A 72,089-nucleotide genomic window follows, 5' to 3' on the forward strand; every position below is an offset into this window, starting at 1 on the left:
AATGCACAACCTGTGGTTCGGTTTGCAGGACAAAATCCTCCACCTCAAAATAACACAAATGTTCCTCTTAATCAAGGTCGCATCACATCTCATGATGAACCAAGACCTCGTCCACAAAAACAAAAACGCACATACACTCCCTTAGGGGAACCCATTGAAACAGTGATGCGACAACTCATTTCTCAGAATTTGATCACTTTACCTAAGTTATCAAATTATGAGCCTCAAGTCAAACCGGCATGGTGGAGAGATACTGAACATTGTGAGTTCCATCAAGGAAGAGGACATAAGACAAGTAATTGTCATCGATTGAAAGATCTCATTCAGGATCTTATTGACCGAGGAGAAATTGAAATTGAAGGACATGACCCAAAAACAACCAATAATGATCATCAGATGTTCAAGAATCCACTTCCATCACAAGATCAAAGGGGTCCTTCCACTTCCAGACGAGGTCCTGATACCACTGATTATACGCAGGCTGCGTATAATTACACTGTAAATCACCTGTATGATGCCAGTGAACAAATTGCAACTATAACCTTCAAAAATCCCACCTCAAATTGCAATGTTGTTACACGTCGCGGCAAAGTTACCATAAAGGCAGCTCCACAGGGCACCACCTCTGTCCCGAAGCAATACAATCTTGTGGAACAATTAGACAAAACCCCTGCACTTATATCCATTTTGGAGCTTTTGCGTCTGTCACCCTCTCATAAAACAATCTTGGATCACGCACTCCAAGAGGCGTCAGTCCCTGCAAACCTAAACACGGACCAATTTCAAGCCATGGTTGGAAATCTAAAGTCATCACCTTGTCTCACTTTTTCCGAAAGTGACAACTCTTCGTTCCAGCAACCTCATAACGCCTCACTCCACATTGAAGGCTTTGTCAACCAACACAGGATCAAGCGAGTCTTGATAGATAATGGAGCAGGCCTAAACATTTGTACACTACAGTTGGTCACAGCATTGGGATATGCAATAGAATCAGTGGATCCTCGCAAGAAGATCACCATCAAGGCCTATGATGATGCAGAGCGTTCATCCAAAGGAGCGGTGGTGCTACCAATCTGAGTGGGCCCTGTGGTAAAACACATAATTTGTCAGGTTCTGGACCTTCCTCTGCCATATAATCTATTATTAGGAAGACCTTGGATACATGCCATGCAAGCCGTTCCATCTACCTACCATCAATGTATCAAGTTCCCACATAATGGTGCAGAGATCACAATCCTGGGTGATGCAAATCCCTTTGCATTTTGCCATAATATCAGCCATCAACCAGAGATTACTGTTCCTAATAATAGGGAAGCCATTTCCTCCACATCATATGTAAATCCCACCTCTCTTGCCAGTTCGAACACCCCTATACCCAAGCAAGAAAAGCTTAAGATGAAAGTCGCAGAGGAAGGTCCCGGGGAATATAACTTAAGTCAACTCTTTTGTGTGGGACAAATGCCCACTTCTCCTAGAACACATGGTAAACCACAGCAGTTACTCCAGCAACGACTAATCACGCCAGCATGTGCCTTAACGCCTTTCATCCTTGGAAAGAGTCAAGAGGAAGAAACACAAGATGAGGACCTAGCGGACTGGATCTATAAAGATCCCATCACCACTGACAAACCGCAAGTTACACTTCCTACGGAACAATATGGCAAAGGCCTCCTCATTATGCAAAGAATGGGATATGATGGTCAGAGTGCTTTGGGATACTGCAAACAAAGACGACACGAACCTCTACTACCAGAATTCAAGCCCAAAGGTAATACAGGCCTTGGCTTTGAAAAAGAGATCCTTCCTAAACTCAGATTCAAAGGAAAACCCAGCAAACCATTTTGCCCACCTACTGCAAAGAGGATACCTTTCATAATCAAAGCACCATCAAGCACTATCCCCACTGCCCCCTCAAGGCTCACAACTCCACCATCACCAATGTCACTCATCCCATCAAACGAACCAGTAATCCTATCAGCAACACCATTTGTAGCAGCAACTATATTGGAACCCGCAGCAACATCTATGGCACCAGTAATTCCAGCAGAAGCCACTGAGTCACCATTACCGATACTTCCAGTGACAAATCCATTAAACCCCATCACAATTCCTGCAACACCGATCACTACAAGGATACATAAACCAATCACACCTGCCGTGTTTAACTCCAAAGACATCCCAGTATGGTATAGCAATTGGATGCTGGAGAGTGATTCAGAGACTGACTCACATGAGTGGGAATTCGATTCAGTGCAACTTAACACTTCAGATGAGGAAGACACATCACCACCTCCACCCCACAAAGACATCCCTGTTTACGGAGAAGCACAGATAAAGACCGCTTGGGTACCTGAGCTGGAAACATCTTCCACAGACCCTACGTCTCATCCTACGCCTGATTCTGACAGGGAGAGTACCATCAACGACCTTCACCACACCGTCTTAACCCTCACTGATACATCTCCCGCACTTAACTTAATCGATGAAGTAATGCCCATTATCCACCCTGAACTCATTGAATGGAACCAACCAAATCCCCCATGTCTTGACCTCTTCCAGAACGATGAGGCTATCATTGACTTTTTGGAATTAAGGGATAATCTACCAAGCGGGGATCACAAAGCTGGATTCGCCATTGAACTTAATAGCGCAGCATACTTCGGGGCGGATGCCAAATCCTTCAACTACAAAAATATAACAATAAAACATGGATCTTCCAGTGAAAACCACACTGTGGCACTATTTGATCCGACAAAAGTAAAAAGAAAGAGCGTATCCAATGGTGAAAACCTCTCTGAGGTGCCTGAGGATGAAGGGTTTGACATCCTCCCTGCTAGTACACAACAGGAACGATCAACGATTCTTATCGAGGAAACCAAAGAATACAATGTGGGGACTCCTGAAAATCCTCATATCATACATCTGGCATCTCTTCTCACTCCAGAGGAACAGCCTCAATTTATAGAGTTCTTCCAACAGCGTCAGATCAACTTTGCATGGTCATATGCAGACATGCCTGGGCTTGATCCCGATTTAGTCATGCATCATCTCACAGTAGCAAAAGGAGCCAAACCTGTCAAGCAGAAGCTTCGTAAGATGCATCCTCAGATTGCCGTGCTAGTCAAAACAGAACTCAAGAAACTCCTGGATGTTGGTTTCATTAGACCAATTGATTATGCAGAATGGATCTCCAATATTGTGCCAGTTGGCAAACCAAAAGGGGGCATCCGCATTTGTACAGACTTCAGAGATCTAAATAAAGCATGTCCTAAGGATGACTTCCCTCTACCAAATATTGACATCATAGTAGATTTGACAGCAGGACATGCCATGCTTTCACTCATGGATGGCTTTTCAGGATACAATCAAATAAAGATCGCACCAGAGGACCAACATAAGACAGCCTTCACATGTCCATGGGGCACATACTGCTGGAATGTAATGCCTTTTGGTCTAAAGAATGCAGGAGCGACCTATCAAAGAGCAATGACCACCATCTTCCATGACATGATGCATACTATGATGGAAGATTATGTGGATGATTTACTAGCAAAATCACTTACTAGAGAAGGACATCTTCACATCTTAGATAAAATCTTTGATAGACTGGAACAATACCATGTTCGACTCAACCCAAAGAAATGTGTCTTCGGAGTGACCTCCGGGAAGCTTCTAGGATACATTGTCTCAAACAAAGGTATTGAGGTCGATCCAGCAAAGGTTAAGGCAATCATGGACATGCCACCTCCAAAGAATATCAGTCAGCTAAGAACACTACAAGGACGACTTCAATCTATCCGCAGATTCATTGCACAATTGGCTGATAAGTGTCACCCATTCACACACCTGCTACACAAGAACATACGCTTCCAATGGGATGACAGATGCCAGCAAGCATTTCAGGCACTTAAAGACTATCTCATGAATCCACCCTTGTTGACGCCACCAGATCCAAGTAGACCATTATTGCTCTATATCTCAGCAACAAGTACAGCATTGGGTGTACTACTGGCACAACATAATGCAGAAGGAAAAGAGTGTGCTATTTACTACATCTCTCGCACACTGGTGGGCTATGAACTCAATTACACACCTATTGAGCGAGCTTGCCTAGCAGTAATCTTAGCAGCCACTAAATTGCGGCACTATCTGTTAACACACAAGGTACAACTCATCGCAAAAATTGATCCACTCAAGTATTTACTCAGCAAAGCAGCATTGACAGGTCGTTTGGCCAAATGGGTAATGATTCTAAGTGAATTTGACATTGAGTATGTGGACCGTAAAGCTATCAAAGGTCAAGTTATTGCAGATCAGTTGGCCGATGCACCACTCATAGGCGATCATCCCCTCATTTCCAATTTTCCAGATGAAGAGATATTCATGCTCACAGAAGTACAACCATGGAAGCTATATTTTGATGGTTCATACACTAGGCACGGCTCGGGGGCAGGCATTCTGTTTATCACACCTCAAGGTGATAGCATCCCGAAGTCTTACAGGCTCACATTTCCATGCACAAACAACATAGCAGAGTATGAGGCTTTGATCACAGGACTCGGGCTAGCCATACAATGGAAATTAAAAGAACTACAAGTATATGGCGACTCCCAATTGGTCATTCGACAAGCAACAGATGAGTATCAGACCAAGGATGATAAACTCATGCCATACAAACAAATGGTGGACAGTCTAAAGACATCATTCACTACTATCACTTTTGAGCAGATACCAAGAGATCAGAATCGAGCTGCTGACGCCATGGCTACCATCGCATCTCTCCTAGATCTTCCACAGAATTCAACACGCTACGAGTTCTTGGTAGAACAGCTTTGGATTCCCGCTTATGATATCCCCGAATCCGAAATGATATGTCGCCTTGTCGGTTCTGAATCCCCATGGTACGGTGAGTTCTACACCTATCTCCGCAATCACACCCTTCCTCCCAACCAATCACATAACCAACGTAAAACCTTCATTCGCCAAACTGCTCGATATACCATTATTGCCGAAACCCTATACCGACGTAGTCTTGATGGTACTCTCCTTCGATGTCTGGAACAAGATGAGATAACAAAGGCTTTGGAAGAGGTACATGAAGGAATTTGCGGGACTCACTCAAGCGGTCCATCACTCGCCAAGAAACTCTTGCGAGCTGGATATTATTGGCCATCTATGGAAAAGGATTCCTACTACTTTGTCAAAAAATGCAAGAAATGTCAAGTTCACGGCGACCTGATACATGCACCGGCCCAGGAACTGCAACCAATCACGACACCATGGCCTTTTTGTCAATGGGGCCTTGACCTTGTGGGTAAAATCCATCCATCTTCATCCAATGGCCATAAATTCATTATTACCGCCACTGAATATTTCACCAAGTGGATCGAAGCTGTTCCACTTACCCAAGTCACCGGAAAGCAGATCGCCTCATTTATCCTCAACTACATCATCTGCCGGTATGGTGTGCCCATGTCCATTGTCACAGATAACGGTCTCCCTTTCAAAAATCAGGATGTCCGTGAACTTTGTGAGAAATTTCATATCCAACACCGCTTTTCCACTCCCTATTACCCACAAGGCAATGGTCAGGCCGAAGCATCTAATAAAAACATATTGAGAATCCTAAAGAAGACAGTCAATGATGCCGGTCGTGATTGGCATGTTCAACTAAATCCAGCGCTATGGGCATATCGAACTAGCATTCGGACCCCTACAGGTGCAACTCCTTACTCATTGGTCTATGGTGCTGAAGCTATCCTACCTATTGAGGTCGAGATACCGTCACTACGGGTTTCCTTGCACAATCTCATTGATGATGAAGCATACAGAGTCTCACGCCTTCAGGACTTAGAGTTACTTGATGAGAAACGACAAGCTGCATACAATCACCTCAAAGCCTATCAGCAGCGCATGAGTAGAAGCTACAATCACCGAGTTAGATCTCGTACATTTGAGGTAGGTGATCTTGTTCTTCGAGAAAATCCTCGCAACCAACCAAACAGAGAACATCAAGGCAAGTTTGAATCAAACTGGTTAGGCCCATATGTTGTCACTGCTGTATTCGGGTCCGGGGCATATCAGTTGGCTACACCAGAAGGAGAACCGCTCGCAGATCCAATCAATAGCATGCACCTCAAACGATTTTATACCTAAGGTGTACAGAGCATCAGGCTCCCCTGCATACCAGAAAATACCAAAAACATTCACAAAAACATCAAAAATACCAAAAACATTCAGAAAATTCCTGAAGAAAATACAAAAACATTCAAAAAAGTAAAGAAAAATCATGCATCCAAACGGTGAACAACCACTCCGGTGGCACCTTGGGTAAGTGCGATGGTGAAAACCTGGCAAACAGGCGCCACTCGTAAAAACAATGGCTCCAGTATCTTTCAGGCTCATTGCGATCACATTCATGCACACATACATCCACCCATCCCAACCATGGCTTGTTATTTGATTTGCAATTAAGAAAGTACTCCATGCATCTAGCATTCCACCTTTTCATAGTCAGGTCTACAAACTGGGGGCAATACCCTTACCCTCGTGATGGAAGTGGATTCTACATTGTCTTATATATCATTACGCTCTTCATTCAGGCAATCATCAGAAAATACCAAAAACATTCAAAAATGACTCACAAAATCCAAAAACATTCAAAAAACTATTACACAAAATCCAAAAACATCGAAAAACCCATCGAAAATCACACAAAAACATGGCAACACCTTGTACATATTCATCCAATCAGATGCAAAACAAACATTGACAAACTACTCACACAATGACCATTTACCAATCAAACCAAAACAATCGACATCAACAATCCAAACCTGTCTTTAACCAAGGATGTATCCTTCCTTACCAAAACAAAGACAAAATGACGTTTTCTTTGACAAGAAAATTCTGTTAAGCTATCAAATGCTTGGTTGATTCGTGAGTAATTCATTTGTTTATCTGTATCGGGATCTTTCAGCATTGTTTTGTATTTGTTTGCGCATTATTTCCGATGAAGTTCTGGGGCATGTACTAATGGTGTCTACGTGGGAAGTTCACCAAGCTACGTGATCTTATGCAAAATGCAGTCATAGATCACTACGGCTTGCTGACTACAGCGTATACCTCGACCATATGGGCATGAGCCATTACCAAGGATCCTTATTCTTTATTCTTTATGTAAATATGCTGTTTGGTTGCAGGTACAATGCTCATCCTTTGGTTCCTCTTCCTCCAAATTGGATAAAGGTTTTATTTCTTAGTACGGTATGCACTTGTGTCAGGATATGATCAGCTTAAGATCAAGGAGGACGTTCCAAGTCATGCATGAAAGGAGATAATCCTTATCTGTTCCGCAAGCAATACTCAGGTCAACTTGATCCATTATATCAAGTTGCTTGTATTAACTTGCTATATCAAATCCATGTAAGGAATACTCAAGTCATCTTGAATCATTATGTCAAGATGCTTGTATTCTCTTCCAACATTTTAAAGCTCAATGATGAAAATAGAGCACTATGGATCGTCATTCCATCTCATCTGTATATATTGCATTTCGTTGCATTCCACCCATCCATACACTCATAATAGCTACATATCATGCATACATAGTCATAATAATGCATACTCTATTTTCCTCTTCTTCCATAGGAATGAGTCATAGGTTTTCCATTTCTTCTATCTAACATTGAACCCCCCCCTCACCCTCCCCATCTCAACAATCACCATCACATACCCTACATCATGTCCCAATCAACCTAATCAAGCCACGTTCATCACCATCCATCTCTAAATAGGAGGGATTGTGTTTCCTATCCTAAGTCATCCAATAAGTCAAGAAAGTTACTCTATCTACACAGATACATCGACTCCCACACACCTAGACTATCAACAGATACTCTGATCAAGTATCTTCGGGTCTCAACAGGTAATCGATCATGGTAATCCTAGACTACATCAGGCATTTATCATAATGACCTAGTCTCAACGGGGCTGCCATGATTCCCCACAACCATCCATCACACGCACATACTATCAATTGATCAACCAATCAAACACAATCCAACGGACAATTACATCAATTGTCTACGTCTCAACGAGTATTTTGCTTCATATACCTTGACTTCATCGGGCAATTACATCAATTGTCTAAGTCACATCAGGTCACTTTGATTCACTTACTCAGACTTTATCTTGTCCAAGCAAACAACTGGCATCAACTGTCATGCTTTGACTTGACCGGGGCAATTAAACCGATTGCACCAGATTGTCCACACAATTTTGATCAATTGTATAGCATCAATCCAAACCCCACACTACATCTACTATGTATCTCTTGCATGACCTCAGGGTACTCGCTGGCTTGTTGTTTCTCTGTATTCACTCCATGTTTCCCCCGTTTTCTTCTATTTTTCACTCGTATGCTTAACTTCTTCCCTTCTATCACCCTGCCAATTTTCATTCTTTTTCGAGAGATTGCCCGATTTTTCGAAATTTTTCGGCCCATCTCTCGAGGGGGCATACCACCCATTAAATTAACATTTTATGGGGCATTTCTTCACACCAATTTTTCTTTCTTTGAAACGATGCGATAAACTGCACCGTCTCAAAGAGGGGCAAATGTAGTCACATAAATCTGTCCATTTTAATTAAATGAATATTTCGTATTTATTTGATTAAAAATCCACTAGCCATCAGTTAATTAAATTAATATTTAATTAATTCATCCCCAAACATTCTTCTATTAATTAAATAAATTATTCAATTTATTTTAATTAATTCATTAAACCAAATACAAATCAATTTATTTAATTAAATCCCCCTTTTCCTCTTTTAAATAAATTAAATAAAACATTTATTTAAATCATTATCCCCACCCCACTTGCATTTTCCTACAAATGCAACTTGCACACATTTTGAAATAAATGAATTTTTATTTTAATAAAATCCTATTTTCCCTCACCCACCAAATCCACTTGCAAAATCTAATCCCCTTCTAGATTCTTCTAACCCCTTCCTAATTAGCCTAATCCATCCTCTAATTATTGTCACATTCCTAAGCAAAATGGAGTCACTTCTCAAATGGCCCAAAGTCTTGGATAACCATTGAAGGTTTTCAACCTTCAACCACCAAAAACCCCAAAGTCTTTGAAAACCATTAAAGGCTTCCAACTTTCAACCACTTAATTCCCCAAAGTCTCCAATAACCATTAATGGTTAATTCAACCCTCCCACATGGTTAAAACATTTGTTTGACTCAACCTCTACCCAACCCAAGGGTCTCATCAGGTCATTAATGCTTTGACCATGATTATCTCTTAATCATTTGCACAAAGGTTTATCCTTGGATTAACTCCTAATCCAGTGGGTAATCCTAATTTAGGCTTGACACTTAGCCTTTAGATAACCATGAAGTCTTCTCAGGCATTCAATGCCTCCAACCCCTTTCTTTCAACCCAATCCTGTGTTGACACTTGTCACTATTTTATTGGTGCCAATTGTGCACATGGATCCCCAACTTTCAAGCTTGACCCTTGATTAAACCTTTCAATCCTGGCCATCCATTGCTCCATTTTTCCTATAAATAGAGCCCATTCCTTCATAATCCAGATCCTGAAAACTTGTATGCATTTAGACTATAGACATTTTAGAGAGCATTTTAGCATAAACAATCTAAATCTTGTCTTTTTGGTAAAATACTTCATTTTAGCATTAAAATAGCTTTTTATTTCACATTTAGAGCTATTCCATAAATCTCAATCCTCCATAAGCATCCATAGTGCAAAAAGCTGCTGAGAGCTACACTATTTTGGAACTTGGAGAGGAGAGGAACAAGGGAGAAGAAGCTAGGAGTATGTTAGGAGGTATTTGGAGATGCCTCATCATGTTTGCTTTGATAGTTAAATATGCTTGCATGCTTATAGTCTCTCTCTTGGTATGCCTTTTTAGATTAGTTTTCGATTGATTAACGCTAACTTTTTGTGTATTTTGTGTTGATTGATCTTGGACTAATTTTATTGGTGCCAATTGTGCACATGGATCCCCAACTTTCAAGCTTGACCCTTGATTAAACCTTTCAATCCTGGCCATCCATTGCTCCATTTTTCCTATAAATAGAGCCCATTCCTTCATAATCCAGATCCTGAAAACTTGTATGCATTTAGACTATAGACATTTTAGAGAGCATTTTAGCATAAACAATCTAAATCTTGTCTTTTTGGTAAAATACTTCATTTTAGCATTAAAATAGCTTTTTATTTCACATTTAGAGCTATTCCATAAATCTCAATCCTCCATAAGCATCCATAGTGCAAAAAGCTGCTGAGAGCTACACTATTTTGGAACTTGGAGAGGAGAGGAACAAGGGAGAAGAAGCTAGGAGTATGTTAGGAGGTATTTGGAGATGCCTCATCATGTTTGCTTTGATAGTTAAATATGCTTGCATGCTTATAGTCTCTCTCTTGGTATGCCTTTTTAGATTAGTTTTCGATTGATTAACGCTAACTTTTTGTGTATTTTGTGTTGATTGATCTTGGACTAATCTTGTGCCATTTAGGAGGGCATCAGGTATGATTTCACAATTTTTTTTTAAGACTATATTGATAAGTGTGGACTACTCCGGTTAGGGGGGGCAGTCTTGTAAGTGTACTGAAATGAATCTTTGGCATTGTTGTCAAAGGGGGAGATATGATTAAAGTGTTTGAGCATTGGTAAGTAGTGATTAAGGATTGAGCTGAAGTTGCTCAAACAGAGTATTACCAGTGTTAGGGGGAGATATTCATTACTCAGAGCAGAGGTAATGACCAATACAAAAATGAAGAAAGCACATGCAACTTATAAGACACAATCTGAAGTGTTGCCATCAATGCCAAAGGGGGAGATTGTTGGCATTGAAAAAACTGGTCAATCCAAAGAACCGATATATGAGCCAAGATTTGTCATCGATGTCTAACACTGACCGATGAGGTGGTATTGGTGGAGTGGTGTATTTCAATAGCAAAGGTAATGACTTGTAAACACATGGAAACAACATTAGAAATAGATGACCAAAGTTCAATCGGCTCAAGGGAAGACAAACTAAACCAACCGGTTTGTCACTCAAGAAGATCGGTCATTCTGATGATGATGAAGTCACAAAAGGTGACTCATGCAAGAATACTTGAGGTTGTATGCAAATCGGAACCTCATTGGCAAATAGGGAAAGAGACTTGATGCTAGCACAACAAACCAACAATCAAAGAATGAACCAATAATATAGAGTGCAGTGGTATACCGGTGCACCGTTAAGGTAGAAGGAAGATAAGTGATCACCATAAATATCAAAGTGATGATCAGTTATTCAGTTGCAGTGGAAAAAGGTGAGTTGGTGAGCTTGTGTCTACATCAAACTAAAAGTTGGTGAAGTCAACTTCAGTTATCATGCAGTCAAGCCATGATTACTTGTGGATTTTCTGGTTCTCACTTAAATGACTGAACTTGACCCAGAAGTCACTATTTTTGGGGGTTGCGGTGGCAGAGTTAGTGGAACAGTTGGCGGAATTGTTGCAGGGCACGCAGAGAAAGAGTGGGAGATTTTGAATTTGAAATCTTCAAAAAATTGTGATTGCTTCAATTGAGGAAACACCTGAAGGTGACAGAAGAAAATGTATAAAGTATTTTTGAGTTCATTAAAAAATTCTTGATCGTAAAAATGCAAAAAGAAGATCCTGTAGAAGGCGATCCAAAGTGAATAGTAGAGTGAGAGGAAGTGCTAAAATGATTTAGCAGAGCAGAGAGTGTACGAGGTAGACCGACAGAGTGCAGAGCCGAGTGACATAGGACTGACATAGTGCAAAGCCGAGTAACAGAGGAGCGACAAAGTGTCAAGTCGAGGATCAGTAAATCGACAGAGTGTAGAGCCGAAGGTATATTCAAGAAACCGGTGTTGTGTAGAGCAGACACAACCGATGCAGATATAGTATGTTTCTTTTAGTGTGATATGATCAAGCTATCAGTAGCCACTTCAACAAATCATCTTTATGTTGCTTTCTAATCATTGCAACTAAAATCCCTTAATAGGGTGGACTTTAACAGGTCCCATTGTAAAAATCCCTTAACCGGGTGTCATCTTAATTGATGATCTTAAGACCTTTAACAAGGCTACCTTTATCAGGGTAAAGGCTCTAACAGGCCTGAATCAAAATCCCTTAACCGGGTGGCACCTAATAGTGTCCTTGTAATCTCTTAATAGGGATGGGTCCTCACCGGACGTACTCCAGAAGAGTACAAATTTTGTGAGTTCCTACTCACACCGTGGTTTTCTCCCATTTGGGTTTCCACGAGATAAATCTTGGTGTCATTATGTATCTTTTAATGTATACTTATTCTACTGCAGAAGTTATTTATATTGATGAATGTCAAGTTAGTGAAACTTAAGTTAAAAGTTTTAATTGGGTAAAACCGGTAAAGTGTTGACTCACCCCTCCCCTCTCAGCACCGGTTGGGACTAACATTATAGGGGCAAATGGAATGAATAAAACCACATCCTTGATCCTTGTGCACTCAAAACAAGTAACTCATGGGAAACCAAGGGCATCTTGTATAGACATATAGATCGCAGTACCAGTGTACACTCAACTCCTACTCTCACAGTTTCATATTTTCATCCCCATGCTCTCATCGACATATATATATATATATATATATATATAGAGAGAGAGAGAGAGAGAGAGAGAGAGAGAGAGAGAGAGAGAGAGAGATGTGTGTATATGAATATATATGCTCATCAATGATAAACATAGAGCTGAGGTCACCCAGATCCTAAAATTCACCATCATAGACCCTCATATTCATTCTCTAGCTCACACACATATATATACAACTATATATAGTATATGTACACACACACACATGCGTGCACACACACACACACACACATAAATACAATGAGCATATGTACACAAACGTTTATATGCATAATTGGCATAATCATACACACACACACACACATATATATATATATATATATATATATATATAACACATAAATACAATGAGCATATGTACACAAACGTTTATATGCATAATTGGCATAATCATATACACATATATAAATAAATAAATAAATAAATAAATATATATATATATATATATATAGAGAGAGAGAGAGAGAGAGAGAGAGAGAGAGAGAGAGAGAGAGAGAGAGAGAGAGAGAGATGTGTATATATGAATATATATGCTCATCAATGATAAACACAGAGCTGAGGTCACCCAGATCCTAAAATTCACCATCATAGACCCTCATATTCATTCTCTAGCTCACACACATATATATAGTATATGTACACACACACACACATAAATACAATGAGCATATGTACACAAACGTTTATATGCATAATTGGCATAATCATATACACACACACACACACACACACACACACACACACACACACACACACATATATATATATATATATATATAAAGACCCCTATATATATGTATTTATATATGTGTATACAGAAATACACAACCTAACACATATAGAAACATATAACCTGAGTATCAATCATCATATGTTAGGCCTTCCTATGTGGGTATCATTTGGTTTCTTGAAGAAATCATGCACTGGAGACGCTAGAGCGAAGGGTTGTGTTCGATCGATCATTAATAAGTAAACAATAACAAACTCTGGATTCATTCCAACAAGGCATCCTGGACACGAAGACCTGCCAGACCTATCCGATAATAATTATACTCGCCTATCATGAGGTGAGGAGTCACTCATTGTAGAATAATTTATCTCTTAGCCGAGGTTTATTGTTAACCTATGTATTGAGTGATAGAGTCAGTTAGCAAAAATGGTATATCTAGAGGTAACACCTACATTCCAACATTGCACTCTGTCATAAACAATGAATTTTGGTATTTTCTCGTGCCCATAAAAATGAGAGATGTCCTTTGTTGGAGAGATATCTAGGAAATGTTGGTTAGTTATTCTGAGATCGGAGGATGATTTGGTCATCCATGCGACCAAGAGGATTTTGGGCAATGAGCTTATGAATACAGAGCATAGGAAACAAGTTAATAGTGACATCCTTGTCGGGTTTGCAGCCATTCTACTCACAATGGGAGAGGATAAGGTAGCTATAGCCTCATTTTGCAGGTTAATATTTAACAACAAATACTTGGTAAATCTAGAGATGGCCATTAACTGTGTAGATGACAATCTCTGTATCCCCTACTCAGAAGAATATGTTAGGGTTTTTGAGGCCATAGACAAAGGTGAATCACTCAAAAGAGACTTTAAGAGGCCCATTCTCATTATCAAGGATCATAAATCCTTTCTGCAACAACAACCGTATATAAAAAGGAATATCACATTCCTTAAACAATGGCTTGGTGTGGTAAAAGAACCGAAAGGAGAATGGTGGGTTAACTATATGATTGATGAGGGTTGGACCCTGATACAAGCCGAAAACCCCAACGACATGGGGGTTGCAAAGGCATAGGCTTCTAGCACGGAAGTCATAGATGACAATGAGGGATAAGGATATCCTCATACCAAGGTTTTTGAATTCGGATATAATTAACTTTGTTATATAGGTAAGGAGGATCTATAGATAGTAAACTTTGTACATATGCATGGTTATGAATACATTTTGACAAAGGGGATGACTTGGATATGCTAAATACACATAAACATGCATACTACGATATTGATACTGTTATAGTATAGATAAATAAGGGAAGGACACTGATAATGTTTTCATTTATAGATATATATATATATATATTGAAGTAGCGTATGTCACAATTAGGGTATCTCTTACATTAATGCATATACTATAATGATAGTTTTCTTATATTAGCATTCATATGTGATTAACCAGGTATGAATTATGGTCACTCTTGGATATATTTATCTTTAGTATGCAGATGCAGTAAGTATCTCTGTATCACTATGTTCCAGACTGTACCATGGAACTAGCATATTTGGTTTAGTTTTCATTGAATCATTTACATTAAGAGACTTCTTTGATTATAATTTTAAGTAGCAAATAAGGTGCTAACATGGATAATAAGACATATCAAAATATCGGTTATGTGATATGCATGTATACTTCTCACAAATGTTATTGTAACCTGGGTAATCTTTCATCTTGTAGTCAACAGTATACGAACTCTTTGTTGCCTCAACATAAAAGATGCCTTGGTTGCATTAGCAGTAGTGAAAAGTATACTAAAAGTTTGTTGATATAAAAGTAGTCCTTTTTTTTTTTGGCACTAACAAATCACAAAGTGGTATGCAGCAGGGTTGTGTTGAGAATTTGTTTTGCAGGTGACAGGGCTAGCTAGAAGTTTGTGAACTTAGATAAAGGAGACAAATTTCTATAGAAATTGGAGGCAGAATGTAGAAAATCCCTATGATGGGCCTGTCTAGCCTAGGATGAAGGGCTTAAGAAGGAAATTATGTAATGTTGAAATGTTGTAGAGATTTAGTACCATTACTTGATTGGACTTAATGTCCCAAGCAAGGCCGAAGGTTTTATCTTCTCCGCTCTTTCCTACCGGCGCCTGCACTGAGCGAAGAATGTAATTTTATTTATTATTTAATAAAATCTAGCTTCGGCCTTTTACCGGGCAAAAAAAAAAAGTATGTTCCATGTAAATTATTGAAGAATTGTAATTCCGGGGAGATGGTTTCTCCATGGTCAAAATGGAAAGGACTGTAAAATCCGCCACGACACAAGACAAATAAAAATGATCTAAAAAATAGAGCTGAATATAATTTGACTTAGAAATTAATGATAAAATAAAATTAATAATAGAATAATTGAAATTCTAATTGGTTTCTTATAGTTAAGAATTTAAAAATTTAAATTTCATATTAAAATAATATATTGTAGATGTCTTGTCAAAGAAGGATATCTTCCATTGGAAACTAAAAAAGAAGTGAAATGTGCACTGTCGCAATTTTGGCGTAACAAATGAACACTAAAATTTTAAATATATGATAAAAATATAAACAGTGTTTGGAGTGATAAATGAACACTCACATGACATGTTAAAAAAAATAATTTAGGGATTTTTTTGGTTGTTGTTGGAAATCTACCAAATATTATTAGCTGCAATCGCCTCTTAACATATTTTAATCAGTGTCCAATATTTGAAACCCTGCTACTCAGTGTCCAACATGTCAGACCTTGCTACCCACTGAATTAATATCAAATAATACAAAATATGTTGCATGTTGAAGCCAATAAGGATGTGAAGTTTGAAAAAAAGAAGGGTCCGCCTTTCAAACAATAGTCCTCTACAAGTGGAAATGAAGCTTTTGTTTATTGTATAAATAAAGAGATAGGTGAAGGAGCACAACTATGTAAAGAGATAGGTGGAGCACTGGAACCATGTAAAGAGACATGTGGAGCAACGAAACCATGTCAGAAGATAGGCACATCGATCAAACTATTAATGACTCAAACCATCATTCTCTACTCTCAAGATGCGAGCATGCATGCTTTTCATCCATTCTTTAACTTCAATCACTTATTACAGTGCTTTTCTAATTTCGAATCCTATACGTTTTGCTTCTAGCATTCATTTGAAACACATGTGTCATTGTAGTCTTCCATAATTTATCTTCCTCTGTTTTTTTTAGAGCATCACTTGGGCAGGACTTTGTTGCAAGAAAACAATAGCACATGAGGGGTCCAACAAAATTAGTATAACTGCTTCTTTGCATCTATATTACAGTTGCTATGCTCGTGTCCATTAACTTGGGTTTTGTGGTCTCTGCAGTAGGTACAAACTCATTTCCTTATATAGTTTTACACCTGTATCTAAATTACTATATTCCTTATTATCAAGTTGTTGTCCGTCAATGAGTGTCTGAAGATTTAGATTAATTTTTTTTCTAACAATTTATGGTGTACTATAACTCTATTCTTGCGTCTATAAACTCAAATTGTTTGGTAAATTTTGTAATTTCCATCTACCACTGTCAAACTTTCTTTGACGAGTTCCATCTTTATTACTAAATTCAGTTAATGTCCGAACATAATTTATTTATAGCTTTCCTCTGCTTTAATGTGCGATCACAACTCGCTTATACCATCGGGTTTAAGGTTTTTAGACAAAACCCTGACACACACAAATTAGGGAAATCAAACAAAATCCATGATTATTCACAAACGAATAATCCCATGGAGATTCACAAAATAGGTGCACAAAATAATAGCAACTATGCCAATTATCATGGCCAACAGTTTTTGTACCATTCGAATTTGAGCTGGGAAAACAAAACTTTAAAACCCTAAACTAAATTCTAGAATGACTTAGGCTCAACTACTATTTGAAAGGAAATAAAATGATACCCTATGGTTGTTGAAGTCTTTAATAAACTGATGTAGTATAATACAATACGATTACGACTAACTGGAAGAGCTAAAAATGTAAATATAAATGAAATCGAGAGGTTTAGACATTTATGATAGCTTAGCTCTGAAATTATTTTGATTAGTTGCTCACATAATGTTTATTTGCTCTGGTTCACCTATCTGTGACTTGAAATTTTAGAAAAAATTCTTGGTAGAAATTTCTTTCCTTGAAGTGAAATGCTCTTAAAATATGTACATTAGTGGTAGAACTAAGAAATCCACATAAAGATAGAGCATTCAATGAAATATATTTACAATTTAGCATTCTCCAGGGCTTATTGAATTGGATGGGGGAAACTATTAATTTTCCAGTTTACCCAAAAACAAAGGAGATAGCCAAATCAAAGATAACCATATGCAACGTAATTGTATAAACTCTGCAATCTAGAAAATTGAAATATTTGAAATATTTAGGTGTCATTCTCAAAACCCAAAAACCAACTAATCAATATAAAGAAACCCTACTGTTAATTCTGCACAGATGGAGGCCCTAGCGCCATAAAGCCCTAAACAAATGGGTTAAAAGTTTTTCAAATATATTTTTTTCACCATACTCACCTGTAAACAACAATCCCTTCCCTTCTTCTACAATGTCGTCTTGTCTTCAAAATGCTAATTGCCGTAGTTATGAATCTTAGCTGCCCATAATTATCCCTTGTGGATTTCAATCGACATGCAATACCTGTTTTCTCTGTAGGGAGAACGTGCTAGAATGCACGACAAACAACATAAATATTTTTTAAAACCTAAAAATTAATGACAACTTGTCCAACATTCAATAAATCATTTATTTCCTACGTCCTCGCATGAATGGCGACGTCAACTCTCCATAAAGCCAAAGTTATTTCTATATTTTTTTTATTATTAAAAATTCAATAAAACTGCTAGCAAAATTCTCACAACCAATTATATTTTATGAAAAAAATTAAAGAAAATCTAAAAAATAATAGCATTTAAAAAATCATACTTCAAACTTTAGAACTTAATTATGTTTTCTCCATTTTGCAAAAAGAAATAACATGTCAAGAGTGACACAAAAACATTAGTTCCTTGCTTAAGGCACTGACTAATTCCCTTCTTCTACAATGTTGTCTTGTCTTCAAAATGTTGATTGCCGCAGTTATGAATCTTAGCTGCCCAAAATTATCCCCTGTGGCTTTCAATCGACATGCAATACATGTTTTCTCTATAGGGAGAACATGCTAGAATGCAAGACAACCAACATAAATGTTTTTTAAAACCTAAAAATTAATGACAACTTGTCCAGCATTCAATAAATCATTTATTTCCTATGTCCTCGCACGAACGGTGAGGTCAACTCTCCATAAAGCCAAAGTTATTTCTATATTTTTTTTATTATTAAAAATTCAATAAAACTACCAACAAAATTCTCACAACCAATTATATTTTATGAAAAAATTTAAAGAAAATCTAAAACATAATAGCATTTAAAAAATCATACTTAACTTAATTATGTTTTCTTCATTTTGCAAAAAGAAATAACATGTCAAAAGTGACATGAAAACTTTAGTTCCCTACTACTTAAGACATGGACTAATAATTCATCTATTTTATTTTATTTATTTAGATTTATTTAATCTAGATATTTACGAGGGATATTTGATTTCTTTAAACTCGAAATGGTTATCACATTACATATAGCCTCGTCGTATCTGCCTCATCCTACGGTGGCTTACCTACAGTGCAATTGTTGGGGATCACCTAAGAAAAAGTTTTCGAAACTAAAAATTATATGGTTTTAGGTGTGCCGAATTCATATACAAAATATGCAACCTAGGGTATAATTCAGGGACGACCACGATGAGGATGATACCTTTTCCCACTGTTTTTGAATGTTAAAATACCACCCAAGTGACACGAACATCCCGCTCATACCAGAGTCTCAGCTTCAGGCTAGAGGACGAGCCTTTTGCTTTGCTACTGGTAAGTTACTACTCTGCTCTCCTTTAAAAAAAGGTTATTATGTGGATCAAGGAAATGTTCAGAGGTTTTTTTTTTGGGTGTAAAGGAATCATCTGATTTGTTGTATCATGGTCTGAATTTATACACTTGTAACTTTTCGTGTATTTCTGTTGGTGTTATGGAGTTTTTTTAAATGCGGGTCTTGGTAGTTCTTCCTTAATGGTATTCTGTTGGCTAACTCAAATTGTTCTCCTTTCATTTGGAGGGATGCTATGAGTTACTTATGCTCAACAGGAAACTCTCATGGTTCTAGTTTTTCCAATAAACTGTTTTCTTATGGATAGCAGTTTATAGTGGATGGAATTTGAATGATTTCATTTTTGCCATAGTTTTCTCTTCTTCCCATTTTTTGCTTACGGAAAACAGGTATTTAGTGGTAGGAACTTTTACTTACCTTATTTTGTTTTTGTCACATTTCTTTCCCCCCTCACTTCATCTGTCGTTGGTGTATGTTTGTCTTCAGTGCTGCCCAAACCATTTAGAAAAGTTGATAAGTTTTTTGATGTATTTACTTCTACCGTCACTCCATGTCATTGGTGTGCCTTGGTCCATCTCGCTGCTCAAGTCATTCAGAAAAGCGGAGAGTCTAAGGTCAGCTTTTCTGAGTCATAGTTCAGTCCGGTCCATTTCTTGGATGCTCCTGAACCACCTTTTGGAAACTGGAGAAATTTTTCATTTTACCATATATATCATGTTCAAGTTTTGGAATCCTTGGGTTTTGACTGCATGGCCAATTGCGAGCAGTGAATTTCTGGGCAGAAGAATCCATGGAACTTGGTCTAATGTTACCTTGCGTTTCAGGTACGGGGTAGAGCGGGGACGGCGGGACGTGTTTTGGGGATGGTGACAAGAGGGAGCCATTCTTTTTTGGGACGGCAGGGGACTGCTATTAAAAAATATAGAAAGACACCAAAGATAGATGCAATTAAAGGATATTCCAAATATGGAGGTGGGTGAGAGCAAGAAAATAAAAGGCACCACAGCTAAATGCAGTCATATGATATGACAAATATATTGGTAGGTGAGAACAAGAAAATAAATCTCTGGAGTCTGAATAAGTGTGAATATTCTTATAACTAAAACTTGCATGCAAGAAAGGGTGCTGTCTATAGAAACTTTGAGTATGCCACCCATTTCTTTACTTACGGTGTGATGTAATGGCAATTCAAAAAACCTCAAAATCTTAATTGTACTATTGCCAATACAAATCCATTTCACTAAAGCTAATAGGAAATGAAGAAATAAAAGTTAATATCATCCATAAATGGACAAATGCAGTCAATAAATCCATTTCACTAAAGCTAATAGGAAATGAAGAAATAAAAGTTAATATCATCCATACATGGACAAATGCAGTCAATGAGATTGGAAATTTCAAATTGTAATGCATCAATACATTGCCCAGAGGCTGCAAAAACTAAAGCTATAAAAGTATCAATATAGCATGATCTGGTAAATGAGCATAACAGTAAAGTACCACCAATCAGCAGGTATATTAATATAAGGAAACATGAGTAAAAGAGGGAGAGGTCAGAATCTAAGATTCCACACTCTGCAAAAATCACTGAGCTTAAAGGAGGTAAACAGAAGGAAGCTGTTATCAATATAGGCATACAGTTCAAGCTAAACATTCTGATTCAGACATACACACTCAACATTATATTAAGGGATCAATCAACAGATTTTATCAGGCCCAAATTAATAAAGAATATGACGATAATTTTTCATTTTTACTGCCCTTAACACAGGGAAGGATTATCACACTTTTATATAAAAAATTCACTTACGATGCATTACTACCATTCTTGATTATCAAAACTTTAAAATAGAATCACTAACTCTGTTTTGACTTCAATGTGGGAACAACTTTTGTACAATTGCAATATCAAGCAAATTTAGAAAGTTGTTCCTGTTATTTGTGAGGTAGGAAAAGTTAAACAAAAATGATATTCATCCTCAATTTGAATGGCACCACAGAATCTGTAATGCTGTATTTCCAATCCATTTTCATTTCAGCCCAATGTTACGAACTATGATTTCTTTTTGCCAAGGATCATTAAGATTTTGTGCTTTCCTGCTCAGACTATTTATGAATATGACAATGATATGTAAGGTTGGATATGGCAAAAGGAAAAGTAAAAATGGATAAGGACATTTAATTTTATAATTTTTTTTTTAGTTTTTTAATAAAAAAATTAACTTTATGTTGCCATGCCGTTGGGAATGGCTAGCCATCCCTGGACATTTCTGGGAGTTTCCTCAAATGTCCTCGAAATGTTCCCCTTTTTTTGGCAAAACTGGGGAATGCAGGGGATGTTTCTGAGGCGTCCCTGCGTCCCCCGGATGCTCCCACTCCAGGACGGCTGTGTTTTAACTGGATATGCGTCCTGGATTACATAGAACCTGGTGTCTTGCATGCTCATGTTCTTTTGAGGGGAAATTATCTTTTTTACATTCTATCACTGGGTAATTTTTGTTTAAGGTGCACGGTGGGACCACTACAATCGCTATTCAATTAGAAAATTACAAAGAAAAATTGACCTTATTGATTCAGTTGATAGAGATCATGTTTTTGACTCCGTGAATTTTATCTTTTTGCTTGGTAAAGCTCGAGTGGGGTTATGGGCTCCCCTAAGGAAGGATGCGTAAGCTTGATAAATCTGTCCTACCATCATCACACCACAACTTCAAAACATTTTGGCTGAGTTGTGGGCTGCCTTATTGCAGTATGCTTGTGAAATACAGCATATCATAAGTATTGGATTTTTTTGGAAACTTACCTTCAAGCATCTCTAGGCATTGCTTTGCCAGGATTAGTAATGGTCTTCATGGATTTCTTTTCTGGGATCATCTTATGTTTACTGCAGCTATAGATGTTGATATGGCTGCTTAATTTCACTGGAGCTATCGTGAGCTTAGTCACCCCCATGGGATTAGTAATGGTCTTCATGGATTTCTTTTATGGGATCATCTTATGCCTACTGCAGCTATAGATGTTAATATGGCTGGTTACTTTCACTGAAGCTATCATGAGTTTGGTTTGATTGCTACCATGTGGTGATATTGATATGCTACAAAACAGAAATGTTATTATCTTTAGATCCATCCTTTTGCTCACCACAGCACTTACTAGAATACTCCTGGCAAGTTATAGGCAAAAATACGATTGAGGCTTATTTTATGGTCTCAAAATTCCAATGATGTGCTTTACACAGGAGTTTTGTTTTCTTTATTTGCAGAATTTTACTTATGGGTGAGTAACATTTCTGGGTGAACATACTTTGAAACTTTAGGTCAAATCCATTTTTTATTAATTTGGGTACCATCACTACACTGGAAGAACAAAGCTAATGATGGCTTTGGAGGCAATAATTGTTTGCTGTGCTATTGTAGTTTAATCAAAGATCCAGTTAAACATGGGCCATTCTTTCTGGTGTTTATGTTGGCCTGATTTCATTGCTTTTCGCAGAGGTTTAATTCATCCCTTATTTATGTTGAAGCCAATTAGAGCTATTATTGTTCAAATAAAAAACTATTTTAATGCACTTGACCAGGATCATTAGTGTTTATATCCATGATGCTTACATAAATTTCTCTGGTAAATAAGGGATTGTCCCGAAAGGTAAGAATCATATCCCTACAATTATGTGATGCTGACAGCATGGGGCATTTTGGAATTGATTGATATGATTTTTCAATATATGAAATATGTTTTGGTGTTTTCTATTCAAGATGCTTTCCAGAACCTATGTGTCCTAATGTTTAAGTATGTGGGTTCAAAACTTTAATGTGTCCATTTCTGAGATTCCAATGGATAACCTGTTAGGATGTGTTTTTACATTTCTTTTTTTGAACAAGAAGTCATTTATGAAGTTGTTTTCATTATTTCTTCAAGGGTTTGTTTACCTAATAAGTCAAGGAGGTAGTTCTTGTCTACTGTTTTGAAGGTCCATGTATCTCCTATGGTCATAAAAATAATTCATTCTCCCTATTAACACATATATGCATATGATACTATGCAGAGAAATGGGATGTTTCCTCTTGAGTGGGTATATTGAGGGCCACAGTGAAGTTATTCTGTTTGGTTAGGTGTTTTAATGTGTTCTGGCCAAGTTATATTTGATATGTCTAAATATAATATCAGGTTCAAGTTTAGCAAACAGATTTTGACTGTCGATGCTCAAGACTCATGGTCTCTTCTTGAATTTAGTATTCTCTGTATGCATTTCATGTTTAAGCTTATTTCAAATTTTGTAGTTCCAGTTGTAACTGATATAGTTTGTGTGATGGCTACTAGGGGTGAGTTGAGCTTTTTCATTTCACAGATGCCTGAAGTATGGGGGGAGTTTGGTTTGTCCATTACATAAATCGTCAAGTATTTTTTAGTCATGATACTACCAATCTGCACTTTTACAATTGCCTTGACTTCTGCTTGCTGGGTCATGCTGTTAGGAAATTATATGAAGGTTGTCTAGTGTGGTGGCCGATGCTGAATAACTATGGCTTGCCTGTCAACAAATGTTCTGTGATGAAAAGTATTGATACCAATAGAATTATCTATGATTCTATACAATGGTCCAGTTATTTTGGTTACGTTTGGTAAAATTGGCTAGATATTGTGGAAATATTTCTCTATGTACCTTATTGTCTTGTAATTTAAGAAGATCAACTATACCAGCACTCCTAGATGTTTTTTCTATGAGATATTAACTAGATGGGGAGCTGAGATCAAGGGAACTGCAGATGAGTACACTATCATCTGTAGATGTTTGTCCAATCAAACCCATGATAGCTGCTCAATCTACATAAAATGAGGTAGTGTTGTGACCATTTCACACATCGCCCCATTGCAAATGGGGACCCCTGCTTTTTGCTTTCTAGGGTTTGTTTTCTAGGTCTTTTAGGGTTTTGTTAGTTAGCCTTTGCATTTTGAGTGTCGCCAAGGGGATCACCTGGATAGCAGGTCCTGCTGGAGTGATGTCCTGATCTTGAAATTTGGCTAAGTCTGGAATGTCTCGATCCTGAAATTTGGCTAAGTCTGGAATGTCCTGATCCTGAAATTTGACTAAGTCTGGAAAACTAAAAAACCTCCAAAAACTAGATTTTGCAATATAGCTCCTGGAGGTCTGAAACCACTCTCAAACATCCTGAAAGTATATATGGAATATAACTTAAAGTATAAGAAAGGAAATGTCACTTATACTTAAATGTTATATTCCATATTTATTATCCTGACGGAGAGTTCAAGAGGTCAAATTTCGCTCCTGACCCTTCCTGAGGGTCCAAAGCGAATTTCACTCCTGACCCTCTCAGGAGGTCCAAAGCGAATCTCGCTCCTGACCCTTGCTGAGGGTCCAGAGCGAAATTCATTATAAACTTCGTTTGCCACCTTGATTGAACTTGAAACCTTTTTCCTGGCCTTGAAAATGACCTGACTTTGCCATGCGAAGTGATTTGAGACTTAAATTTGAAGCAATTTGGCCTAAAAGGAGAAAATCGCTCCTGACCCTTGCTGAGGGTCCAGGGCGAAAATATTGTTTAAGTCATAGTTGTCACTGACTTTTCTAATGTGTTTTGTGCAGGGTCTCCCGGAAGGATGATTGAACGTCACAAAAGGCGATTGAAGTTTTGAAGGTAGGAAAAGTGATGATTTTTGGCCTAAGAGGGAAAAGTCGCTCCTGACCCTCAGAGAGGGCCCAGGGCGAGATTTTGATTTCCTTCATTTTGCAATGGAAAGAAACCAAGTTTTGATCATGAATGGAAAATAAATGACTTTCTCCAGCCACTTGAAGAAGTTTTGACTTGAAATGATGAAGGACCTTGTTGAAAACAAGAAAATCGCTCCTGACCCTCAGAGAAGGCCCAGGGCGAAAAACCTCAAAATCACACCTTTTCTCCAAAATTTGATAAAGCTAAGTTTGCAAGTCAGTGAGAAGGCCTAGTTGAAATGTCTTGAAGAGGTTTTGGACGTCGAAAAATGCTAATCTTGAGCAAAAAATAGAAAATCGCTCCTGACCCTTGCTGAGGGTCCAGAGTGAAATTGACATTTCCACCTATTTTTCCTCACACAAAATGCCAAATTTGAAGTGCAACACGTTAACTGGATATCAATTTACCCTCCAGGAGATTTTCAAGTCAAGATGCGAAGTATTCAAGGCTAACATTGGAAAATCGCTCTTGACCCTTGGAGAGGGTCCAGGGCGAAATCATTAGCAAACCTATCATTCAACCTTGATCAAACGTTGATATTCTCCAGTTTGCACGAAATTTCACCAAGTTGGCCAAGTTCGAAACATTTGGAAGGTTGAATTAAATGCGCATTAATTAAAACATTTTGCATTTAATAAATTAATTTTAAGCCTTGAAATAATTAAAAAATCCACCTTGGAGGCACTAAAATTAATTTTAAAATTAAAAAAAATACAAATGAGCACTCAAAAGGCATTATTTGGCCTTTATAGGCAAGTTGGCCACCTTTTCAAGGAAATTTTATTTATTTTACCCCTTATTTGCTAGGTCGGCCTCATGGTAAATCAAGGTGAGCGCTCTATAAGAGAGGAGTATTGTGGACAAATGCAAATCATTCATTCATTGTTTCAAATGCGAATTTGAGGAGCAAATTGGAGAGGCGAATTTCTTGCTAGATTGGAGGATAATTTCCAGATTTTGGAAGGTATTTGAAGGCGAAGTTCTACTAAGTGTTGGAGGCTAAGGAGGGTGGAGCTCTTTTGAAGACTAATGGAGGCGTAATTCATCCAAGAGAGGGCTTTGATCTAAACTTTGCCTAGCGAAATCCATTTTTTCTTGCATCATTTTCAAAAGTCTTAGAGTTTAGCACTCAAGAGGAGGTATGGCGAAATCATCTTAACACCCTTGTTCAAGGTTTGATTTTTAGACTTTTTTTTAGAAAAGTCTAAGTATTGCATGGTTAATTAGGGAATGATAACTCTAGATTTATCATGAAGTTTCCTAATTAAAATCTTAAATCTTCCTTTTAAGTCTAGATTTCTACACTTCAAGATATAATGCTTGAGAACTAATTTTGAAATGTTGTGTAGGTATCAAGATGGCGACTCCTAAGGCTGAAGATCTACAGGTCGGCAGGCTCTCATCAAAGAAGATCCGGTCCAGGACAAAGATGATCTCCTCTAGCTTAGTATCATCAAAGAAGATCAAGCAAGGATAAGGGCGACCTCCTCCAGTCTAGCATCGACAAGGACGACCTTCTTCGGTCAAGCATCATCAGGAATAACTTCTTCCAATCCAGCATTCCAAGGCGAGGTACATCAATCATCCTGCACATCAAAGACAAAATAAGTCAGAGCAAGGGTTCATTGAAGGAGCAGATAGTTTCAGAAGAGTTAATTAAAGCTAGCTTCTCAGCAACATCAAATTGGCATCAACCAAGTGTCAGACGAGGTGGCATCCCAATCATCACTCCTCCAGTCGGGTTGGTCCACCTCAACGTGTCCAGATTCAATGTACCTAACTCATGGACGGTGGCACAAACTTCTATGTACCTACCCTAGCTATTTATTGGTCGAATTTTTCAGAGAAGACATGTGTCCTAAAGATGTAATTTTAAATGTTATGTAATGGTTGTAACAAACCCTAATTAGGGTTTTCATTATTGAATCCTGGCCATTGATCTCAAATTGATCTTAGCCATCGAATTGTATTATGGGCACTATATAAGTCCCGGCTCTTCATTTGTAAAGGTGAATAGAAAGGAGTTAGTAGATAGAGAGTAGTTAGAAGGTGAATAGTCGGTTGATAGAATAGCAATTAGAGTAGAATAGGAGGACAAGGCAAGAAATTGTTGCGATTGATTGTAAACAAACTCCATTTTCATTGAAGTAATGGTGAAGTGTGTCGTTTCTTGCAATATGCATGGTTTCTTGTTGAATCTTCAATTCTAGATGGTAGATGATTAGATCGAATGAAGGAAATTGTTGAATGCACCTGTGTGGAATCCATTTAATTCATACCACTAGCCTCTTACTGATTGTAAGGACGCCTTGTGTGGTCAATTGGAATGAAATGAGCTTAATCATAAGTCGTTACACGTCTATTGTTTCATGCATTTTCTTGAATGGTGATCATTGTCAGATGGTGTACGATTTAAACATATTGGAAGCATCCCTTAGAAGATCACACTGAGTTGGTGTTGAATTGTTCAGCCTGATGGTGAGACCCAGCCCAATAGGACTCCACCTAGTCATTCATCCATCTTCTCGCATTCTAGGTAGTAGAGTAGACTTCCTGAAGCTTGCATCTTTTGCCATTTGTTTGTCTTCCAGTTAGTTAGTAGGACTTGTGATTCCAGCTAATCAGACGTTCAGGTCATCAAGTGTAAGTCCCCTTGTGATTCCAGCAAATCACATCATACCATAGAGAGCTTATCCACACGTAGAGATCCTACAGCAAAGAACCTTGAAGTCACCCTGATTGATCCTTTTTGTGATATCTTCAGCATTCAGAGGCTTTACTCAAGAGAGGATAAGGTACCCTTGGGTATTTTATTCTGTGATTGATAGTGTACAAAATACACGTCAACAGGTAGGAAATCCATTCAGATTTATGTTGGAAGAAAAGTCTTTTGGATAGCAAAATAAGCTCACTTTAAATAATGTAATCCTACAGTACTGAAATGACAGCAAATGAACATCTCATGAGGTCCATGAAGAAAACATCAAAAGGAAGAATCATTTAGCATATACCAAAGTCAGTGTAGTGCAAAAAGGGTGTAGCTTTAGTTAAATTGGAAGCTTCTCCTGAGCATAATTATTGATGTGATGAATTCTTTCCTGAACCAGGCAAAATAGCTGATACCAGCCAAAATTGAAGGAAAAAATGCAGTTTTGCTAGGATCTGCATTCTTTTCTAACTACAGTCCCAAAGGTTTTCCCATCAATGCTGTGTGTTGTCCAGAACTTGGGACATGTGATGCAAAGTATAATACAGTTCACAGCATGATACCCAGCAAACATAAATCATTTCAGAAATTGAAAACATTTTATATATGATTGTGGTTTCTCTCTTCCAGATGGCTGGGCAGTAGATATTAGAACCCACACCAAAAGCACAAACGGAGTACCTTCTGACCTGGGAGTCAATCTTAGTGCCATGGAAAATTCTGAGCAAGATCCATACTAGAGAATATCTCTGAAAGTTTAATTCTCAACAATGCAGCAAGGATACTGGTTTCCTCTAGCCAAGGAGCATGGACCCAAACAGGTCTGCAGCTTTTTTCCATGACCATATCTAAAGTTGCTGTAAATTTTGAAATTTGTGTCCTGAAACAGAGTTTCTATAATTTATCTTTATATCACAATTTGTTACTGAGAGAAACTCTATTATTGTGTGCTTTTCGCAAGAAACATAATGAGGAACTAACACTTATATAATTACAAAGTACCATTTTACTTCACGTTTAATAGTTTCTGTGTGTTTTGTTATTCTTACTTATGTAAGATTCTTAAGATGCAGCCAAATGCATCTTGTGAACTGTCATGTGTATTTCATATTTGGGTGAAATACATCCTAAACTATTCTTATCCCAGAATGAATTGCCATCTAGCTTCAGATTTATGATCTACGTTTTTGGTTAAATGTGGAACTGGAAAACTGTATTCGATTAAACTATACTAGAGAGAGAAACAGGAATTTGAAATTATGTCAACCATGTTATAACTTATATGTGAATATTCATTTTGATTGACTTCTGTTAGCACATATTGAATTTTATCAATATGACGTGCTCTTTACTTCCATTCGTTGCAAGATGCCCTTATTACAAGTAAGCTTGTAGAATCTAAAAGCATTACCCTAGGAAGTAATTTATCCAGCTGCATTCAAGGTATAACAGGAGGATCTTCAGCCTTTCTTGAATAGAAATAATGCTTTAGACAAATTCTTTTTCATTGTCAATTAGAGTAGGTCAGTTACGGTAATTATATGATAGATTCTCTGGTTAGTTGACCCTCATCAGTCCTTTCCTGCTATGCCAATTTCCTATTTTAGCAAGATATTTTTTTGTGTTTTTTGACTCATAAGGATGGGAAGATGCTTGTAAGCCTGTTGAGAGTTTCTTTAACAGTTTAAAAAGATTCTGACAGCAGAGTTTCCCCATACCGAAAACATGTTGGATATTAATAAATAAGCATTTACTGTCATTAATTTATTGGACTTTAATTTGGAATGTAACATGCTGTAATGAATTGCCAAAGCTGAAAACTAACAGTCAAAAGATAGAAACTGACAAACCATTAAAAAATAGAAGATAAATGACTTTTCTGAATGCAGTGGCTGGACTGCAATTATGCAACCATAAAGGAGCTCAAAACAACTTTCTCATGCATTTTTCAATTTCTTCCACATTGATCTGTGCTTTGAACTTTATGGTCATTAGGAATTCATGTGACCACAACTCTCTCAATAGCTGCAATGTTCCTGCCAAGCAAGGATGTTGGAGGCTAGCAAGTTCCTAGACCTCTGAATTATTGTCAAGGTTTGGTGTGATTCATTAATGCAAGCATTCCTGCTTCACCTACCACCTTGTAGGATTCGGTATGCTTCAACAACCAAATTTGATTCTTGCAGCTCCTAATTGCTCCATGTGTTGTGGCTGTCCTCCATGTCCTCCCCACAGATTTGATGGGCTCTTCCTTGGCCTGCACACCAAAACTAAAGGACAACATTAATGAGTAAGATGCTGCAATCAAAGAAAGACGCTGCCCCCCCCCCCAACATGCCTCAAGTACTGCTAGATTTCTTTGAAGTAAATGACCTTGTTCCTGTCTCAAGGCTTCTCAATGTTGAGTGATTTATAGTTGCAAATTTTCAACATTCAAGGGGAGGAGTCATTTCTCTCTCCTAGGGGGGGTGGAGTTGAAACCCTTGAAGCCATTAGATCAAGATGTGCTGAGAGGCTTCTAGGGTTTCAACTCTTGCAAATATAGTTGCCATTAGAGCAACATCTTCTGTAAATCTCCAGGAGTTTAATATTAAAAATGATTTTTGTAGCTGAATGTCTCCACGGTTTTGGTTGTAGATCATTTGGGAATTGTAGCTTAAGGTTTCGTCTTGCCACTTTCTTGGTACAAATGTAATTGAGTATGAGATGAATGAGAACATTCTAATTCTTTACAAGCTTGTAATGGTCTTTTCTTCATTACATATTGAATTTTTGCAGTCTGGGATGGATAACTAAGAATGTTTAGTTGATATCATTATTTGTGGTGTATGTATTGCACAACTCATGGTCCTTTTGATGTCTTTATGTTGTCTTTCTTGGTATATTGTAACTTTGTCACCCAATGGATTGGGCACTGATCCTGGAAGTAATGATCAGCCGTGTACCTCAAATTGACAACATCATTCATCAATAGATTAGAAGTAAGAAATAGTTTGTTTGCATTTCATGGGTTAGTATTTCAACTAGGGAAAACATCTCTTTAGCAATCTGTGACTGTTTTTACCTTTGGAGAATCGTGTTGTGCATACCCACATCCTACAGTTGTGCAAAGATGTGCTTGTCAGTTTAATAAGAGGTCTTATGAGTAGTAGGTTAGTCCTTGGCCTAGTGACAGCTTTTGGGCTTAGGCACATTCCATGTACTAGTACAAGAGGTTATCCTTTGTCTATATTCAGTTGCGTTTAATTCTATTTGGAGAAGACCCCCCTAGGTCTAGCTAAGCTCAGAGTTGAAGAAGCTCTTACCAACCTCAGCAAATTGGTCCATTGCTGCTCAACCTAATCATAAGTTTCAATTCTTTGTCTTGAGTTTGACTTAGGAGAAGATCTTGTTTTAGGGATTTGTAAGTAATAGTGCAAGTCCTCAAGTTGTCATGGTGCTTGCAGCCTGTTTCTTGCTAAGACCAATGCATTGATCGATGCCTTCCAATAAGGGGCTCTTTGCAACGCTAAACAGTAGGCTATTGTAGTACCAAAAATTGTCAAATGCCAACTTGGCCTCGTTATGCTTCTTGTGATTCCGCATAGTATTTGTAAACAAAAGGTTGCACACTGGGAGTGTTATGAGGAATGAAAAAGCCTTGTGCTTGTGATTGTGAAGGCTGATTAGAACTATCTACAATATAAGAGCTCCATATCTATGGTTCAATTTACCATTGACCTTGTAGGAGACTCATGACAGCTGTCATTGTTTTAGTTGTCCTTTTTTTTAATTGGTATATGTTTTTATTTTCGCTCTCCTCATAAGAGGCAAGGAGAACCATAACCTCACATTCAACCTTAAGCTCTACAATATTACATATTTGTGCAAGGTGAAATTTGAGGCGATTGATGCCTCCTCTCATGTGCAGCCATAGTAGTTGCATGGCACTTTTTTTTTATCTCCGTACCTAGAGTGCCATGCTTTTAAGTAGGTTCCCTAGCCTTGCTGCCACTTTTGTTGCTTGCAGAAGCCAATTTCCTATCCAAAATATGAAAACCCTAACAAAAAAAGAAAAAAAATTAAAACATTAGCCCCAACAGCCAGAGAAAAAACAGAGTCAGGAAAAATAAATAAATGTAATCTCTAACTACTAGAATGAAAAAAGTACAACAAACAAAATAACTGTTACATACCTTTTCAAATGCATTTGATAAGTTTGTTAACTCAATCCATAGTCACTTGGAATTGCCAACTAAGTTACTGGATCTGCTTGTAGACTAGCTGGATTTGGGTTTGGTTTGAACTGGATCGGTGATTTGGTCCAATTTGCTTGGTGGTATGAGCAAGCTGTGGGTGAGTGAGGCTGGGTTCATCTGGGATGAACCCAAGTAGTATCTGAGTGAACCCAGGCAGATTCAGGGGGAACCCATGAAAACCTTGGGCGAATTCCTCCATTTTTTAAATTTTTATTTCTGCCTTTCATGTTGCCTTTAAAAAATTATGAAAATGGTGTGCACTATGAAGGTTTATGTAGTTTTGAAGGTCTTTATTTGGGCTTGGTGGCAAGCGCTCTGCCCCTTAACCCCGCCCTATATTGTGACAGGGGCGGCACCCTCAGACCCCTTCAAGGGCTGTTGCCCCTTGACCTCACTAGGGGCGCTACCCCTGGACTTCTGCAAGAGGCACTGCCCCTAGACCCCCATGAAGTTGTGGGCTATGGAGCCACAACAAATTGACTTGCATGCTTCCACTTTCCAACATATTACAGCTGAGTTTGAAAGTGAGCACACTTTTAGTGTGAGTGGTAGAGGCATTAGTTGTGGGTTTTCAATTTGTTCCTACATCATCTAATGTCAATGAAATTGTTGGTGTTGATGATTGAGAAAATCCTTATGACACTGAAAATTGATTGTTAAACTTGATATTATTATTTCAACATTGAACATGAAGATTGTCATTGAACAATGAATATTTTATAAATGTTTTAAATGACATAAGAGTTTATGGTGGTTTTGTTGATTGTATTATGCTATGTCGTATTCTAAATTTAATTCCTGTTTTTAGTCTGCAAATATATATGTATATTTATGATTTTTACATTTTTCTTGTACGGACAAACCCAAACAAACTGAGGCCCAATTTATTTTTGCCGGATCCACATACCCAAACCAGGATTTGTAATAGAAGTGGTAACATAGTTACACAATATCACCTGCAAACAAATGTGATCTGCTCAATATGTTGTTAGGTCAAAATCTCAAAGGTGTGAAACATGGAACATTTTGAGTTTTTAAGGAGGCAGTAAGGGGCTGTTACATTTGCGCCAAGCAAGCTTTTAATATGGACTTGCTGAGTTAGGCAATTTTTTCTGGGGAGTTATTCACCAAAATCACCCATGACTTGGTGTGGAGTAACTAGCCGAACTGGTTTTGCATGCCAGTACTCCCATGGGGGTGCTTTGCTTACCAAGTTTTTCTACTATGGATTAAAGAATGCATATTGCTGGTCAGCTAAATATGCTGTAAGGTATGATATATCTTTGGTATGAAAGTTAATTTGACACTATAGCTTATGTGTGCAATGGTATTTATATAAGAAAAGCCTAGATGTTTACAAGGTCTGGTTTGCTATTTCAAGTTTTACTTGTTTTTGATGATTCCTTGGGGTTTCAATTTGAAGCCCAAGCACATGCTCTCTCACTTCTGATCCTTTCTCATGCTAACCTGTTCATTTTCTTGGTATCACAATGGTAAATTAGAATTACAGGACTGATGCAGAATGTTTGAATAGGTACAAAAACTAATGTTTTGTGACACTGAAAAACCGTTTTTTTCTGACAGCAGTTACCTTTAAATTTGCCATATTAAATGTCAAAAACTAGGTTTATATATAACATGCAATTGCCTTATCCATGGAAAACATTCCTTTTTTCTTTGCATTTTAAATAATTAATGAACAATATATCTGTGATAGAAATACTAGACATTTGCCGCTTGCTGTAATAATCTTATTTTATATACTTAATGTGAACTGATAAATAATATAGCTAATACTGGAAAAAAGAAATGTTTGTCCAGAAAACATAGATGCAAGACAAAACGCTTAGAGATTGAAATCAGTCCAACGAGGTGATATTAAAGATGAGGAAGCCGCTTTTCAGCATTTATTGTAGACTTACATAAGAGCCAGATTAATAGCAGGCTAAAGACAGTCTAATGCTCAACTATATCTAGGCAAGAAAATTTAAAAACTCTCAGTTGATCTACAAATTCCACCTTCAGCAATTCCATTTTCTTGCTGATTTGCTTAGTCAGATTTCTATTTTTCTCTTGCCATAGTCAGTCACAAAAGATTCTTAATTTGTTTTGTCCCTTGGTTTGTAGGTTCTTGAGGAGACGGCACTACCACCTTTGAGTAGATTATCTAGACCAGGCATTTAGAGCACATTCACTTAATTAAGTTCAAGAGCAGATAGTAAACAAGTAAATATGGGAAATAGACGGCAAGCACATTGGATTGAAGCATTGGATCGGGTGTCAAAAACAAGAAACATAAATGCGAGGGGAGTAAGAAGTTGCATTGCGGAATCCCTTTCATGTGGACCTCCTGAATGGGCCAGGGAGATGCTTGTATCGGCACTTGGAAAAGATGTTTCTAACGCTAAGGTAAAGCTATAACATTTTGTTGCATCCAAGGATCTGGTTATATATGTATGTAAAGATTTTGATAACTGAATGCTGTGCAGGAAGTCATCTCAACACTTTTGGCACGTTGTTCTGAGGCAGCAGAACCTTGTAATAAGAATGCAGAGATAAAAGAACGAAACAAGAAAAATAATGGTATATCTGAAAGTCTTCTCAACAGGATGGACATTGATCAAACAAAGATTTGTTTTCCAGAATCAGTTACTGATTGCTGCCGCAATGCATTCCGTGAGATCACTATGAAAGACAAATTTGGAGAACTTTTTAACCTGGTCCAGAACAAACAAAAAGAGATGTTAGACTTCAACCTTATTGATATAAGGTTGAATATGGGGACATATGGAAAAGCACCAGAGCTTTTTGCATCAGATATGCAAAAGGTATGTATAGACAAAGCAAAATCTAGTTTTAGAGCTGGCATAACTTTAAACCATAGGATGAACCCCAGGAACATGGAAATTTCCAAACATAGTGCATATGCTGATTAATTGTGTTATTAGATCTGGTAATAGGAGAAAAGGAAGTATGCTCATAAGTCTGGTGTCTATTGAGGAAGTATAAAATAATGTACCTATTTGTTAGTAAATGTAATAAATATTGACACACTTTTCTCTATTTATGTTGGCTTGAAACTCATAAGTTTATGAACACATCTTTGACATTTCTCTGTTGGATTTATGGTCATAAAACATGTCAAAATTTTAGTTATGTTGCATGGTTATATGTAGCGTATTCATGACAGAAGTGGTCCAAGAGATCTTTTGTCTGTATTTCTGACAATAACTAGTTGGCAATTGGCATCAATAAGAAAGGTTACATTTCCATTATCCCAATTAGTTAATTTCTTTATTCTGTATATGCATGGTACCTTCTTTTTCCACAATTCTTAAAAGTATAAATGAATATTGATTTTGCTGATAATTTGGTCATGAAATGTTTTTAGTTGTTCTTGAATGGGAAATTTCTATGGCTTTATTATATTTTTTCGTAGTTTTGTCCGTTTCTGTTGCCTTGAGCTTCGTAATTTCTCTTGGTTTATTATATTTCATCACAGTATAAGAACTATCAAAAATGTAAATTTCTTACAAGAGGTGTGTAAGAGGCTGCCTCTAATCACTCTGTGGATTGGACTGTGGTTGCAATCATTTATAATACTTGGATTAATCTCTAACTCTTAGTATCCTAAAATGCATTTGGATGCTCAGTATCAGCAAGTGTAGTTACTGCTATCCATTGTATTCTCCATGGAATAGATCATTTGTCGCAAGTTGTTTGGAACGGACATATTAATATATATATATATATAAAATTAACTTAAAATGCATTTACATACTAGTTTATATATATATTGAAAACATTTTGCTATGTTCCGAGGTTCACTTAGAATACCCCCTTATCCATATGGGTGTGGTTTGGGGCTAGGACAAATCTAGGTTCATTCACAATTTCTCTTGACCACCTTGGGTTCCTTGTGGGTCATTCTAAAGGATGGATAGGGACCCTGGTCTGCTTGGGGAGACCCTAGGCAAACTTAGGTGAAACTACGGTGACTTGTGGCCCAAGGGACCTAAAATATTAAAAAAACAGTTTTAAACCATTTTTCAAACTAAAAAGTGCCTTAAAAACCTAATTTCACCTTTAATCAAGGGCATATGAATTATGTTGTTTCATTTTTTGCCTCCAAGTTCCCATTGTTGGTTTTTAAAGTTCTTGCATTTTTCTTTGAAGTCGATGGCTATAGGAGATAAATCCTACACCCGTAGGGGAGAAAAAGCTAGGTGGGGAAGATTTATCTATCAAAGGTGAGTGGATGTCATTTTATTCAAGATCTGATTTTTTTTTCAAAATTTATCAAGTTAACTTTTTTTTGTTGAATATATGTATTTTTAAAATTCTATACATAATAAGGGGTTATGATGCTGATTTTAAGGAAGTTTTAGGGTTGTGAAATTGTAATGTTGTTTTTGGGTTTGTCCTAGAATGGCTTATTGTTCTAGTTTAGTTGTTCCCAGTGCAAGGAACTCATTTAAATTTGATGTAGTGTCACCTCTTTGGTGACATACGACATGATTGAACTTCGGGTTATTGTTGGCATTGTAGCCAATGTGGAAATGAGTACAAAAGCTCACACATTCGAGTGAAAGCTCACACATGCACTATTTATGGTTCGGGAATAAGAATTTGTCAAGGGTCAAATAGAAAATGTTTGCCAAAGAAACAAATAATGGGGTATACAAAAAAACAAGAGGATGTTGACATGCTAAGTAATAGATTGAAGGAAAGAGCATATCCTCTTGCCAAGAAAGGATTGCAAAAACCTCCTAGTGGCTTACTACAACTAGTTGGTCCACATCCTTTCATGCCGTTGCCATCATCTTCCCAAGAAGAGAATGATCTCTTTCTTTTATGTAAAAGAGGCGCGTTGGAAAAGGCCTTCAAAAATGAAGTGAGGGAGGTTGGAAGTGAGAGCATTGCTCATTGCATTTATGGCAATGGGCTTCCTTTCAACCTTATTAGATCACCATATTGGTGGGATATGGTGATGGTGATTACCAATGCACTTGTTGATTACATTAGTTTAGGGTATAAAAAGTTGTGCACCACCTTATTGGCTAAAGATAAAGCTTTTGTAGAGGCATCATTGAGATTAATTAAGGATATATGGCCCAAATTAGGCGTGTCTATTTTTTATAGATGAAAGATTTCAAAAAATAGATCACTAATCAATGTCATTGTAGTCTCCCCTAAAGGGATGATGTTTTTGAAGGTAGTAGATTGTGAGCGGCAAGTGAAGGATGCAACTTCATTGACAATATCCTCATACAACCCATTGAAATAGTGGGCCCAAAAAATGTTGTCCAAGTCATCATAGACAACACTAAGAGTTGTAGGGCAGCTAATTCTATGGTGGAGGTTTTGTATCGACATATTTTTTGGATACCTTGTGTTGTCCTCTCACTCAACTTAATTTTGCAAGAGATTGGCATAAATATTGAGTGAGTTAAATATATCTATGGGAGTTTGAATTGATTCAAATGTTTGTGACTAAGAATCATGTCATAGGGCATTTTCAGCACCTTCTCCAGCTTGGAGGAGTTGAACGTATTTTATTTTTGTCTATTTTTTAATTTTTAATTGTTGATATGTGACATGTCATTTACCTTTCAACATTTTGATTTGTTTTCTTTTACACCATGTTAACTTGTTGAAACTCGATTTTCAATACAAACAACGGTTTTGAGACTTTTGAATGTGTGAGATGCATTGAGTGCTATGGTCATCAACACTCTTTGGAGGTATCGAGGCAACCAAGTACATAGCGCTAAAAAAGTCGAAGCATTGATCCTAGATGATGAGTGGTGGGCTTGTGTGGAATATGTTTTGAGTTCCATTAAGCCCAACATCAACATGGTTAGGCATGTTGATACAAAATAGGTGAAATCTATGACAACACGAACTCCATGGTTGGAAAAATGAGATCCCTTATTAAAACCAAGGGGCATGACTGCATAGAAATATTTTTCAAAAGGGTGCAAAGGATCATCATTGACCATTGGAACACGATGGCTATGCCCTTGCGTTTCCTAGCGTTTGTTTTGTCTATGAACTTTTACAGCTTCGAGATACTTTGTTTGTTGAGGAGGGTGGCACCATTTAAGAATGAAGAGGTTGTTGCTAGCTAAAATATTGCATGCAGAAGAATATTCCCAAATTTAGATATATAGACATTGTCTTGAGTGAGTTTTGTCACTTAATATTCTCAAAGAATCACAATGTTTGTATTTTTTGAGGCAAGTACAAAAAATATGTTCATAAATGGTGTTACATATTTGGCCAAGACTATTTACTTGTAACCTCTTGCAATAAAAGCTATCTTTCAAACACACATTTTTTTTTTAACTAACTTAGTTTTAATGTGTTTCTATAAATTATAAGTCTATACTCTATAATTCACGTTTTGTAATTGTAAATGTAGTATGCAAATTCAAATTCACGTGAGTTCTTCAATTGAGTGGAATTGGAATACATACTCCATCCACTTAGTTAAGCACAACCAATTGGGTGCAAAAAATGTTGAGGATTTGGTTTTTGTGCACCATAACTTGCATCATAAGAGACCTGATTACAATGAGGGGCAACAAAGAATTGGAATCTAACAACATGCCAATGTCTCTATAGATGAGGTAGCTTTTGCACATGACATAGCTAGTGGGAATGGCATTGTAGCTGATTGTTGTTCAAATGAACTAAATGTTGACTTTGATTCTCGATGAAGAGCAATATGAAGATTATTAAATATTGGTTGTAATTTTCATTGTGTATCAATATTTGACAAATCATTGAATTGTGAATTTATTAGTGTTCTCATTTTTGCAAACTATGAGCTATTTAAATGTTTAGTTTATTGGCAATTATGTGTATCACTATTTTTATATTATATAATTTAAATATATATATATATATATATATATAAACAAACAAACTTGTACTTTTTTTTTAATTTTTAGATAAGAGCTATCATTGTGAGGATAGCACCCTTGTATTGCTAAAAGCATCTTACAACAACTGCTTTGGCAGAAAATACTAATTCTATCATATCCTAACACTGCTATCTGCAGCGAGTGCTACTACTCCTACCATATCCTATCACTGCTAACTGCAGCGCATACAAACAGAGATACAAAATGTTACTACTGTTCCCCATTGATGGTCTGCATGATGACCCCTGCATAATCTCCAATGCTGAGTACATTTTCTGTGGCTTCAGCTGAGAACCACCAGGTTTCGGAGTTAGTAGATTTTGTACAAACAAACTTGTACTTGTACCCAAGTAAAAAAAAAATTACTATATCATTGTACCTGTATTTATCCCTATACCAGGACTAACAACTTCGACATTTCACACATTCAATAAATTTTATAGCAGAAAATAAAGACTATATCCCTATACTTGTAAAAGTAGGTGTGTATTGAAACTTGAAATGTTAACCACAACTAGGATAAATTGCAAACAATTTTTTACATAGGCAAAATTTGAAATGTTGGCTTGCTCTAGGTTGTAGTGGAACCAAATTGCATCCTAAAATGTTTTAACACAACTTTGATGAATTGGAAACAATTTGCTACATAGGCAAAACTTGCAAATTAAAATGTCATGGCCCTGATCGGATATCCATTTTATGAACAGCAAACTTGAATATGAAATTGTCTTACAAAGTAAGACTTCACGATTTCATAAACCAACCATTATACTTTAATCACCCATCTCCTGGATCTGCATCAGTCTGAGGATCGATCCTCTTCCCTATGGTATGTAATTCATATTCCTTGTCATTTGATAGTTAATACAAATTAATAAGGAGCGAGTGGAATAAGATTATCATTGGCAATTAGCAAGGAGTGATTATTATTAGTTAAGTTAATGAAAAGAAATTTACAAAGAGGCAGCGACCATTCTTGAAGAGACGTCTCCCTCCCAAACCACTGCCACTTATAGGGAAAGTCATGACCTTCCAGCACCAACCGAAAAGGTTATAAAGGAGCGTTCCAGCACCAAGAGCCAGCATCAAAGGAGAAAAAGAATAAAAGACGTGAAGTCTATATAAAGAGGAAATCAGGATTAAAATATTATCAGCTGCAGAGCAGCAGACTGGTATGCTGTATTGTGCTTATGATCATATACTTGTTCATTTATGTTGTTTTATGTCTGCATTTCTATTTATAATTGTAATACAAGTTATTGCATATTCTGTTATAAATACAAACAAAGAAGCATTGTCAATAAGATTGCATTTGATCATAATAATAGATAGGATTTATACTTAATTTCTTATACATTCATAATGCATGTAAGACTATTATATCAACGGCCTAGTCTTTAATCATTCGATATTGCTTGTGAGAGGATAGGTTGGTGTGTGTAGGGAGAGGCGGAGTAAACTCTCACAAGATAGGTAAGCCCAAGATGGGGTATGGACAGAGTCCTGAAACCTTGAGGGAGTCTACTTGTAGACTGGTTTCCAAGCACCCTATGACAGTAAATCTCTGTCCTCCATTAGGGTTAGGAAAGAAGTAAGGATGGGGCCTAAATATAATAATTATTGATTGTACTATGAATAATTAATTGTTCTCTATTTTTAATAATCTGACTGAAGACATGATAAGTATGGTGATAAACTGTTTAATTATGGGAAACAGGCTTACTTCCAGTAGGGGACATTGCATAACATACTTTGGGTTGATTTAAAACCAAATTGCATCCTAAAATGTTGGTCCAATGAACCAAGGGTTCAATTGCCAAGAGGCAACCTGCAACATTTTTCCACCTTCATTGATATAAACAAAGCATATAATTAAAGGAGGAATTGACATTGGAAGTTCAATATTTGCTCCACTGATTGGAGGGCAACATTACCACAATGAATGTATATTTTCTTCATATACATGGTGCAAAGGAGTGGGGGTTTGTGATGAACATATTTAAGAAAAGGTCAAATTTATTAGATTGTGACGTGGAGATATCTCCACTCCATTTTCACCAACCACTCCCTCTAGGACTTTGAAGCACATTTCTAGTTTCACACCATCTATAGTTCCACCTTTTGAGATGAGTGTTGTGTAGTCTAAGGGGAATAGAAAGGTCATGGGTTCAACTTCTAGTCAAGTTATGGATATGTTAAATGCACAAGCTCAAGAGGTTTACCAATGGCATTCCATTTCATGTGGCTTGCTCTTAATATTTGAAGGAGGCTATGTCTAAGGTGGCCGAAGTAGGTATATCTCATGTGCCTCCTAGGGAAACAAAATTGAATACGTCCATCTTGATGGAAAATATTCCAAGGTGAATTTGTCAATGGAGGAGATTGTTAAATTTAAGATCAGATTATATTAGAAAACAAAATTCACCTCAAACAAACAGTATGAACACTAAGTTACCCTGGGAAACCTTCCTTATGAAGGTGAAAACCCAGCCACAAAAATTAACAGTTATTTATATAATCAGGTCTGAGTATGATATACAAGTAATGGCTTCACTGCTTGAAGCTTTATGCACACAACAATTACCCACACAAGGTAATATAGAAATTGAACTGTCAAAACTCAATCTGCCGAAGGTATGTTGGATCGAATTCTTATTGCTGCAGAATGGAAACTTTTTAACTTATCAGATTCACTGAACACGAACTGCAGAAGGATAAGTCGGACTGCTACAGAAGATCACGTTGGTTTGTCAGAGGATATGTAGTATGCTTACTGAATATCTATCTTAAATCCGCCTCTTGTATATTTCAATCTGAGTATTAATTTCTATCTTCCACGATATGCCAATAAGAAGGATGTATTCTCCATATATAATGAATCCAATGTCTTTCCAATAGAAGACGTGTCTCTTCATAATTGCCTTTCAACAAACCAATTCATTAATAACACAATCTGTTTATTAAATTGATTGTCTATTGTTTATATAACAAACCCGATAACCAACTTTAATGATTAATTATACAAACCCGATGAATCAATAGGTTCAATATTAATGCATAAGTAAATCGGTTTATTAAATATGTAAGGCCAATAGGCCATTCTCATATTTGATATCTATTTAATGGCCCTGAAGGATTGCTTCGGACGCTATATCATCAACAGAGATGAGGGTCACATGGTTGTTTCACCATTGCATTATCATCATAGATGGATAGGTGGATATAACACACTACTTACTCATCAATATTATAATTATATGTTAGGAAGGTCCTTACTAAGGGTGCCTAATTGCTTAGGAAAACATGAGGATTTAGATTTTCGGTTTTAGATCTTGAGAGATGCCAGTGAGGAGCTTGGTCCTTCCAACATAGTGTGGGTGGTTATTGATGCAACATATGTGTGCTAGGTGGTAGGTAATTAGTTGAATCCACCTATAGGAAAATTTATTAGAACCCTTCTATACATTTCATGAATAATGGCATTGAAGGCATCTTGACAAAATTGAGTGGTTCAAAAGGGTTATCGCAGATTAAGGGAGGTGTAGATGTTCATTTGTAACCACTACACCTCATTGCATATTACTGAACTCTAATAGAGATGATGCTTGTCTTGTAGGAGCTCTTGCAACTTACAATCATGACACAAGAGTGGAACAAGCTGTGGGAGTCCAAGTAAAAGCAAGGGAAGAGGGTGTAGAAGGTTGTGGTCAATGATGGATTTTGGTTAGATGTGAGATATATCACATTTATTGTACTCCATGTTTCATTGTTATTAGATTTTGGGATTTTAACAGCCCCATCCTTGGGAGATATATGACTGTATTGGTAACATGCTTGGCCATATGAAGGTTTCTATTTGTGAGAGAAACCTTACTATAGAGTTCCACTACAAGCGTGCTTGGTTCATAATTTAGTGGAGGCGGAGAAGCTAATAATGACCTCTACCAAAGTTTTCCACAAACTTGTATACACTTCAGTTTAAACTCATAGACATTTAGTCAAACAGTTTGGAAATCATAAATTCAATCAATAAGTCTGATTTGAAGGGTTTAGAACAGCTGCAACTTCAACCCTTAATGACTTTTTCCTGTATGGAGTGGTCTTTGAAGAACATAAAAAATAAGCCTTTTTGAATCATCTGACAAAATGAGGATTGAAACCCTAATTTTTATGCCAAACAATATTAAACCATTCATCTAAAAAAATTCTTGCAGGAATTTTGTCACTGTCAATAGCAGCAAGGATGATTGCTATGTTTTTTAATCTGTTTTCTTCTTTGTTTAAAGCAATTACCATTTCATCATTAGGAAAAATCACAATCTTCTTAGGGCTTGAAGTGGAGTACTTACCATCTCCACTAATTTCTGTCTTTTCTTCATAGGGTACTCCATCATTCACCAGATTAAACTTTGCGTTCTCTGGCACTCTTTCTCTTGATTGCCCTAGAATGACATCCTGAAAAGTTATTTCAGTTCTATTTACTCCTCCATTAATATCTTCTGCTTTATCAGATTTGTTAGGTGGCTCACCCACAGCCCTATATCCCCCGCTCCATAAATTCAAGGGATCGATCAGGCCACCAAAAATAAATGCAACTTAATGGAGGGTTTTAAGAGCATCACAGAGCATTTAAAGCACAGATACAAAAAACACCACAATGGAACCAGAGAATGCAGATTAAAGAAGGCACAATCAGCAACCAATGATGATATCTCTATGGTACAAGAAGGGTACCAAAAGGGATAGAATAAGCTACAAGCCCTAGTCCTGAGGGCTTCCAACTGCCTGAGGCACATAGGAACAGCTCCATCATCCAAGCACCACCTTTGCCAGATTAGTCTCTAATTTCCTTTGTCAGATCAAAACCCTCTGAGACATCATTTCAGACCCGTAGCAGTTTGGAAGCGCCTTCACTGGATGTAGAAAAGCCTTTTGATGACGTTAAGGCCAAAGGGAAGGAGGTTTGGTTGCCTGCCGATGCCCTATCTTTCTCCGGAGCGATACCACATTTCCAGAAGCCTCTCAGACGATTTCTTTTTCTTTTTAGCTCAAAATCCCTTGTAGAAAAACTTATTGACAACGTCAAGCCCGAAGAGAAGGAGGTTTCACCGCCGATGCCCTATCTTTCTTTTGAGCGATACCACATTTCCAGAAGCCTCTCCATCCTATTTGTGGGTTTGAATTATAGGGTCCATGTTCTAAAAAATAGCCAGGTTTGTCTGCGAACCATGGGTCTTCTTGGAAAATGGTCTCCTTTTTGTTCTAGGGGAAAGCAGGGTCATAAAGTATCCTGTGGGCATCATGAGGATGACAATCTGAGCATGGAGTCTCTGGTTCTCATGAATGAAAAATCAGTGGTTTGTCTTTTGGAACCATGATCAATTCTCCATTAAACGGTTTTACTGTCCTTTGATTATGGAGGTGTGTGAATTTGAGCAGATCTTTCCTTCAGGGTTCAGGGTGGTCTTGGTTATTGCATCAGATTAGGAGATATGAAGTGAGGATTGGAGTTATGTGGAACTAAAGAAAGGAGAAAACTTTGGGCATCAGGAAACTTCACACATAAATTTCATTTTTCATTTACGTTGGCATTTGTATGATCCACATCCTATTTGCATGTTATGTGTGGCTACTAATGTGACTTAAAAGCCCTCATCAAGGATGTTTCCTTGTCAGACATCTTTGCAAATCTGTTCTAGTGCCTGACTTTCCCATATGGCATATTGTTGTATTGGTCTGAGTGAAGCTCTTTGACATGAAGGCTTCGAGTAGGTTTGTAGTCTTCTACCTACTATAGTATGGGTATAAGCTATTTATACAATGATTGCTAACTGTGTTATTATTTTGTCTAAGATACTTTTTTTGCTTCTTTTAGCTGAACAAGACAATGAGATACCAGGTCAAGAAAACTAATCAAACTTAAAACTGTCTTGCAGATGTGGGAGAATGTACGTGCAGTGGGTCAAAAGATCATTCTACTGGCAAACTCGCTTTCAGAATATTCAGATGCTGCCTACCAGAAAGAGGTTGGATATTGACATCTTTTCCAAATAAAGAAATATCTGTTACATTCTTGAACATTTTTGGTTTGCCAAATGTTTAAAATGTACGTTTTGACATATTTTGTATTCTGTGCGACTGAAATGAATCTATAATTAAATTGTTGGCTTAATGGATGTAAGATAAGTTCTTGTGTTTGCTGGAAGAATGAGATGGAAGTTCTAATGGTTCTGAATGAGCTCTAAAATTTTTTGCTTCTTGTTCCCCTCTTCTGCTTCCCTTTCCTCACCTTGTCTTTTATTCAGTTCTAGCCCTGTTCTGATACGTATTGCAGTTTCCTCTTGTGAGGTGGCCATGGCCTCTTCTATGCAAATCTCCATGCTCTCCCCTTTTCAAGGCTTCTTGGGAATTGTGTATCATGCTCAGATTAGTAGGTTGGTTATTGATATTTTGTGCTTTGTAATCTTATAATCATAGATATATATAATATCTCTAATCTGCAGCTTGCATGGCCAATTCACTACCATAGACTCTAGAGCATTGCATGGCCCTTTTTTCAGCTTAAAGAATTTAAAGTTCAAGATGAATCTTGGTAGTAATGTATTACTTTTTAACTTTACAGGTTCTAAAGAGACTATTCCTATGTACTCTTGAATTTCAAATTTTAATGAAATTAGTATTGGGTTAAAAGGCATTACAGTGCAATTCTGCTTGAAACGAGAAATGGCAGTAGAGTAGAAAGTGAAGGTTGGAGGTCAAGTGGCCCAAAAGTTCTCATTGTTCACATAGAGAGAACATGAGAAATTCCCAAGGAAAGGTAAAGGCAACTTGAAACAATAATATGGTGCCATGTTCCCGGTGATGTGGGATATCCACCTTCCCTTGTGTTGTATTTGGATGGAATTGTACAACTATCAACTAGTTATGTCCTAATCAATCATTGAAGCACTACTGCACCAGCTCCAGTTTACAATTTTTCACATGTATATTTTATACGATTGTCCATTTGAACTCCCAATCCCTTGTAAGGAAATGAATACAATGAATGCTTAGTGTGCCTGCAGACTCATTTGATCCAACTTTTTGGTTTCTCAGGTAGCTACTTTGTTTGGGGAAAAAGCTGGAGACAAGGATCTTGTTGATGGCTCTGAAAACATGAAAGTGGGATCAGACACCGAAGAGCATCTACACGAACCTCTTCACAATTTGAACCAGCATCATCTGTCTGAGGCTAACAACCAGCTGGGGTGTAATACCAGGGCTGAAGAACATAATACTGCTAGCAATTTGTGTAATTTGGTATGCATTGTAGCATTCAAAGCGTTTGCTCAATTCTAGAGATTTATGTTCTTTGTTATACTCCAGAGCTGTTTTCTATGTTTTTCTTACCCATTTATGTCTATTGCCAAGGCTTATGACGTTTCTGGTTTGTTTGAGTTTGCAGAATGAAAATGGGCAGAATGGGAGGTTAAATGGAGGACTGGAGGCTGAAAATACATCTCCCAACGAAGATATTGCATCCAAGGATGTGGATAGTAAAGCTCAGTGTGTATCAAATAAACAGTGTGATAGTTCAGAATTATCAGCCCAAAACCGTGTTTGTAGATCTTGTGGTGCTAATGAGCGTGATAATTTTATTGTACTCTGTGATGCATGCAAAGCAGCTTATCATATATATTGCATTTCTCCTGCCCTTGAGCACGTTCCAAGTGAAGGTTGGTACTGTGCTTCTTGTGTTGTGTCAGGAAAAGGCAATGGGTCTGTACCAAAATATAATGGGATTGAGGGACACCATTGTATAGTTTGTGAACGACTCAGTAAGGAGTTGGAACCAGAGAATAGTGGAGTTGCTGAATTTCATACCGGTGGAGGGCATATGGGAACTTATTGTGATCGAAATGTGGCATGTTCGCATGGTAATAAAGGTGGTGTTGATATAAACCAAGGTGAAGGTGCAGGCAGAGAAGATACAGAAGTCCATGCCAGTACAGAAGAGGAGAAGCTACATAGTAATGAACCACTGCCTAAGGTTTGCAAAGTATGTTCTTCTGGAGAGAGAGACAGTGACAATCTTATAGAATGTGCCAATACTAATTGTCTTTTCAAATATTTTCATTTAAGCTGCTTAAAACCTCCACTAAAATGTAATCCTCCTGCAAATTGGTATTGTCCATCGTGTATATGTATGATTTGCAAAATTGATGAAAATGATGATCAAATTGTCCTCTGTGATGGATGTGATGATGGTTATCACATATATTGTGTAAAGCCACGACTTTCTGCAATTCCAAAGCGTAACTGGTACTGCTCATCTTGTCGTAAAATGAAAAGGCGGAGGAGAACAAACAAAGAGAGATATCCAAAAGGAAATGCTTCAACTGAAGGATTACAAGGGTCAAATCCATCTATGATTGGCAATACGCCATCGGGAATAGGCAGAGGAGTGCACAATTCTCAGGAACGAGAACTGCACATATCCATTCCGCAAGACCAATTACAGGCCACTCAGTTAGGGAGTACATATTCTATTGCTCCAGAGGAGCCTGGAGTTAATTCTGATGAAAATTTTGGTTCAAAAGATGATTTCCGCATATCTTTCAGGACAAGGAATACACCTGAATCTGAAGAAGGTGCAGAATCAAAAGAATCTGGGAAGAGGAAGAGAAAATCTTCAGAACCTAGAAAATCTGAAGGACAAGAAGAGATGGGCAGGGGTTGATATAATTTTATTAAAGTGAATGTATTAAACTATTATATTTGTCAAATACATAAATTTTACAAATTCTCTTTCTGTATCATTGTATAAGTTAATCTATTATTTACTGTTTTGTCTTTATACACTAGGAGCATTTGAGTTGTTCTAGAAGTTAAAATGTTGTAAGAGTGAAACAGGCTTATTACATACTCTATAAGACTTGGACTCAATTGAGTTCCGCTCGTGATCATTTAGGACACAACATGCTTTTACAGTTTCATTTGAAAGTACCAGTAAGCCTTTCATGTTTCTCATGTGACTGCAGATTAATCTGGTCCTTACATATAACGACCTCTAATTCATGATAATGACCAGGGTTTATCCATCGTAATTTTACCCTCTAATTAGTTATAATCTTTGGTGTTATGCTTGTAACTTTGACCCTCTTGATTCTTTTGGCTATAAGAACTCATTTTTGAATCTTGTCATTGTAATTGGCTGTTCTTCCCATTCATGTTAACCTATTTTTGTTTAGTCCTCTTTTTTATGGTAATATATAATGATGCCTTTTTTGACATGTCCAGGGTTTATCCATCATGAGTTCACCAATTTATTTGTCTCAAAACTTGGATCATTTTTGCATGATATTGTTTATACATTATTTTTCCAATTAGTTATGGTTCTTTTGTGAGCGCCATTAAAATCATTGTCATCTGTAAATGTTGCTAATTACTGCAGAGCATGTTGTTTTCTTGGCACAAGCCACCGGAAAACCTTATAGACCGTGATAAATTGACACCCTGTCCATTTCTGTGCTGTCTTTCTGCCAAGCATGAATTATTGTGCATCTGGTGTTGAAGTCTTACATGTCAGAGAGCACATCCGTTATCTAAGGTGATGGAATGCAGCTAACCTACAGCAATTCTCAACTCAAGTTATACAGAATGTTTGGCAACCATTTGTTTCCCCTGGTAAATTTTAATTCACACCTGGATCATGGCAAAAGGCTATAAATTAAACCAGTGAAACATGTAGCTTTTATCTGCGAATCTCCTCTTTAACATGTCACCACTTTGAGAAATCCTACCCCGTAGACAATCCCATGGTAAATTTCTTTGAAAAATGGTGGGACTCATTACTCATTATTCCTAATCTCTAGTGCAATATTATTTGACAAAATATGAATAAATTTTTTTTTTTAAGAGCTATTTCCATGTTATGAAGTGAAATGGATCTGGGACAAATTAAAACGTTCAGAATGGCCCACTTTCTATTCTGGTTTTCCAGAGTTGTGGCGGATAAGGCAGTTGAGTCCTTTGATCCACCATTTATAGTTTAAAAATTCAGCACACCATCATTTAGTATGTTAGCAGAAAATCCTTCTAGTGCTTCCACATATATGCCAAGACCCTTGCTCAACATAATTTGACACGTGTGTTTTCCAATGTACAACTCTGTGCAAGCTTGTGAGCTGAATCTTGTTGATTATTTTATCAGAATATTATTCTGCACATATATATGTATATATTTGCACTCGTTTATGTTTTTAGCCACTTGCAGAGGTTTCTTTTACAGAAAAGTTGAAAACAATAGGATTGATTAATTGTCTTTCCACGGACTAGGTGGTCTAAGTGTTGACTTCATTGTGTCAATACAACTAGTGATATTTATTTCATTATGAGTAATTTATGGCTGGCATTGGGTTTTTTAAAATTCTGGTTGGTTAATTATATTCTACTGAGGAAGTCTCTAGTGTTACTAGTTTGGATGCAGTTAGCTGTTTTTCCTATGGGATTACAAATTAAAAGAGCAGTTGAAAATTTCTTTTGTCACTATGTTGGGTTTTGTAATATCGAGAACCTAGCTTACAAGGTAAGAATCTCTTGAATATTTTGATTGTATGTTACTGTCAGGTGGCATCCTTTACTTGGTGTCCTGTAGTTAATGATCTGTGGTATAATGGGGTTAACATGATGTTTGTTAGGGTTCTGCTTTATGTTCTGGCTTTACCTTGAGTTGACCGATAAAATCCACTTGTGTTTATGTCATCCATGAAAACTGATTGCCTACTTCACTATCATTATCATATATCTTGTGTGATTAATAGTCTGTATATGTATTTATTACATGATTGTGTCATGAAGCAAAATGATGATCAGGGTGCACTGGTTCACCTTGACGTATTTGGTGTTAATCTCTCGTTATTACAAAATTCTGGATAAGATCAGAGTGAGGTATGCCTTTCCCTACAACACAAAGTTATTTATCCACAGGTAGACAAGATTGTAGCAAAGATAGTTTGAGGACTCTTCCAAAACTAAGGAGACTTGCAGGTCCAGAGTTCGTCCAATCCCATAGCCACAAACTCGCACAAGTCCTGGAGTAGGACTCGCAAGTCTTGACTCAAGACTCTCGCCCATGTATATACATGCCCAACAAACATAAAAATTGTTTTATTTTGCAACCTTTTTTTTCCATTTATTTTTGCACTTTCTTGTCCATTTCTTCATATTTTGGCTCAAACTCGTCCATTTTTAATCATCCAAAAAAAATAAAAATTCAGAGGCAGAGCCCAAAATGCCCACTTCTTGCCCACGGTGAAACGCAAGTGTGTTTTCCTACACCTTTTCTATTGTTAGTTTTTTCTCATATCTAACACTCTGCAGCTTAGCATTGCTGTCCTTCAAACCCATTAGGGTCTCACTCCCAAACCCCCAGTAGAATTGGATGCAATGGAGGATGATGAATATTTTGAAGATCAAGAAACAATTCATCATCATTTAGATACTGTAGCAGTAGTACCTACTAATTTGAGATCTGAAAAATTGAGTTACATTAGGAGAGGAAAGAGAAAGATGTAGATTGTATTTGGTTGTTTTTCTCATTTTGACATATCATTATATGTAAACATTTATAAACTTATGATGTTATACATTTGAATTTGAAACTCTGTATGAAATTTGAATGATGCTTTCAAATATTGGGTGTTTGATACCGTAGCAGTAGCACCTTCTAGTTTGAGGTCTAAAAATTGAGTTACATTTGGAGACGAAAGAGAAAGATGTAGATTGTATTTAGTTGTTTTTCTCATTTTGACATATCATTATATGTAAACATTTATAAACTTATGATGTTATACATATGGATTTGAAACTACATGTATGAAATTTTAATGATGAACTTTCAAATATTGAGTGTTTGAAGACCATATAACTTGTTTAATGTTTAGAACAACATTTTGAATACAAAACTGCCATTGCGATGTCTGTTCTGCCACCTGTGATTCCCACTTAGTAGAATTGAAATGAAGCTTTTGCTTTGGCCTCTGTTCCTATTGTGCCCTCTATTTCTGCTGGGTTGGTGGGTTGTGTTGCGCCTCTTGTGCCTCAACTTTTTGTTGTGGGAGTTCCTCATGGTGATGGTGCCCAACCTTCTGCTAATGATGTGTGCGCCCCTTCTTGTGGGTGCTGGTGTGGGTTCCCATGTTGGTGTGTGTTCTCTCACCCCTCTGGTTGTTGTTGGGTTTGGTGCTGTTGTTGATAGTGGTTTGACCAGGGCTTTTGTAGGTGTGGGAGGCCCCCAACCAGGCACTACTGGTCGGAGGATTTTTTCATGTGTTGCCAGATCTGCTATTGTTCTTTCTCTCAAGGGGAAATCTCGTCCTCTTTCTTGTGCCAAGACTCCCCCAATTGTGGTTTGTGGCCAGGATGTGTGGTAGAAAATATTGGCTTCTACAAATGTTGTGGGTTGGTGTGCATATTTGCTATGTTATGGCCTTTCTTCTTGGACCTTTCTTCTTGGATCTACATCATTGGGTGAGTGATTCTTGGAAACATTTGGTTGCTGATCGCTTTGAGCTTCACCCTTGTGCTAGGGTTTTTTTCATTGCTTCCTCTGAGGATCATGACTTGGTGTTGAGCAAGCCACGGGCTTGGTGAGTTAACACTCTCTCGGTCAAACTTTGGACAACTTCTTTTAACCCATTGACTGAAACATTCAATGTGAGTGTAGTATGGGTTTGTCTTTCCAATCTCCCTCTTCATTTTTGGGAGCATTCTTGTTATGAGGCCATTGGCAATTTTATTGGATGTTTCTTGAAAGTGGATGAAACCATGTCCTTCATGGGTCATTCTACTTTTGCTCACATTCTTATCGGCATTGACATTTCTATGCCTCTCCCTGGGGATGTGGTTCTTATGGTTGGGGATGAGCCATGGACTCAATCACTGAATTATGAGAATCTCCCCTTTCATTATCGTAGATGCTTCTCTAGTGGTCACTTAGCTACGAATTGTTCTCTTTCGTGTCGTAAGGGTATTGCTACTTGGTGGAAATATGCAAATGCTTATAATTTGATTGATGATGCTTTTGAATCTTAAGAATCTTCTCATGTTGATGATGACTCCTGTCGGGATGGGGTTGTGCCTCTTACTACTGTAGTGGCCTCTACTGGCCCCCCTCGGATCCCCCTCCTACTGATGTGGCCCCCTCTAGACCCGAGGTTCTTTCTTTTGTTGTTCCTGTTTTGCAGCAACTATCTGCCCTTGATCTGTAGCAACAGTCTCCTCTAGGTGCTGGCAGACAATCTAAAGGGTTTCCCTCTTGATGATTCTAATAGTAGTATTGTTTGGACTATTGTTTGTCGTAGGCGAAAAGGTAATTATTTCTCCCTATCGCCCCCCACCCAAACTCTTTCGAGTCAAGTTGTGGGCATTTCTTCCCACTCTTGAGTTGGGATCCTAGCTTCTGCTAGTGTGTTGTTGAAGGTTTGTTTGGCCTTTGTTTTTAATAGTGGTCTTCCTACCTGCTGTTAATGGCCTATTCAACCTGAGTTTGTAAAGGGTCAACATCTCTTGATTTGCTGCTTTTTAATATACAAAATATGTGTAATGTTTGAATTATAACAAATTGATAGTCAAATTAGGCTCCTATGTTCTCTAAATCATTTAATTTTTTATTTATTTTTGGTAAAACTATGGTTTTTTTTTTTGCCAAGTCTTAGTTGACTTTTTTGCCAAGTCTCGAGTCAAGTCCTATTTTGGACTACCAAGTTCAAGTCCTCAAACTATGTAGTAAAGCATAGGCCTCCCATTAATTGGTGTAGACCTTTTTAACTTTATGTGGTGTCTAAGAAAAAGCTAGAGTTATTTGTCCTTGAAATCCTGGAGGAATATCATGCAAAAAGTGGATGAAATACAGGGTTTTATAGGGGATTTTTTTTTGTCTAGCACTTGCATGATGCTACATAATTTTGGTGGTGTAAACAAAATTCATCGCTTCTAAAGATGTCTCTTGATATATGTGTATGAGAATAACTTTAAAATTTGAACTCCACAATGATAAATTCAAATTGCACGAATTCTACTACACTAATGAAGGGTGGGTTTGCCAACCTTTTGGAGAAAGTGAATTGATTGCAATTTGAAGATTACAATTTGTGCATTGTAATGCTACTGGTTTTTGGGATGGTAAATTGTCATAATGTTCCGACCCTAATATCTCTTGCTTTGTATTCAAATTAGCTATGTATAATGACTATAGTCGCCACTTATTCTTTTATGCAATGAATAAAAATAATATTTAATTATATATGTTGGTTGGTGGAATATTTATTTTTAATCTCTTTAGCAGATGACTTGACAAAGTAACTAATGGTTATATTGATCAAAGGATCATAACTCTTTTGGAAAGTGCGAATAAGAGAGACACATCTCTTTATAAATACGTCTCCTTCCAACGAAGAGACACAACAAATGAGGAGTTCTAAGAGTGTAAAGACGTAAAATGTTCTACATTCAATAATAAAATGAAATACTCTTTATTCTTAAATAAACTCATAATTCCTTTAATAAGTCTATTTTCTTCCATCATTCCATTCTTAGCTCTAAATGATCATTCTATTGATATCATAACATACACGAGATTTCTATAAAGAGATAAAGATTCTTTATTCAATAGGAATTTGTAACTAGTATCTCACTCAAATCTACATACAATACTTAAAACTTTCAAATGCCTTAAGTTCATATAACAAGAAAAACATAAAGTAAAAGATGATATGCGTCCATTGATCTGCAATCCAAAGCCATCTTCAATGCAATCTTTAGAATGAAGATTAGAACAAGATTTAGGTGCTTTTTCCACCCAACCCCCTGCACGAATTGCTTAGCAAAAAGAATTCAATAGACAAGATGGAATTTGGTGCGTGCTCAGAATGATACATGCATTTTCAATTTTCTAATTCCATAAAGAAACAAGCAAAGATCAATCAAAGATATGGTAAAGAGTATAAAATATATCCATCTATTTCAATGGTCAATAAGTTACTCGACCAAGTATAATGCCATGCATAGAAATAAAATATAATTTGGAAAAGCAAACTATTCTCTCTATGATTCCACATTTGGCACCCGTCCAAAAAGGTAACTTTCCCCAAACACAAACATATCTAGCTTTTCTAATATTCATATGAAACTAGGAGAAGTATATAGAACACAATCTTTCTTTTCTCAAGTCTAGCTTCCCATTTTTCCCATGATAAAATTACACACTTTGAGGAAAACAATATTTCGTTTAAGAGATAGATGAAAAAATCTTTCGTTTACAACCAAATTGCATCTAATAAGAAAACAATCTTTGGCTTCTATCTTTACAAGTAAATCAAGAATAAGAATTAAAAATAAGGTGTAACACATGTATGCATATTTAGCATATAGACAAAAGTAAAATCCAGAAATAGAAATTATGAGTACACATTCTTTTATCTTTTCTCATAAATTCCAATAGCGTAATCATGCATCTTATGGTTTCAAATTCTAAGTTTAGAGTGCATAAGTTCTCTATTTTTCCACATGTTTTTGTCTATCTACTTATTTTCTTGAATTTGATACTAACAGATTTTTTCCTTGATCTAAAATGATAATTCTAATTGCACATACCTATATGGCTTTTTCAAACGAAATTTCATATAATCATTGTAACTTCTAAAGCAATAAACTATTCAGAAATAGAACTCTTTTCTTCACCAAAGATCTAAAACAATCAAAAGTCAAGATAATTCTATTCTTATTCTCTAATAATAAAACAAACTATTGCTTGTTTGATAGCCTACCTCTAAAATTCGACCCAAGTTTGATACGATCAATGATAATCTTCTCCAAATCTATTTACAATACATCTAGATATCTAATGCTTTTCCTCCTCTATGCTGTTTTAATCCTTTGAATTCTCTCCTCTATATTCTTTCATCTCTCTTCTCTCTTCTCTATTCTTTTTCTATATTCTATCCTCACCAATTCTTTGTATATTTCTTCTATCTTTTCCTATATCGTCTTCCTTGTCCTTCTCTCTTTGTATTTTCTGTCCTATCAATCTATATTTATGTAGGTCGTATGCTATATTTTATGCTATGTTTTGGGCTTACACCCACTGCTTTATAGCTTTCCATGTCACCACGCAACACGTCTAACAGTTCGAAAACTCTTCAAACATTAAATCGCGGTTGGTATTCCTTGCAAAGTCTGTGTTCAATTCAAACACTAAGTGCTTGATCCGTGGCATGGTCGATATTAACCCAACGACTTCCCCTCTTAACTCATCATTTTCAATGAGTTCGACATTAATACCGTTCCATTTGCAAAAAGTTTCCAAGTCTTAGTGTTATGCCAAGTCGTCTTCACTTATGTCGACTTCCTTTATAACATGCATGGTTTTGTTGACTATGTCTTGCAATGCTTAACTCAATGCACTAATGCATACAGTATACCTCAAGTAAGTCGATATATATATATATATATATATATATATATATATATATATATATATATATATATATATATATATATATATATATATATATATATATATATCAACTCGGTTATTTGATACTCATGCCATTCTTTTAACTTTTAACATTACACACACACACACACACACACACACACACACACATGAACAAAATACATGAAGTAAAGTAATTAAATTTCATGATAATAAGATATATGCATTATAATTATATACATATATACATGAATATAATCGAATTGATATTTGAAGTCTCTCTCTCTCACACTCACACACACACACACAGACGCACATATATACATACTACTATCAAAACACAAAAGTGAGCACATGAGTACAATTTTTCATCCAATTACACATATCTGCACACAAAGAACGTATAAATCTATGAACAATATTCATATTTAACCTAATATAAGTCTTGCTTTGAAATAATACATATCATTTCACAATCACTTATGCAAATTCGGATTTGATTCAATCACAAAATTAAATCATGCAATAGATACATATATATTCTAAAGTGGTGTGTGTGATGGTATGATAGAAGAATAAGTATCCGGTAGATTACAGGGAAGGGGGGAGGGGGGGTGAATCAGTAAATAAAAAAACTGATACAAATTTCCCAAATTTAAACTCAAACATACAAAGTAAACTTATCAATGAAATACCACTGTCAAGATCAATACTCATAAGAATACCGGTTGACTGTTACAACAACTTAACAGTAAACAACATTTAACTTGTAAACATCCAAATGCTTTATCATATGCTAATGCTTCCGGTTATCATGCCTTATCAGAAATAATTAAGTAGTTAATCAAATCAACTACACAAACATTCACCACATGACACAAGTATTTATACGTGGAAAACCCAAATAGGTAAAAACCACGGTGAGATGAGACAAGATAATATCTTAACTCTTCTGAAGTTCGCCTTGTTAGGAGCCAAGCTTGTTAAAGCTTTACAAAAACTCACGTTAAGAACTGATCCTGTTAGGAATCACCCGATTAAGGGATTGACTATTAATGCCTTGTTAGAAGCAAATACCCTGTAAGGAGTAACCTCAATAGAGGATTTGAAAATCCAATCTAATGGACCACCTTGTTAGTGGATTTAATAAGTAACCAAGCTTGTTAGAGCTTACTCGGTTAAGGGATTTTAATTCTGTTGTAATTGTTAGAAAACAACAGGAGTTTCTTGATCTGTCTGAATAGCACTACACTTGCTTGATCAGATCCATTTAATCTTCTATCTGCCTTTACTCAAACTGCAGACTCATTCTCCGGTTCGGCAACCACACACTCAACTAATTTCTGTTAATTCTTGCCAACACTTAACAAAACAACTTCATCGACCTTAAATACAAATCAATTAGGTCGGTAACACACCAAAAATCTAATTCTCTCATCGAGATTACAAACAAGTCGGTACAAGCATGATCGTTGGATTTCATAGCAATCTCTACACATCAATCAAGAAAACCTCAACCGCTCTTTGATTACTGTTTCATCGAGCTCAATAACTCATCATACACTTTTCATTAGATGCAATACACTTTGCTCATTCCCTAGACAAACAATTGCGCCAAAACATTTTGAACTTGTCTTCATACAATGACCTTACGTGTCACCATCATTACCGCTCAACATCAGATCATAAACCAACATAACCAATTCAACAACCTTAATTGGTTATGGTTTAACAAAAACAACTGGTAGGGTTTACCGGTTACATAACATAGAAAGGGTTTAACCTTTTACTCCGATTACCGGTTCAACTCACAAACTTACATACCAGTTTACAATAACCTTCACAAAGTTCTTCTTACCGATTACAAGACAATATCAACAATAACAATAATATCAATTATATCATTACTGATTTAATTGACATCAATGACAACATAACATATCATTAATGTAATCTTCATGCAAATGCCAACAGTGTGAGATTCCCATCTATTCTAGCTAAGTCCATGAGCTAAAACAACTCTACCTGAACCATGTTCTCGCCTTCATTCGCGTTCACCTGTTCCCGCATTCACTTGCACTCAATTGCTCATTAGCAATGACGATCCCAATTTCTTAATAAAAATAATACTGATCATTCAATTGCATGTAAATCATTTCATTGCATTTGATCTCCTATTTTATTTCATTAAAAATTCCATTTCCATTTCATTTCAATTTCATAAATTAAAAAAAAAGCATTGTTTTCCTAATAAATAATTACAGATAAATATGGTTCATGACAAAGAGGGGCCATCAGGCGCCCAGGAGGGGGATAGAGATAGGAGGAAATAATTTGCACATGCCAACAAGTTTGGGTTTTAGAGAAAGCAACACTCTAGCAACTGTGTCACAAGACAATTGGCACAAATAACATAAGCAGGGTAATATATTGAAAATTGATTTACAATTAATGGTAACTTACACAATCAAATTAATACTATCCTAGCAATTAATAGTAATTTCACACAATGAATACAAGTTGTGTACAATAATATGAAAGGCTATGTAATGAATCATGGATTCTCAAATCGATTGATGGTATGAGATTTCCACAATCCATAGAATTATTCTGCAAGCAAGCTTCTGGTTCAATGATTCTCAAATAATTTTTAGAAGCTTGCTTGCAGAATGACCCTCAAATCATTAAGAACATACTGATAAAAATATAAGCATTTAAATTAGAATTATAGTGCTTAGTTGTGAGGGAGGGAATGAAGGTATAATGGAGAGGTTAGGAGAGATTCATAAGTTGGTTGTCCTAGAAGGACCCTAGAGTTGTCTAGGACCTTGAGAGCACTTACCTTGAGGAGTCTAGCAACCTGGTTACAACCTCATCCCTAACTCACATGGTAAATAAGCCATGAAGAAGGTTGATATATGAGGAGAACCGTAGAGTAACCAAGTAGAGCAAGAAGGTTGAAGGAAACAACTTCTCTTGGGCTTGGGTAGAGAGACTCTACAAGAGTCCTCATAGTATACTCCTTCCCCACTTCATGTTTACATAAATTGGAATTCATATCATAATGTGAAACTTGCATGCTTATTTATCAAAGGAATATATCTATGTGTATATGGTTTTATTATTATGTGTAGGAATCTATATTTAATCTTATGTTTCTAAGTTGGCAAGATATAATCTCTAACCCTAACTTTATAATTTTCTAATTCATTGGACATAATTTAGTAGGGGAAATTACAAGTGGTATTAGAGCATAATTCTGCCACCCTGTGAGGAATAGTTAATGCAAGCAAACCCATAAAGAAGGGGTAGAGCAGCTATGGTTGAACAACTGGCCAATGAACTAAGAACCTTCATGAAACAAACTAATGAAAGATTTGAAAGAACAAATCAACTAATCCAACAAGCTATCCAAAGCATGAATAATGACAATGCTAGATCTAACCAAAATCAAGGGAGGGACACTCATTCAAATCAATCTGAAAATAATAATTCCACAAGAGCTTCCACACTTAGGCCACCATGCCTCTGTTCCTGCCAAGGGAGGAACCCATGTTAGAAGAAGATCCAGCTACAAACAATGTAGAGGATCTTGCTGACATTTACTCTAGGTTGAACCCTGAAATACAAAGAATTTTATCCTTTACAAATTATTGTGAAGCTAAAACTAGGATAGCCCCAAATAGGAGAAGAGGACACCGTGAAAAATATCTAAAAGCAAGGGTAAGTAAAATGACCCTTCCAAATTTTGATGGATTTGGAAATGCACAGCCTGATCATAGGTCCAAAAATTGGACATCCATCTATCACTCAACCCTATGACTGAAGATAATGTGATTGTTTGTTGTCCTACATTTGCTAGGGATAGCTCATGATTGGTGGCACCATGGCCTTATCACCCAATACCATTAGCAAATAACAACCTACAATGAATTCACTCAAAGGCTCATTACAAGGTTTGATAAAAAACATCCTGAGTAGTATTTCAAGGATCTTACCCAACTAAGGCATCATGGGACAGCAGGGGAATATGCCATTGAATTCCAAAAATTAGTTGCCATGGTGTCATAAATCTCTCAAAGAAGACTTACATACTTATTTGTGGAAGGATTTCAAGAATCAATTAAGAATATAGTAAAGTTCCCTAGATCCTCCCAACTTGGAAGAAGCAATTCAAAGGGCTATAAAATTTTGAAATCAACCCTTCAAGAGAAAATTCCAAAAACTTTCGATCCAAATCTCACACTAAATATCCTCGTAAGGAGGAAGGACACAAGAAAGGTGATAAAGGAAGGTCATGTTACTTTTGCAAGGAAAGATGGAGTACTAGACATAAGTGTCAAGTGAAAGATTCCCAAAAGCAAAAAGATGAATTGAGGAGGAAGAACTTGTGTTTTAAATGTAAAGAACCTTGGGAGCACGATGACTAATGGAAGTAAGGGTGGGTGCACAAAATAGAGGGAACTTCCGATAAGGACACTAATGAGAATCCTATTAAAAAGATGAAGTTCAATGAGGAAGGAACCAAAATTTTAGTTGTCATCTCACAACTTTCTGAGCATAGGCCTTTTAGACTTAAAGGTAATTTGAAGGGGTAGAAAGTAATCGCCTTGGTTGATAGTGGGGCTTCCCACAACTTTATTAGAAAAAACCTCAGAGGAAATTGGAAGTTGAAGAGTTTAAAGGGTTTATAGTGGTCTTAGCCAATGGATCCATTGATTGATGCACCAAGGTCATTCCTCAACTAGAGATCAAAATGGGAGATCACACCATCAAGGGGGACTTCTATGTAATTGGATTAGAAAACGATGTAATACTGGGAAGACCTTGGATCCACTCTTTGGGTCGCTTCACCATGGACCTTCCAAATTTATAAATCTATTTTCAGCGCAATGGGAAAGAGGTCACACTAAAAGGTCTACCCAATGGCTCACCAAAGATGGTCTTATGCAAACAAATGGAAAGAATCCTTAGGCATGGCCAAGGAGAATGGATTCTGCAATGTATGGTATTGGACATATTTTCCACTCCAAATCAAGCAATACATACAAACATCCGTCCTATTTTGAAAAGCCACAAAAAAGTTTTTGAGGGTATTCCTCCAGGGCTTCCTCCAAAAATGGGGTTTGAACATTCAATAGAGTTAGAAGCAGGGGCCAAACCAATGATCACCACCCCTTATATGCATCCCCACAAATTTAAGGAGGAGATTGAGAAAACTATCAAATAACTACTCGAGATGAGACATATTCAGCGTAGTTTTAGCCCCTTTACATCATCTGTGGTGCTAGTCAAGGAAAAGGACGAAACAATGAGAATATTTATAGATTATAGAGCCCTAAATAAGAAGACAATAAAAAACCATTATCCTATAAGAAGGATAGATGAATTGATAGATGAACTTCATGAAAGCTAGTACTTTTCATAAATTGATCTACGATTAGGGTATCATCAAATACTGATGGGGGAAGATGTACCAAAAACTGCTTTTAGATGTAATTATGGATATTTTAAATTTTTAGTTTTACCATTTGGCCTCACAAATGCCCCAACCACTTTTTAGTCTTGCATTAATCATATTTTGTGCAAGAAGTTGAGGAAATTCCTTCTTATATTTTTTGAATATCCTCATATATAGAAAGACATGGGAAAAGCAACTTAAACATATCGAGGAAGTCTTGAGTATTTTAGAATCAAAATCATTATTTGCCAAAGCCTCAAAATGTGAGTTTGGCCTGAAATAAATCCTTTACTTGGATCATAAAATCAATGTATAGGAATTAGGTGTTGATGAAGACAAAATTAGAGCCATTAAGGAATGGCCAACACCCAAAACCCTAACCCAACTTAGGGGCTTTGTTGGACTATGCAACTACTACAAACACTTTGTGAAAGGGTTTTCCAAAATTGCTGCTCTTATAGATTTAACCAAAAAGGGAGCTTTTGTTTGGAATGAATTATCCTAACAAGCTTTTGAAGAGCTTAAGGAGGCAATGAACACCTGTCCATTCTTAGCGATTCCAGATTTCACACTACCTTCCAAACTACAATGTGATGCTTATGGAGAGGGAGTTGGGGCAGTTCTCATTCAAAACAAGCACCCCTATAGCATTTGAAATCCGTAAACTTACAAAAATAGAAAGGCACTACTCCATATACGATAAAGAAATGTTGGCCATCATGTATGCCTTGACCAAATTTTGTCAGTACTTGGTTTGTGAGAAGTTTAACATCAAAATAGATCACAATAGTTTAAGGTTCTTCATGAATAAAAAATATCTTAATGATCGACAACAAAAGTGGGTAATCAAAATTCAAGCTTATGATTTCGATATATAATATGTCAAGGGAACAAATAATATTGTAGCAGATGTCTTATCCAGATGGCCTCATTTGAATGTCATAATCAACATCACCAGGGATTGGAAAAATGACATCACTGTAGAATATGCCAAAGATCCACATGCAAATGAGATATTGGAAGGAAATATACCTAATGATCACTATAAGGTATTTGAAAAAATCATTCTATATAAAGATAGAGTATTCCTTATACCTAACTCAAAGATGAAGGGCAAAATTATGAAGGAATACCATGACAACTCTATATTTGGTCACCAGGGGTACTTCAAAACTTATAAACAGAAAATGCAAAATTATTCTTGGAAAGGCCTCAAAAGGGATGTCCTGAAGCATGTTCAAGAGTGCATGACATGTCGAAGAAACAATATAGAACAAAGTCACCCCGTAGGACTTCTTCAACCCTTACCCATTCCTAGTCTGAAATGGGAGAGCATCTCAATGGTCTTTATAATAGGGTTACCAAAGGTGCAAGGGAAAGATTACATATATGGAATAGTGGATCAGATCACCAAGTATGTACATTTCTTTGCAATATCTATAGATAATTGGGCACCCCAAGTAGCAGAAGTATTCTTCAAGAAAATCTTCTAACTACACGATTTATCACAGACTATCATTAGTGATCGAGAAAACCTCTTCTTGAGAAAATTCTGACAAGAAATTTTCCGATTGACCGGTACGGATTTGACTCCTAGTACAAGCTATCATCTTCAGATAGATCGACATACATAAATTATAAATAAATGGATAGAGGGGTAATTATGGAATTATGTCATGGGACAACAAAATTCTTAGTTAAGTGGAAAGGTTTACTTGAGGAGGACACAACATGGGAAGGAGAGGATGTTTTCAACCATCCAAGTCTTAAATTGCTTGAGAAAAAGAAAATTCGAGCAGGTCGGACTATCATGTTCCAACCTTAATAGTTCTTGCTTTGTATTCAAATCAGTTATGTATAATAACTATAATTGCCAATTAATCTTTTATGCAATGAATAAAAATAATATTTAATTATATATGTTGGTTGGTTGAATGTTTAATTTTAATCTCTTTAGTGGATGACTTAACAAAGCAACTAATGGTTATTTTGATCGAAGGGTCATAACCCTTTTGGGAAGTGCAGATGTTAATCAGTTCCTCATTTCCTATGGATGCCTTTTTCTTTTGTTCAGCCCACTCTGTTTTTATGCAAATGCCTTTTCCTGCTTGACCACATGTCACTCCATCGGACCTTGGAAAAGGCATTTTCTCCTTAATCTTGCCAGGCTCCACCTAGCTGTCTCATGTTCTTTCAAAGGCATTTTATTTTCACTATCCCGAGCCTGCTCATCATTGGTTGAGATTGGCACATGTCAAGTTTGCAGGCATCTTTTTTTAAATAGATAAAAGGAAAGGCTTAGGCTTTGCCTGAGTACAATGTTTTGAGCCCACGGGCATGAGGAAAAGATATGAAGAGCATGCAAATTAAGTTGCCACGTGTTTCCGAAGGTTGTTTTGATAAAGCCAAAAGATCTAGAGAATGAGAGGTAACTGTGATGGAAAACTGTGCGCAGGGGAAGACATTTATGAGGCCATCATGACATGTCATGAGGTTGCTAAAAAAGTTAAAACAAAAAGTTATTGGAGGCATGAGATCAAGAAAGGAGGGTAGTTGTTTGGAGATTTGCGCCCTTTTCCGGGGCTATATTTTCAAAGTTTTGTTAATCTTATAGAGGTTCACATTTCAGAGCAATTTTTAGATGTTTTGATCATACTTTAGCATTTTATTTGCATGTTGTTTTCATAGACTATACCAACTTTTGACCTTTTTGCAAAACTCTTCATATTCTATACTATGCTTTATGTCATTTAAGAGCAGACAAATAAGTTTGCATCTGTTTTAAGCTTTTATTATTCTGAATACAATTACTTTTGAATGAATCATGTTATAGAACTCTTTCATTCCAGTTTCTGATCATATTTAGAGTATACTATGCTAGCAGTAAATCAAGAATGAATGTGACAATCATGAAGGATATTTAGCCTTTGAATTATGCATTTAAATGTGTGATTTAATGTGCTTCTAAGTTTGAATTCCAAATTTTGGCGTATCACCTTATTTGTTTCAGTCTTTTAATCTTCTTTACCTTTTCCCTATCACGCATGAAGAGCCCACTTCTAAAACCCCAAAGGTTGTTCGTTAAGGTGTAATTGGTCCCCTACTTAATGAACTTCCCATAAGGTTGTTGCCCTGAAATTAATTTTAGGCATCAACAGTTCTTTTTTTGGCACGCACGGTGGGACTTGTTTTAGCTTAAGTGGGTGTATGAGCCATAGAATTGTTACTAGAAGCCAAACTACATTAAATCCAAGTCTTTTATTACCACCTTTAGTAGTAGTCCAATCTGTAGCAAGAGGAGGAACACAAATCCCACCTCAAATTATTGTGCCAATGGAAATCCCTCCTCCTAGAAATTTCGTCACATGAAATAGTGGGAGTCCCCTCATTCCACCCGCTCCTCCTAACCAGTGGGATGTTATCCCGACCTTTGCATTAAAAGCTTAGCCCAAACTCACCGGAGAAGAATCCAAGACCCCCCAAGAATATTTGTAGGATGTAGCCAACGTATGCACTGTGCACAACATCATCCAATAAAATGTGGTGTTGAGACTTCTTGTAGCCTCTTTTAAGGGAAAAGCTCAGGATTGGTATAGATCCCTCACACAAAATTCAATAGGTGATTGAGACCAGTTGGGAGACTTCTTTTTCAAATGCTCCACCGAAAAGGGAGACAAATCTTCTCTACTTTTCAACAACTGATAACTGTGAAACAAGCTCCTCAAGAAGCTATTATCGATTTCAACACCAATTTTCATACAACTTGGCAAAGAATCCCTATCAGCGGTCACCCTCCTGTGGACATGGAGTTTTTTTTTTTTTTTTTTTTTTTTTTTATCTCAAAGCTTTTAATTTTGATATATAGGTCATGATCCAATCGCTCGGTGGGAACATGCTTCCAGATGAATACGAGCAAGCGGTTTGGGCAAAGAATAATCTTATTGATGCTGGGGAACTTCCTCCGAGAACCCCCATGCCAGTTTTCCCAGAATTATCAGGCCCAATCCTAGAGAAATCACTCTCGAGCACATCAACCCAACCACAGTCCATGTATTTCTACCCTTATTCCCAACAAAATAATGTTGTCGCACCACCCTAGTTAGTCACCAAGGTAAATGATATGAAAAATCTACCGTGAACCTTCTTAAATGAAATAATCAATATGAAAAGGCAACAAATGACTTCCGCAAGACCCCCTTTTAAAAATTACCAAGCCAAAATGTCTCCCTATCAACAAAATCAGTATCAAGGAGGTGCTAAACCTAATCAGCCACAACCAAATAACCAGATTGTCCTAGTCCCGACCCCTTTGCAAGATATATCACCAAGTCAAAATAAGGAGCTAGAACTATAGGACAAAATAACTTGGTGGTCCTCAACAATGCTTCGCTAGCTCTAATATTGAATTATGCTTCCTTTATCTCATCTGAAGTAGTGGGACCATTTTGAGGAACATTATATACATTTTTTAGTAACCTTCTAGTACTCCTCTCTAATGCATCTCAAATGACATTGTATCTGACTTTTCCAAAGAGTATAGTTCATTCCATCAAATCTCGAACTATCCTTCTTGAAAGCAAAGGTTGCCATCCTAGATCTCCTAGAGCGGTCAAGCTTCTTCTGGAGGATCTAGCTCTGATACCAATTGTTGGCAACAATGCAACAAACTGAGAGGGGGGGGTGAATCAGTTTTCTCAAAAACTTACTGCAACTTAAACCACAAGTCAGATCTAATTTTTAACAATTTAAAGCATCAAACAACACCACATCAATAACACACATAACACCAAGATTTTTGACATGGAAAACTTGGTTAAGGGAAAAACCACGGTGGGAACCTACCCACAATGAGATAATACCCTGTTAGGAGTAAGTGAAATATTACAATGGGCAATGCACATGCATTCAAACACACTGCCTAGAGCTCACTGCTCAGACAAGAAACCTAGAAGGGCTACAACACTTAGGGAAGACTCCCTGCCTTACATGAAGTCTCATTGACATAAAAGTATTCAAATTACATCCGGAGAATCATAAACTGATGAAATAGCATCTCCATATGCCTGAGTACAATTCCAGTTAAGCTCACTGTCAAATCTTCTCTGCAACACACTTCTTTGCATAACTTTGCACAACTTCCCTGCTACTAAATGATTGATACAATATTCACACATAGCATGTTACCTCTCAATGATTATTACATTCATTTATACAAGTCATCAACCCATGAAATAGAGGTCTACTTAACACACGCTACATATTACAAAAATATAATTACACATGATATAACAATGCATGTGAACCAAAACAATATCAGCTAAGACATAGTTTAGACCTAAACAACCACCACAAATATGAAACACCTCCAAGAATTATGCCTTGATCATCCACAACACACTACCACATCATGAATGTCGCATAAAACAATGAACATCACCAGATAAGGAAAATATTTAATAACATGCACAATAATCAATGCAGACTGCAAATATGCATAGAACACAATCTAGAAACATTCATAAGCAATGTGAATTGCACCACAACAACCGCAACATCATCATCTCTCTATCGGAGCTCAAGAACACCAACATAACTGATTGTATGTTAATCCTTTGAGGATCCAGTTCATACTGAGAGGGAGGTTGAATCAGTATTAATACCAATTGAAACTTTAAACCAAAAACAAACTTATATCATATCTGAAATCATTTATCAAAATATCTCAACTTCTTTTATCAAATCTAACAACATCTTAATCAGATTTGCTAACACATTAATCAAATCATTTACCACATCTATCAAATCAAACACTTTCTCTACCAATTCTTATCAATACCGATAACCTTTGATAAACCTCTAATAAAACATCATAACTGGTGTACTCAGAAATAGTGCATGAAATGTAACATAAACAAGAACATCACATGAAAAGCATTCCACACATCAACACCATAATTTTTTTGGCGTGGAAACCCAAATAGATAAAAACCACGGTGAGAGTTGGCACCCACAAATATTTGTACACTTTTGAATTACACCCTGTTAGGAGCTTAGCCCTATTAGGAGCTTACAATACGCCCTGTTAGGAGTAGACCCTATTAGGAGTCACTCGGTTAAGGGATTTGCCTATTATCCCGGTTAGGAGCTTGATGATATGTTAGGATCAACCTCGTGAGAGGATTCAACACTCTTTGAGAGCTTCCCCATTAGGGGACTTAAATGTTTAAGGCCTGTTAGGACCTACCCGGTTAAGGGATTTAACCTGTCGCAGCTATTACGAAACAACAATGAAAAAGTGATATGTTACTTAAATTTCATCAGAAATTTGAAACAATCCTTTTGGTAGTCATCACAAGCTCCGGTTTCATTCAGATACTCATTTCCATGATACAAGATCACATTCCAAATCACAAATCATCAATCATCGTCGATCATCCAATTCGACCAAAACATCTCTGCTTTACTAGTTAAAGTCCTATTTCATAGACCTTAGTTCATTGCCAGTAAACCCTGTCTTCCGGTAAACCAAATCACTTAGACGACAAAACAAAACATCAGTAATCATCATTTGACATCAGTTGCCATCAATGACACCACAAATAACTGATCAAGTCATCTAATCACAAAATCTCAATATCTTCATCAGAAATAGACTTCTATCCTTTACCGATGCAGTCATCCATCTTCAACTGCATCACCTCATCTGTATCAGTTATGCCAAATGCCAACACTAATCATCCTGAAAGATTCGCTTGTGGATTTCCAAATCACATACCAATCAAACTAAGGAAACACATCAACATCCAAAATACATCCCGCACATCTGCAACTAAAGATATTACAATTCTGGAGCAATACACATAGATTTACTAAAACTTGTTAACACTGAATAATTGAAAAACCAAGCGGCATGCGGTAGGTATACCAGATCACAAAAATCGATCTATTCTTCATGTGAACATTTGAAACTTATGCTGAATCAACTAGAGATAAGTATCTCAAAACCCATTAATCCGTATTAGCTCATCTGCAACACATAGGCTAAACCAACTCATTCGATCTGGTTGCAACATTGAAAGATAGAGAATATATTCAACATATTCCTCTATCCAACAATTCTCCAAATATGTCAATCTCCCCATATGTTGACATCAATGACAACATATCAACCAATGTCCAACAATCTCTTACAAATCTTACTCTCACTGCATATACAGATGTTGATTGGGAAAGTTGTTCAAATGATAGAAAAAGCACTAGTGGAGTAGCCTTCTTCTTGGGTACAAAGCTTGTGGCTTGGAATAGCAAAAAACAAAATTTTGTCTCATTATCAACAACAGAAGTAGAGTACATCTAGTTGTTGTCTCCTATTGTAATCAAGTCTTATGGATGGCACAAGCATTATCTGATATGAAGGTAATAATTTCAAAGCCTATCTCAATTCTTTGTGACAACACTAGTACAATTAACATTTCCAAATATCTAGTTATGCATGCTAGAACTAAATATATTACAATACAATATCATTTTCTCAGAGAAAGGTGTAGGAAAATAAGGCGATCTTAAACAATTTTAATACTCAGGACCAAGTGGCAGACATATTTACTAAGCCTTTGTCAAAAGAAACATTTGAAAAGTTGAGACATAGATTGGGTCTTGTCTCATTTTCTTCTCTCTTTTAAAGTTTTTCAAGACATTTCTTTTGATGGGAGTATGTGTCATTATTCTCCTGAAAGATATTAAGCATAGGCACATTGTTTTTATGAGAGAAAATATTTTATCATGTTGATACATATTGATGTGTTTGGTAGTTCACGAGAACAAGTATGCCTTTACAACTTGGTCCATGAGAATAGGTACACATATACAACCTGGTGATGAGTTTCTTTTTGTAGTCAACCCTCATTCTGCTCTAAGTATTTCTACCATCAATTGGGTTCTTGATTGACCTTCACAAAATTTCTGCTTGACACGTTGGTTAGTTTCTAGAATTTGGAGTTGGTTGATTTGTTTTGGAGTTTGGAGGTGGATACATTTTCTCTACCCTCTCATTTCATATATTTTTGGACATATAGATATTCTTGGATTTCCAGTTTGAACAAAATGTTCTCAACTTGTTTCTTGGATTTGCAACTTTTTTTAGTATTTGATGAATATTTTAAGATGCGACTTTGGCTATTTAAGACTTCTTCATATTTTCCATTGGTTGTATAAGGATTTATTTTGGGTGGTGGATCAATGTAAGTGATCTTGTGAACCACAAATCAATATGTCATTTGCTCTAGTTTGTGCATGCGTGCCTGAGTCCTGAGAGAGTTAGTTTAAACGTCTCTTTTGTGACACTGATGATTTCATGATGAAGTCTCTTGATATTGTTTTAGATGCCAGTTTCCAAACTCTCAAGCATCATCATGATGGTGAAATCTACCGATCCTTCTTTGAACCCATTGTTCAGACTATGGGCTCTATTGACATTGGTTATAAAGTTGGTGAAAAATATGTAGCTATTGATATGTGGCCTATTATTTATGTGCATATCCATTGGATTAGCTTAACACCCATGCCTAAGCCATTGTTCTCTTATTTTGGCAAAGAGATTGAAGGAGTGGAGATTCTTCCAATCCTCAACCATAAGTCACAAGCTGTAATCCTCTTTGACTCCTTTGGGCATACTTCCAGACAAGTGTGAGGTTTGGTAATTTTGGTACCCTGCATCAAATGGTTTACTCTAATGAAAACTCTTTTTCACACAAAGGGGGAGATGTTGTGATGAAGTTGGCTCGTGGTCTTAATCACTTTTGCAGAGATTTTGTGTAATCATGCTTCCTTGTCTCCCTTCTTTTTGTGGCATGCTCTGTTTTTGTTCACTATCCCTGTCATTGTTGTCAGAATTAGAGGTAGAATGTTGATAGTGTTTTTGCCATCAATGCCAGGGGGAGATTGTTGGTAAAATGGAATTTGATGTCAAAAACTCACATGGTTATTTGTGGCTGTGGGGTGAAGTATATATCTATTGTGTTCTTTTTTGGTGATTGGATGCTAAGGTTTGCAGTATTTGAGTTATACTACTGTTGATATGTTAGGACCCAGAGGCAACTAAGAGGGGGGGCAAATCAGTTGTCTATTAATTTTAACCCAAATATAACTTAATCAAACTTGATGCATAATACTGGTAAACCAAACTTAATGTCGGTTAACAGTTTAACAGTAATAATAGTACCAGTAGAGTTTAATGCATGAAACAGAAAGACAAATAACATCCACAACACATAACACAAATATTTGTACGTTGAAACCCTGTAAGGGGAAAAACCGCGGTGGGAAACCTTACCCACAATCAGATGATACTACTACAGATAGTTTGTGTGTACAAATGGGGTCTGTACATGCAGGAAGGCCAACTGCTTAGAGCTCACTGCTCAATCACAAAATGAGAGTCACACTGACTACAATTGGATGGTTAAATCCAATGATAATGTACTGCTCAAAATAACATCTTCATATGCTGGATTCAGTATCGGTTAAGCTCTGATTGTCTTCTTCAAACCTTCCTTGAATCTTCAAATGATGTATGCATGTGTAGATTTGCTCATATTCACATATACCTTATTAAAATCCTCTACCACTCCTTCTACATAATCTCACAAATGAGATCTTACATAAATACCAAAACCTAAGACCAAATGTGTAGGTCGACTCACTAAGAATATTACAATTAAAACAATTACAAATAAATCAATATGTGATGCATCATGTCATCTCAATGCATTTACAATAATAACCAATCAATAAATCATCTCTATAACGTGTCGTGCTGATCTGGAATAGATAACGCTTGTCGGTCCATAACCTAGACCAATTTGCCGGTAACATCAAATATGCAAACTCGATTAGACCAATAAACAAATCACCAAAACCAAGTGTCCAAACCATGTCTTAGACATAACCAAGTAATCTCTAGATGATAATAGATCATCCTTAGTGCCGGTGAACAATATAACCTACTGGTGAACCAGATACTGGTGATTGTGCATAAGTCACTGAACATGTCAGTGAACATAACCAAAAGATCTCCAGTGCTGATAAGTGTTGACAAGTGTTGACATCACTGACAAAACCAATGCAACACATCCATAATACCAACAATCTCCCCCTTTGGCATTGATGGCAACACAAGATGGAAAAACCATCTAAGTGCCAAAGCATAAATGCCAAAAGACAAAAACCAAAAACCAAAAATCTCCCAAAGAGATCAATTACCAGAAATCAAAATACATAATACTACTCCCCCTAGAAATAATCTCTCCCAAAAAGATAATGTGTTTTTCCATAGATATCTCTCCCCCTTTGACATCAAATGCCAAAGTTATACAAAATCAGATACAATCAGTTCATAGAACTAGTTACAAATACCAACTTATCCAATCTACTCCCCCTGAGAAGTAGCTCTCCTTCATCAAAGCCAGAAAAAGGTTTCTCTGTCAATTTATGCTGATTTGATGCCAATCTCCAACTGTCTAAGTCTCTACTGGTGAGGGTATTACCCCAAGCTTCTCTCTGAGAAATTCAAAAGTTTCCTTAGGCAAAGGCTTAGTAAAGATATTTGCAATATGCTCTTTAGTATTCACATAAACCAATTTCACTTCTTTTGCTTCAACATTCTCTTTCAGAAAATTGAATTTGATAGAAACATGTTTATTTTTAGAGTGAAATACCGGATTCTTAGATATATCGATTTCTGCCATATTATCACAGTAAATGATTATAGGTTCTTTGAATTTTACCTTTATGTCCTTCAACATTTGCTTAATCCATAATACCTGTGTACAATTAGTTGCTGCTGCAACATATTCTAATTCAGCTGTTGATAATGATGTACAACTCTGTTTCTTGCTCAACCATGAAATCAAATTGCTACCAAGAAAGAATTCTCCGCCGTTGGTGCTCTTTCTGTCATCTACATCTCCTGCCCAATTTGCATCTGTGTATGCACATAAATCAAAATTTTCATCTTTAGGATACCATAAACCAAGATTTGATGTGCCTTGTAGATACCGGAAAATCCTTTTCACTGCTGATTCATGATTTTCTTTAGGATTACTCTGAAATCTTCAAACAATACATATTGCATTCATAATATCAGGTCTTGTTTGTGTCAAATATAGTAAAC

The 72,089-nt window shown here is 36.8% G+C and overlaps 1 protein-coding gene across 7 annotated transcripts; it reads left to right on the plus strand.

Annotated features, from left to right (window-relative positions):
• The first annotated feature begins 19,088 nt into the window (after window positions 1–19,088).
• On the plus strand, window positions 19,089–47,993 carry LOC131060400 (uncharacterized). Of its 7 annotated transcripts, none has more exons than XM_057993625.2 (7): window positions 19,089–19,362; window positions 20,203–20,422; window positions 34,183–34,464; window positions 34,545–34,883; window positions 44,921–45,010; window positions 46,080–46,283; window positions 46,429–47,993. In XM_057993625.2, the coding sequence occupies exons 3-7, from the start codon at window positions 34,288–34,290 to the stop codon at window positions 47,701–47,703; spliced, it is 2,085 nt and encodes a 694-aa protein (XP_057849608.2). In that variant the 5' UTR covers window positions 19,089–19,362; window positions 20,203–20,422; window positions 34,183–34,287; the 3' UTR covers window positions 47,704–47,993. The 7 variants fall into 7 exon arrangements, with proteins under 7 accessions (XP_057849608.2, XP_057849606.2, XP_057849609.2 ...); XM_057993623.2 differs by having other exon boundaries at window positions 20,203–20,418; XM_057993626.2 differs by having other exon boundaries at window positions 20,203–20,350.
• The last annotated feature ends 24,096 nt before the right edge of the window (window positions 47,994–72,089 follow it).

The sequence above is a fragment of the Cryptomeria japonica genome, chromosome 4, assembly GCF_030272615.1.
Source record: "Cryptomeria japonica chromosome 4, Sugi_1.0, whole genome shotgun sequence".
Lineage (NCBI taxonomy): Eukaryota > Viridiplantae > Streptophyta > Pinopsida > Cupressales > Cupressaceae > Cryptomeria > Cryptomeria japonica.

What these genes read in the sequence shown, in the direction of transcription:
- LOC131060400 (XM_057993625.2), top strand. Translation starts at nt 34,288, where the DNA reads ATGGGAAATAGACGGCAAGCACATTGGATTGAAGCATTGGATCGGGTG. An exon ending in AAGATGTTTCTAACGCTAAG is followed by an intron (nt 34,465 to 34,544) that starts GTAAAGCTATAA and finishes AATGCTGTGCAG; the next exon opens with GAAGTCATCTCAACACTTTT. An exon ending in ATGCTGCCTACCAGAAAGAG is followed by an intron (nt 45,011 to 46,079) that starts GTTGGATATTGA and finishes TTGGTTTCTCAG; the next exon opens with GTAGCTACTTTGTTTGGGGA.